The sequence below is a fragment of the Onychostruthus taczanowskii genome, unplaced genomic scaffold, assembly GCF_017590055.1.
Source record: "Onychostruthus taczanowskii isolate IOZ18803 unplaced genomic scaffold, ASM1759005v1 scaffold18, whole genome shotgun sequence".
NCBI lineage: Eukaryota > Metazoa > Chordata > Aves > Passeriformes > Passeridae > Onychostruthus > Onychostruthus taczanowskii.
In genome coordinates, this window is record NW_024499017.1 from 10828156 (window position 1) to 10884750 (window position 56595).

General features: G+C 42.7%; 1 protein-coding gene across 1 annotated transcript; it reads right to left on the reverse strand.

Annotated features, from left to right (window-relative positions):
* Positions 1-22087: 22087 nt before the first annotated feature.
* On the reverse strand, positions 22088-35711 carry KCNG4 (potassium voltage-gated channel modifier subfamily G member 4). Its single transcript, XM_041400839.1, has 2 exons — positions 34962-35711; positions 22088-22873 (listed from the first exon to the last, which is right to left on the reverse strand). Exons 1-2 carry the CDS (start codon positions 35709-35711, stop codon positions 22088-22090), a joined length of 1536 nt encoding a protein of 511 aa, XP_041256773.1.
* Positions 35712-56595: the final 20884 nt, after the last annotated feature.

Sequence of the window (56595 nt, forward strand, 5' to 3'; positions counted from 1 at the left end):
GGTGGAAAACAACCCTGGGAACAAGGTGATAAATGCTTGTGAATCAACACTTGTCACTGTTATTTGTGATTTTGTTATTTGTGATTTTGTTATTCAGCCAGCCATGAGTAAAGCTCCAGCTCAAGCTTGCCCTGCACTTGCCACACTCTGATCATGTTGCCATGAACCTCGTGCAGAATAAGGAGAGATTTTGCTGCTGTAATTATCCCTTCAGACTGCACCAGCAGGGGCTGGGCAGCTCACACAGGAGGAGATTCAGCACCTGGAATTATTGCTGCAAATTACTGAATTGACCTTGCCAGAAAAAGAAAAAAAAAAGAAAAAAAATAATAAAAATGTCTTTATAAATTCATTATCTGGAGTGGGGATAGGCCAGCTGAAGAAAAGGCAGGCACCAAAGAGGTGAATTGGAGAGTTAAATGGGGATTAAATTCTCTCAGCAATTTGGCCATTGCATTTTTACATCTATTAATTTGCATTTTTACATCTATTAATTTTTACATCGCATTTTTACATCTATCAATTTGAGTAATACCACAACTATTGGGTGCCAACATCTTAAGCAAATGAGTTAAAATGTTATTAAAAGGGTTAAAATAGTGGCAATAAAAAGGACTTGTTTCACCATTACAGGTTGGCAGTGAAAGTTCTGCTCTGGTGGCAAGGGGCTCATGGAATATTCTTGGAACTCATTTGCCACTGTCTTGCAGATTTGAAATCAGCATCTGCAGGTAATTCCTGTTGCCATAAAAATTTGTCAGAAATTAGGCATGCTGAGGGGAACCCAACCTGGAGCAAGGGCACCTCATGAAGCTCTTCACCATCACTGCCCCTCTTGGGGTGAGTTTTCAACCCTCTGTGAATAAATAAGCCAGCACAGCTAAATGTGAGGGGACAAAAAACTCACACGGCAAGGGAAGGAAGGGTCACCAGGCTGTGCTTCTGCCCTGCAGAGCTGCACTGCCATGGGCTGCTCTTAATGCAGTTTGCACTTTGATAAACTCCGAAATCAAATTACTGAGAACATCCTGGCTGTGAACAGCCTGGCTCAGAGAATCTCTGCGCAGCAGAAAAAATGGGCAGATGAGACTTAATTTTTTAATTGGCATTTCTTATAATCCCAAATGCCCACAGTGCTCAGTATTGTAATTTCTGGGACCAATGGAACCCTTTGTTGGGCTGTGGATGAGGGAAGTGCTGCTGGTTTGGCTGGATCTGGAAAGGAGAAGGAAGAGGGGGTTTTTTTTCTTCCTTTAAACCAAAGGCATTGGCAGCCACTGATTTCAACAGGAAATCACTGATTTCAACAGGAGATCACTTATGGTTGATGCTTTGTGTGAGTAGAGCGAATCTTGACTCCGTGTTTCAGAAGGCTGATTTATTATATTATGATATATATTATATTAAAATGTTATACTAAAACTATACTAAAAGAATAGAGAGAAAAGGATTTATCAGAAGTCTAGAAAGAAAAGGAATGGAATGAATAATAAGGGCTCCTGACTCCCAGAGAGTCTGAGCCAGCTGACTGTGATTGGCCATTAATTAGAAACAACTAACATGCACTAATCACAGATGCACCTGTTGGTAAACAATGTCCAGACTACATTCTACAGCCATCGGACAGTTACTTTTTACATTTCTTTTCTGGGGCTTCTCAGCTAGAATAGGAGAAAAATCCTAGCAAAGGATTTTTCATAAAATATCATGGCTACAATCACTGCTCCCATGGAGAGTAATTCTAGGGACATTCCTCTCCAAAAGCTCCTTTGCTCTCAGAGGATGACAGAGTTTGTTCATCTCACAAAGTTCCTCAGGTTTAATTTTCTGCCTTCATTTATTCAGAGTGGGGAGCCCTGGCAATCCCTGGGGTTCCATGGTGCAGCCTCTGGGCAGGATCCCCTGGCACTGCCTGGGCAGGGCTGAGGCAGGAGCTGCCCAGGTGGCTGCTAAAGCTGCTCTTTGCTCCTGTCAGAGCCCCCAGACTGGCACAGTTCTGTTGCTTTGCTGTCTCATGCACCAGTTAAATGCTTGGTGCAAAATCACGTCAGAGTGGTTAAAAAAATCACGATGCTCTTGTTAATTTTCTGCTCTGAACAGCTGAGCAGAGCTCGGTGGTGCTGGGGCAAGACAAAAGCAATTTTGCAGGGTACCTGCAGCACGCCAGAGCCAGGGTAATCCATCAGGGTGCTCCCAGCACTATTGATGTGGTCTGGGATGGAGTTTGACTTGAAAGATGAAGAGGAAATTAAGTGTAACAGAGTGATAATGGAATGATCAATGCTGCTTGCTGCAGAGTGGGTGCGTGCACTGGGAAGGAAGATATTCTGTCCAGTGTGGGAGTGAGGGGATAAGCCTGGTCTGAAATGCAAAGCTGAATGGAAGTCATTAGTGGGCAGGGTTAACACTGGGGCTTTGCTGGGAAAGCAAGAAGGATGGGATGATGTCCCAGACTTTTTCAACAGAGCATAAATGGTTCTGGGGTTTGTCATGAAATTCCCTTTTCTCAGTGCCCACAGTTCTGTTTTCTGTCACAAAAAAATGAGTGTAAAGATGGGACTATGGAGAAGTGCTTTTCCTCTTGCATTTGAGTCGCCTGGGCTGTGAACCAGAAACCTCTTGCCATAAAAAACTCTCTTTTTTTTGTTATTAAAAGTCTGATTTCCACGGGAAAAAACTCATCAGTTTGGGACAAGGATTTTCTTTTTAATGGGACTCTGTAGAAGGAGTCTTCACTCGACAGGAAAAACTGTGCTGAGTATTATGGGCCTCAAAGTCACCTACAATGAAGCTTTTTGGTCATAAGTGTTCCTGAAAACTGCTCCTGGCAGGAAAACGTGTGTGTCCCACCTTGGGAATCCTCCAGAGCAAGTAGGACTGGTCTGTGTGGCAGACATGGCTGCAAAATTCTCTTTGGGCAATGCCATTTGGAATTTGGGATGATGTTAATGACTCCCACAAGGGAAAAAAGAGACTTCTGAATGTCTGATTGCCTGCAGGATGTGGCATTTATTATTTATCCTGCATGCTTTTGTTGCTGCTTCTTCCTAACCATCCTCATCCTTATGGGTTCCAGTGCTTTTATAGGATATCAAGTTCTCAGGAAGTCATTATGGGATTCATTAGGGATCTCCATCTCCTTCCCATCCCTCCATGCACAGAGGAGTCTCAGTGTCCCCCTCAGTATTTTATTTTGACTTGCTGCAAAGCCCAAGGGATGGATTTCTGCCCTCTGGACTTTTCATCACAGCCAGTGGGGTCTTTATTGAAAGCATCTGATCCACCCTCTGAAATGTTTTTAGCTACACTAGGATCAGATTTTGAATCAGATAATGGGATTGCCTTATTCCCAATCATATGGTTTAAAATATCTTGTGGGGTCAAAATTTCATTATTTTAATCTTCCACTGACCACTACATGAACCCTTGCAGTTCACTGTGGCTTTTCTGCAAAACTAAATTCCTTAGCAGTGGCTTGTACCAACTCTTTTTATAACATCCTTGAAGAGTCAGTAGCTTTTTAAGACAAGATCTCCTTCTAAAATTCCTTTTCCACACAGTGAATTTTATTTCTTAGCATTACTGGCCATTCAGATGCTGTGTCATTTACCTTTGTTTTCTATTTAATGTTAAGCTGAGTTTTAAGCCATTCACAGGGCAATCAGCATTTTGGCTTCACATTTGTGTAGATAAATGGTATAGAAAGTTTAATTAAGTAATTATGTACCCACAGTGAGTCATAACAGCCTGGAAATTCAGAACTGCAGCAGCCTGACCATCACCAGAGTAATTCTGTTTGTGCTTTAGGGGATGCCAATCACTGCACTGGCGCTCTGGAATTGGCAGTTTTGGTCAAAACAGGAAGATTTGAGGCAAACAGAAGAGAACTGAATTGATATTTGGGGAGTCATTTGAATGTGGAAGCCAGCCACCAGTTTCAGAGATCATTAGAGTTTTAAAAGCCTGGGATGAGCAGGAATTTTTCAGAAATTGGGCATTCAGAGAGGAGCTCTCTGAGCAAGGGTGTCTCATGAAGCTCCTCACCATCACATTTGTCCTTGAGTTGTATTTTCAACCCACTGTGAATAAATTTCAGTCCCCCAGCACATGACTGCATGGATCTTTATAAGCAGTTGCATTCAAAATTAAGAGTGGTTGGGGATTTTTTTTCTTTTCCCTCTATTTTTGTGAAAGGTTATTTGTAGGTATGTGCATTTTCCAACTGGATGCAACCTGAGCCAAAACTCTGGAGTGTTTACTGCAGAAATGTGGATTTGGTCAAACACTTTATTTCATATCTGCATGCCCCTGGTTTTTCCCATCCCTCCCCTTCTTGAAGCATCAATAGCAGTTAGTAAAAATCTCACAGAGCTGGGCTAATGATCCCTTCAAAATGAGCAGGGAATAAATTGCAGCAGGAACCACACTAGGTAGATGACATGATTTAACTGAGCTGAGTCCCTGAAGAATTAGTCTGGTGATTATGGGAAGTGTCTTTTTAAATGAGGTAATTTGAAATTAAGTCTCTTTTCCATATCTACTTAGCACAGTCTATTGTTCAGAGTCTGTGGCTCAGGTTGGTATCTGATGTTTAAAACAGCTTTGCCCAGAGTGTCTCCTGATGAGTTTAAAGTAATTTGAGACCCTTTCATTCTTGAATGCTACACTTGCAAGGAGATTAGACAGCAGAGTGGTTAAAATGAGTTTTTCCATTGCTAAAAAAAGATATTGCTGTATAATTCAGAACTTCTCAAAAGAGAAAATAATTTAAAAGACTGGAAGGCTGAAAATAATCCACCTTGAGAGACTGCCTGCTGTCCAGAGCATGGACCCCAGCTCCTGCAAGCTGCAGTTCCCTTTGCTTTCTGATATTCCCCATGGATTCTCCCAGACCAAGACCTGCTGGTTAGAAATGTGCTGGGGAGCAGAAATGCAGGGAGAGCTTGGACATTGTGCTCTGTGCAGCTCACCCAGGCAAAGCAGAGCATTAGCACTGAAATAGCAAGAGATTTGTGATTCCAGTTTGTCAGGTCTCTGCCTTTTACACTCTCCTGACAGAAATCATTAGGGATCCACTGGAATATCCCATTTATCACAGTAAATTCAGATGGCTGGGACATTAAGTGGGGCTGGGTCATGGTTGCTGCCAGGCACAGGCATGTTCTGGGTGGGTGAGGGGGCAAAGAGCTGGATGATCATTATTTTTATTATTGTAGTAATTATTATTATTATTACTACTACTACTACTGTTATTACTATTGTTTTTTACTGATGTTGTAGTTATTATCTCTCAAGGCTGGTGAAAAAGGCCAGATTTTCCAGCAGCTGGGTGGACAGGAAGGTATCCATGGTAAGTGTTTGCCTCTTGAATCTGAGGATGAATTCAGGATCAAGCCTTCATGCTCCTGCTTGGGAAAAATCAAAATTGTCTGAGCTCTGTCAGCCATTCCAAATTGCAATTTTTTTGCTTCTGCAGCTGACTGAGGCCAGCTCCTATTTGTGCACTGGATGTGCCCAAGGAGAGGAGAGAAAGCTGGAGCTACACAGGGATGAGGTTCCAGGGAAATTACACTCCCCACTCCAAACACACAGAATTATCACAAGCCATGAAATGATTTTTCCCTTCTGCTGCACGCTTTGTGTCCAACCTGGCATGGCAATCTTGCTCTGGAGCTTGAGTGAGCCCCAGCCTCTGACTCCCACCCTCTGCAGGGAGGTTTCCAGCTTGGCAGCCAGGAATCAGGCAGCTCGCAACACAAATCCAGTGTCTTGAGTTCCAATCACTGCCTCTACAAATTGCACTTGTATGTAAAATAAAGCTGTTTATAACCATTGGCAGTGGGTATGATGCTTCAGTGATGGGCTGGATGTAACTGACAGGCTGAAACCAGCTGCCTTCCAAAGGAACAATCCTGCTCCATGATGCTGTGCCAGATAAACCTGCTAATCTTCCAGAATCAGGTAGATCAGGTTTAAATTCTGTGTTTAGCCATTTTAATCTGGAATGAAATGCATGCATAGAAATTGTTAATTTGTTTGTCTGGCTCAGGTTTCTCTTGTTATAAGGCTGCTAATAAGAAATAATAAATCCATGCCCTTTTTTTCTTCTGAAACACTGGCAAGGTATAATTATATCATGATTTATTTTACAACATCAAGACCAGGACTTGAAATATTTACTCAGGAAAAAATTAGAAACCACGGAGAGTAATCAATCATTCCCAACTGGAGAGCTGAAAATCCTTCTGTGTCCATTTGGTAGAGTGAGTACAGAATAACTCTGTTATTGGGACCTCTGACAGAGGCAAAGAATAAAACTCAGCCTTTTTGATTTCTAATGCCCTTTCAAGCTGAGCCTTATTAATGCACCTCATCCTGAGTAACAGTCACAAACTGTAGTCCAGGTTTTTAATCCCAAAACCACAAGGGATTAGTGGAAACAGTAACAATTTGGAATAACTGAGTTATATGGCATGTTGTTGGTTTTTATTTTTTTAATAATCAGATCCACTCCAAAAGCTTCCATTTGTGTAAGATTGCGTTTGGGTTTTGGTGGAGGGATGTGCTATTGATTTTTGCCTGTGATATTTCCTTCTCCAGGGCCAGCTTGGCACTCCTGATGGATTGCTGTCCTCCTAGGGGTGTTTTCAGATCCCAACCAGTTGCTGCAAAGAGAAAAACTTCTTATGGCATTTAACTGTGTGGGGAGACAAAAGTGCATTACAAATCCTCAATGCTTTCAGGGTAAAAAAGTGCCCACCGTGGAGCTGTAATGGATGGGAACCAAGCTGATTCCAGAAAGAACAATCAGTCTGCCTCTGAAAGAATTATCCCTATTTTCAAGCCTGAATTTTCAAGTAACTGTAGATCAGTATGCAGAAAATTATTTTTCATATCTAATTTATGTTCAGTAAAAGGATCATAAAATTCTCCAGATTCTGCTTCTTCCAATTTCCAACTGTCTCAGGAAGACTAAGAATTGCCACCATAACTCTGACTCTTGATGTGTGTTTAGTTATCAAAACACTTTGTTACATCACTCCAGAAGCCTTGACATTAATAGTCCATTCTTCAGCTTCTTCATTCCAGTGAATGGTGAGCTCAAAATGATAAAATACAATGGAATTGGTGTCAAACTAATTGATAATTTAATGAAAATTCAAATAATTGAGCAGGCAGATGACCAGACTTGAATCACAGAATGAGGTCAGCTGCTGGGATGGAAATCATTCCTTTTCCATAATTTCTTCATTCCAGTGGGTTCTTGGGGTTTGTTTTGTAGCCTGTTAAAAAGGAGATGTGGTTTTGTCGCAGTTCTTGTCCCCTCTAAAGGAGCTGCACAGAGCCACCTCACACAGCTCATTTCAGAAGTTATTCACCAAATCTAAGGTTGGGTTTATTTATTTCAGTGGGGTTATGCTGGTTTACATCAGCTGAGGATATAGTAACTATTTCCTTGGATTTTCTACCAATTCCTGCAAATCCCAGAGTGAATGTGAATAAAACTTTCTGACTGTGTGGGTTTTGAGATGTGCTGTGTGTGGAAGGACTCAGCCCCATCTACCAAATATAAGCAGGTGCATTTTGGCCAAAACACCCTGGCAATGTTGCTGTTGATATATTTGATTTTGAAATGGAACATGCACAGAAATTATAATGTTGCAGTACAATTGAACAGATCTACCTTCTGATTTGGGGTCTGTTAGGAAACTTATTTTGCAATGGAAATAAACCCCAATTCTGCCATTTTATTCAGACTGCAGGAGATATTCACCTTCCAAACTGGCTGTATGCAAACAGGAATATCTGCTAAGTTCTTCTCACAGCCTTTTTTTTTTTTTCCCTCACTCCAGAGAAACATTTTCCAAATTTCCCTTCCAGCATGGGCACTGTCATCTCACTGCAGGCCAAATGTAGTCTGTCCTTGCCTCTCTTTCCCTAAGAAATTCATTAGGGAGCCATAGAAGAGCTGATAATTAGCTGTGAGGGACTTGCAGCAGATGTTAAATATTGTAGCACTGATAGTTTTGTACTTTCAGATCTGAAATGCTGGAAACCTCATTCATTACTGAGCAGTGGTTACTCTCATTTTCAGGGCCTGGCTGGAGGAATTTAGGAGATAAGTTAGCAAGCGAATATATGAGCTGATTAATAAAAATTCCATACCAGCCCTTAGCCTGGAGGATGCTGAATTTCGAGCCAGCTCAGACTCTCGATTGTTTATGCAATGATGCTTCAACACCAACCTGAAAGTGCAAACCCAAGAGGCCTCCCCTGGGCTCCCTGGGCACAGATTTGGGTTGTATTTCTCAAAAAGGGGTACAAGGCACCAGCAAGTCAGGTACCACCAGGGGATGTGCACCAGATGGAGAGCAAAGAAAAACACAGATAAAAGGAACAAGGCCTTGTTCCCTTTTCCCTTGTTTTAAGCCTTTTCCCCTTGTTTTAAGCCTTTTCTCCTTGTTTTAAGCCTGTTGGAATTTGCCTGATCCCGTTGAGAGGAATGTTTCACGTGCTTTGTTTTGGATAAGCAATATTAACATTTTTCTCTTGCAGGTTACAGTTGGAACCCTGATTGCTGAGAATTTTGGACTTTCTGTGCTGATAGGCACTGACTCCCAAGAGAACACTGCATTGACCTGAGGCCGTGGAGAAGCTTCCAAAATGGAATGACAGAACTGGGGTTGTGGGCGTGGAGTTTGAATAGAAGTGTGTGATACCACAGGGTGGGAAACTCAGAGTTTAAGGGTTTAGAATATAGTAATGGATATAAAGCAAGATGGAGGTTTTAGGGCAGAGGCTGGTCCTTCTCCTTCACCTTGGGTTTGGGAGGTTTTGAGTAATTGGATAAAAAAGTCCCCATTGTGGGCACAGGTGGTTGGTTATTGAGTTAAAAGTAAAAATAATTGAAGTGTAATTTCTTAATTAGACAGTTTATCCTTTAAAGGCCTTGTAGAGAGAGAGATACAGCTCCATTTTTACTTTGTTAAAGTAAGGTGCTGTAGAACTCACAATTTGTGAGATTAGATAATAATAGTGATATTGTAATATTATCTTTATATAGATATAAGTGTTGATATTTATAGTATATATTTTATATTATTAATATTTATATAGTGTATATTTATATGTGACAATTCTATTATTTATATCTAATAATTATATATTTCTCTTATATATTAATTATATATTTCTAGATATATTTCTGTTATATCTATATAATATATAGATAATATTATACAGGTAAGAACTAATAAACATCTGAATCCAAACAAGAAATACTGTCTCACACATTAAAACCTTAGCAGAAGAGAAGCAAAGACTCCCTCAGGTTACCACAACATGGTTTGCCAGCCTGTGCTGAGTCCCAGGCTCCAGGGACAGAGAGTTGTGTGCTGCCAAACTAACAAGGCACATTTAAATTAATCAATTCAGGAACCTGGTTCTGAAGCTGGAGGGGAGGTTCTGTGCAGCCCTAAACCCCCATTCCTGCAGCATCCTCTTCCTCACAGGTCACTGCACTCAGAGCTTCCCTGGGGCACAGAGCACCCAGTGCCAGCTGCTGGGGCAGGCATTGCCCTGGGCAAGGTCTGAAGTGCCCAGGTGCCCTTCCCAGTCCCTCCCTTTGATCCCAGGAAGGGCCTGGCCTTATGCACAGCCATTAGCATCCCTAATTTTAGCAGCTGCATCTGTTTAATTGGGACTCTCAGCAGAACAGGGAGCCTGGGGGCAAGGAAGACATCACTCAGACATGAATTGCAAATGTCTTAAAGCTTCCCTCCCTCCTGGGTGAATCCTCCCAAGGGCTGTGGTGTTTGTGCTGCTCCCATTCCAGGCTGCTCTCCTGCACTTGGGTAGGAAGTTTCTTCCTGTGCAGAGAACATTTAATGGATGGATACAAGAAATCTATGTCATATGTGCCATCTCTTTGTCACACAGCAGGATAACAAACATTTCTCAGAGCTACTATAGACACTTGTACATTTCAAAGGCTATTTTAGACCATTTTCAGGACTTTCTGCATGAGTTGAGTGCTAAACTCATGGGATTCTTTTTGTTGAGAGCTGTCAGAAGTCTTTAAGTACTAAAATCTCTTTACAAGGTCCAAAATCTAAGCCACCTTCCAAAACCTTAAACATTTTGTAGGAATTTCTCTCTCTGTGTTTTATGTTACTAACAACTGTATTTATCATTGTCACTTTTACCTGCTTATCACTCCTGAAGGCCACTAATATTTTGTAAGAATTTATCTGTGCTTTATATTTCTAAGAACTGCATTTATTATTGTCACTTTTACCTGTTTATCAGTCCTGAATGCCACTGATACTGCAACAGAGAACTTGCAATAGAGAACTGCATTTTCAGCAGTATCTCCCACTTGGTGGGAGATACTGCTGAAAATGTACTAAAATTAAAAGGCAAACCTAATGCAGGATTGTGCTGGGAGCTTCAGTCTACCCTCACCATCTTTCTCATAAAAACAAACCTTAACATTTTCTAAAAGTCTTGCTAAATTATCACTTCTCACAGCATTTGGTCAGTGGTTTGCTGACAACTCTTCAAACTCTGCAACCCCCTTCAAACAAAGTCTGTTCCAGTTGTGCCTGGTCACTGATGCAACCAGAGAGTTGCCTGATTTATTATTATTATTATTATTATTATTATTATTATTATTATTATTATTATTACTAAGTTGTCAGAAAAATTAACAACACCAGTGCTTCTTGATCCCTACCATTCTGTACACACAATTTTTAGAAAATTAATTATTCTGGAAGAGGGAGATGGGAAAATATTGCTGTTTAAAAAAATGTCACCTTACCAAGCCAGCTTTGGGAACCTGGGAATCCTTTTTCCTCAAAAAGAAACAAAGCATCTCGTCCTACTTTCCTAGAGATTAGCTTTTGTTTAATCTTCCAATCTTCTGGCATCCTGAATCACTGACTACTCTAATAACAACATACTACTTAATCCTTATGAAACGTGTAGTGATAATTCAGCCTAAGAAACAATTGGTGTTTTACTTTTAGCTGCCAGCTAAAAGCTTGAGCTAAACTTCCTGCTTTTACACACACACAAAAAAAAAAAAAAGAAATGTGAAGGGGTTTTTCCTTTATTTTTCCCCCCAGTAAATTCTCTAATTATACATTCAAGGGGTTTTTTTCCAGTATAGTTATTTCAAGCATCTTTATCATAGATGGCCAGCTGTTACTGTGTTTTATTTTATATTCTCTTAGAGCAGACCAAAGGTCCACCCTTCCACTTCATCATTAAACAAGTAAGAAAAGAAAACCTGTTAATTTTAGGAGGTATTCATATATATAAAATTCTGATCTCACTTCTCATAAATCAACATTTGTTGTCTTTAGAACAAAATGGCTGTTTAGTAAAAAGAAAAATATATATATAAATTAAAAAAGGTCTGCAGAATGTCATTAATATTTTCCGATGATATGAGGAAATATGTTTTGAGAAAAGAAAGTTCACAATAAATCACCCTGCCTTCTTCACCTTCTGTGAGCTCTTGTGAGCAGACACCCATCCTCTCTACAGGTAACATACTCAGGGGAAAATCTGAGGAAGAGCAAGCCCAGGTCAGGCTTTGACTCTGTCATTTCAGCAGAAAAGTGAAAGAAAAATCTCCAGGCCAGGTTGGGGTGATGATCAAAATTGTGTTTGCTCTGGCATGACTGACTTGAATTCTCCTTTGGTTTTGTGGTTGGATTTTTAATCTGGTTTAATTTCAGCACAGATTTGTCTGCAGAGGAAAGGCTGAGGTCTAAAGATCAATTAATTTTGTTCCTTCTCCCTGCCCACCTTTTCAGGAGTAATTTGTTTGCCTTTCTCTCAGCTTGCACACATTGTATTTGCATTTGTAGATGATGAAATACTTGACTGATTTTTAATACTTCTGTAATTTGGTCCACTTGTTCCCATCCATAAAAGAGAGGTAATTTGTTTCACCAGGAGCTGCCAGGAAGCTTTTCAGCTCTTAGCTGGAGCTTCCACTCTGGAAAGGCACACATCAATAACCAAGTCTATTTGCTGCTGTCAGAGTGAATCCATTGTGAAGGAGGCTGGGCCAGAGCTTTCTCTGCAATGGATGCCTTTGAAGTGTGAAAGGGAACAGTATAAAGTGTGTGACAAACCCTGACTCTTCTAAATAGGGGAAAAAAAGCCCCAAGTGTGCCTAGCACAGCATTCTGCTGCTGCACTTTGTCCTGGGAAAATTACTGGGCCATTTTTCCTCCCTGAGGAGATTATCTTCACATGAAGATAGAGGTTTGGATGAGTGCCAGCTAAAGCTTTTCCCTTTTTCTTCTGCCTCGTGGTTCCCTTTGCAGAGATCCCCAACAAGAGAAGAGACATCTCTGAGTTAATTAATCAGGCTTGGGGTGAGGGACAGCCAGGATTATTATAAATTATTGGGGACAGTTTGGCCTTCACGGGGAATTCTGACACCTGGGGCTGAGGGGTCTCTGTGCTGGCTGGCAGGAGGACAAAAAAATCATCTTTTCTGTCGAGAATTCAGGCTGGAGGAAATGAGCTGGGTTTTCTCTTTCAATCTTTAAAGTTAACCAGTTTCTCTTGCAGTTATTTGTTCCAGGTATTCCTTCTGAGCGCTGCAAGAAAACATTGCATACAAGTTATCTCTGCCCTGAGACACAAAAAGGCTTTAATTAACATAAGCTTGAATGATCTGAATGGAGAGGAAAAGCAGGCCTGAGGTCCGGTGTGCTGAGAGCTGCCCAACATCCTTATCTTGGTAGGTGAACACAATTCCTTCCAATCCTATTTACAACTTTTGTTTCCAAGAGAAGCCCTGGGCTAATGAATGTGCCTGATGCCACCTGGGTGGAGCTGGAGTGGGTGATGTGTTGGGGCAAACCATGCTTTGGGTGATGAGTTTTACCCCTGAACTCTAGCAGCCACCTGGGAATTAACCCCTCCACGTGCAGCTGAAGGCAAACCCTGCAGGCAGCTGGTGTTCTGTGGGTGATAGATGGAATAAACACCGCTGGCTCTGAGGTATGGATAGCTCTGAGACATGGAATAAACACACCTGGCTCTGAGGTATGGATAGCTCTGAGACATGGAATAAACACACCTGGCTCTGAGGTATGGATAGCTCTGAGAGGTGGAATAAACACACCTCGCTCTGAGGTATGGATGGCTCAGATATGTGGAATAAACACACCTGAGATTGAACATGGTGCTAATAATGCTGAGGGTGTAGGTTTTGGTTCCCATTTACTTCAGAGTTGGACTCCTTGTAGATCCCTGTGATACAAATTTTAAACTTTTTTTCTTTTTTCCCTTAGCAGTAGGATCCATTCCTGCCCTCTGGGTAAACCTGAATAAAATTTAACATTAATTTGCAATCTTGCCTTCATGCTAAGCTGCCCAAAGTCTTTTATTGTTCATTTCACAGCTCTCAGAGCCTCAGCACCTGTAAAATCTCAGCCTGGTGAACGATGTCTCTAGTTAGGAATGACTGCAATGCTCTGCTGAGCTTGGAAATGTGCTCAGGTTTATTTGGCTTCTGCTACTTTGTCATGCAAAGGAGCTCAGAGATTTGTTCTGGCTCCTGCTGGGGACCATGCAGAGCAAAGCTCAGGTGAAAGGAGACTACAGGAGAGGAGAAATGAAGATAAAGGCACCACAAAGACCTTGAGGTGATTCTGGTGTCGATGCCTGGTGAAGCTGACCTAGAACAGAGACTGGATGGAGCTAAAGAATAAAGCAGGGATTTATTAAGAGGCCTCAAATAGATCCACCTTGGGCAGCAAAACCCAAAATGGTCACAAAATGCACCTTGGGACAATTTCCTTGGGTAGATTTTGGCAGAGTTGAGCCCTGTGCTAGGCTTAGAAGCTACTTGATTTACCCACCACGTTTTACAAGAAAACCTCCCAAACTATTATAAGCTTGATTATTCAGCAGAAAATCAGTTATGAGAAATGAGTGCTGTACCTGCCTTGTTCAACGTGCTGGTCCAGGGCTTTTTGGCTGTGTTTTCTTGCTCTCTGAATAAAACAGGAGGATCACATAAATATTGGCAGTCCTCAGTAGTGCTTTTTAGCCAGAGCTGAGCCAGCAAACAGCTCTGTCTGTGCCAATTTCTCTCTCAGACTGAGTGTGCCCTTGAGGAGCAAGTTCAGCAGCTCCTTGTAGTTATAAATAGAATATATTGTCTCATGCACAGGGACACAACTATTGCCTAACACTTTACAGGTTGGGATATTCTTTGCTGCTGGTGGACCCTTTTTCTCTTTGTTGGAAACAGAACAAATCAAGAATTCCATGGGGTTTTTTATTCCTCTTTCCCAACCAGAATCAACCATCCTGGAAATCTCTGAAGGCCTTGTGAAATTCCCTCCCTTTTGGAAATGCCTGTGTTAGAGATTGTTCTGTGTAATCATTAGATATATTGAGTCAGTATGGCTCGTGAAATTACACTACAAGATAAAAATGGAATGCAAAGGCTCCAGGCTTGTCTGGGTTTGCAAATCTCATGAATAGCTTGCAGGACTCTCAGTCTAACAAAACTTGTGAGCCTGGAGAGTTGATCTTGATGGTAAAAGAAAGGTTGATCTTGATTCAGCTTCCTGACCAACATTTTTTGCATTTCAGAATCCCTTGGGGGAGGATGAGTATGGGAATAAATCACACAGGACTCCATTTGCTTCATGGTGCAAAAAGCCCATTCTTTATTCACAGAACTCCTTTTTATCCAGTTTTACAGACCTGGTGTGGGACTCCAATTGGTCAGGAGCTTTCTTACCAATTATTTTGTTGATCAGTAACAAATTGTTATTCTATATTGACTGGTCACTCAAACTCTGGGTGTGCATCTGCAGGAAAAATTGTTTGTGAGTGATATTTTTCATTTTTCTATGTAAGGTGTAAAACCAGTTTATACAGGTGTAAGTTGTCTTTTACTCAGGTATAGTTTGCTATGTTAATGAACTGTTCACACCGGGATTGCTTTCACATGGCAACCTGCACAGTGCCAAGCTTTCCTTAGGAGAAATGACAGGCCAGCCAGAGCAGGCTTGATTTTATGGAGCTTTTCTTCATGATTTTTCTGCCTTACTGCAGCAGCTGAGGACAGCAGTGAACACACAGCAGCATGTCAGAGTGCTCACAGCCTCCTTCCTGCTGGACTGAACCTCTGGATTTCAGGAGGAGACAGATCTACATCACATTTTACACCACATCTGGGCTGCTTTTCCTCCTCTGCTGCCCCACACTAAGATAGAGGCAGGCAGGGAGAAGCATCTGTCACAGTCTGTGCTACCTGGATAAAATGAAGTATAGTCAAGCATAAAATTTTACTACCTTATCATAATATTTAGTTGCACTCTTTAGAGATCTCGGTGCACTGGGTGATTGAAGCTCTGTAGACTTTCAAAAAGCTGGGAGCACTTAGCACAGGAGTTATCCCAGAACCTGCAAAAATGGGCCTTTAATTTGCAGTTATTTCAATAAATAGGATTCAAGCCCAGCAAATTTATCTACTGACATATTTTTGCTCTTTTGTAAAATAATTTGAAATTTATTTTTCTTCTGTGTAGTGTTCTCTTCAATATTCTTGCCCTAAAGATTCATTTCTGTGCATTTTCATTGTTGTTTTGAGTGGGTTTTTTTTTTAAATCCCACTTGTGTAATAATACAGGGAAATGGACCCGTGTTACAGTTTTATTCAGAAATGCATAATTTCTGGAGTTTTAAATTCTGTTGGAACATTTCTCAAACTCTGAATCCCTTATGGGATAAATCTCTTTGACCTTCAGTTTTCCTCAGATATCTTTTTATCAGCATAAAATGAGTTTAATTTGTTTAAGCATGCATACTCACACCCTAATGAGCTGATAGTGTTATCTTGATCATTTCTGGAAATGACTGTTCTAAATCCTGCCCGCCTCATTCAAGGTATGAACCCTTGCATCTGCCTTGGAATTACAGATTATTGTGTATTGTTTCACCTCTTTTTCCTAAAAATATCCTCTGAAAATCATAGTAATTGTGCTGCAGGAATGTATTCATGTATCTTTGCTGAAGTGTGTAATAGTTTTTTTTCTTTAATCATGAGCTCGTAGCTTTTTGTCTCTCAGAAGCTTTGAAATTTCCTGGACTTTGTTGTCTTTGAGCTGAGCTGATTTCTGTGAAATTCTCCTATAAGAGTCTCTCAGAGGTGGAAGAGCTCTGACTAATTTGGTGTGGAACAAGAGACCTCAAAAAGCTTCGGGACAGTCAGGTGAAAGTAAAACATCAGACCAATGAAAACACAAATGATTTGGAAAATCAGATCCTCGAGGCATAAATTTAGGATTGTTACCTGCTTTGTTGCTCTGGTGAAGATAGTTCAAAGCCAGGGATTTGCAAATGAAACTTTAATTAGAAAATTTTAGTGTCTATTTTCTTAAAGGAGAGTGTAACACACTTAAAGGGCAGTACACGAGTTGTTGGTTGGAGAACATAAAAGCACCTTCTTCATTTTATTAATACTCTTTATTCATGAGTGCAACCCAATTATCTTTAGCATTTCTCACACATTACCTTTAAGGTGATGAATTTTAATAAGAAATTTCTTTAACTTTGTAGCGCAAAGGAGCAATTCCTGCTGTAGGCAGGTGAAAAGAAGAGAAGCCATGGAACTGGGGAAGGATTGAATCTGTGTCCTGTCAGTCTGGGGAAGGATGTGGGCCTGGATGCAGAGTTAAACCAAAGGGTGGAACATCAGCAAAAACTCCTGCACTTTGTCTGAAATAAAGTGAAACATCCTTGGGTTCTCACAGAGGAACATCCTTGGGTTCTCACAGAGGCTTCACTGCCCTCAAGTTCAACGTTAATTGTTCCTCATCTATTTGAGCTTCAGGCAGCAGGAAAATTTTGTATTGGTCCATTTGTTCTTACTGAGAACAGCCTCTTGAAATATGATGGAATTATTTTGAAGAAGCTGAAACAAAACCTGTTGACTCATCTGACTGGTTAATATCTAGCTGAACATTAGAACTGGAAAGAAAGAAAGAAATTTTGGAAGACATTATGGCTTAATTATATGCATGTCTGGAGTTCTGTGCTAATATATTAAGTCCTAAATGACTTAAAACAAAATTTGCTAGGTATGAAGCAGTAGAGCTTTTCATTAAAATCTGAAGTGTTGTTTCAGGGTGGTTATGTTTTATTATTAATGGTATAACAGGCTGTAACTTTCAGAGGAGAAACACCTGAAGGGTCTTCTACAGCCCTTCTCTTTTAGATTTGAGCTTGATTTTTACGGCTGTTGTAGTTATGGCAGGAATTGAGTAGGAAAATAATGAAATCTGAGTTGGATTTTTTATCCCTCGTGCTGAATCTGCTGGAATAATCTGGTAAAATGCTCCTTAGTGCTGATAACCCATTCTTGGATTGCTGTGAGGGTTCCTGGGATGCTGTTCTGGTTGCAGATCTTTCTTACAGTGCATGACCTTTGGGTCAGGCTTTTCCTTCCTCTGTGAGAACTTCCCTGGCATAAGGGAACTACAGGAACACTCAGCTTTGGGGAAAATAAGTTTTTTGAGAGCTGTCTTCTATCACAAGTGAAATGATAAAGACAGGAGCACAGGAGGAGGGAAAACACCTCCGTTCTTTTCATCTTTTTCTTGTGAGCATCATTTGAGTCATCCAGGAACAAAACAGAGTAACCCAGAGCACTAGGTTCCATTCTAATATTGCAAATTAAGAACTGGAGCCTGCCCAGCAGATCTGCAGCCTGTTCCTGAGGGCTTTGCTGGGTGTTGTGCCATGGCTGGGACTCAGGGAAGGGGGAAAAGCCCCATTGCTATCAAAACAAAAAGTTCACAGGAAGGAATTCAACACTTTCACAAAATGGGCTGGAATATCTTCATTTTACCATGCAGAAACTGGACTGCATTTAGGAAATATGACTTTTATATCAGCCCTTTATCAGTTTTAACTTCAACACGTGGCTAATAATTTATTACTTGTAGAAGTAAAAACTGGGAATGTGCTGTACTTCTTCCTCTCCTTGACCTTTTAGGTTTTCATCATTATTTATAGGTTACTGCAATGTATTAAAATAATTTTCTGAACCAAAAAAAGAGGGAGAAAATCTTTCATGAGGAAAAAAAACCAGAAGGGACTTGCTGAGTGTAATTTCTGTCAGCAGATGTGCCTAATTGATCAAAATAACTGCACAACAGTGTTTGGGTGTGTTTGAAATAAAATTGTTGACCACTGCAGGTTTTAAATAGTTCTGCTATAATTAATGCATGGCATATGCCGTCCAGTCCGTGAATTCTTTTACAATTTGCTCCTAAAATAAAACACTGTTCATTCAATGAATTTGTGGCTTAATCAACCTGGTAACTCTATGTTATGAATGCTAGTGGCTGGATGCAAAGACAGGTGAAAAGCAAATTTCAGGAATCCTAAGGCTGAAATAACAAAATACAGAACCTATGAAATTAAAGGAAGTTAATTACTGGGATAATAACATGTCCATCTTATGTAATGCTTCTGTACCAGAGGAACTGGTGAAAGTCACAGAGGACAAACAGCTGGGGGAGAGCTGGGAGGTAGCAGGGCTGCAGAGAAACCTGGAACAGGCTGCAGAACCCCTGAGGAAAGGAGAGTTAGCTCAGAACAAAGGTCTCAACCCCTCGGTGGGATTTCAACATCACAGAAAATTTGCATTTAGCCCCTGATCAAAAGCCATTCTCTGTGGTTTGCGTCCGTCCCAGACCGGGTGGGAGGGTTCTGTGTTGTGCTCTCACAGGACTCCCAAAGGTTGGGTTGCAGAGCAGGATAAATTCCTGATTTCCCCCAAAAAGCAGCAGGGTGGGGGATTTTTGCAGGCTCCTACAACACCAGGAGGTGTTGCTGTGCCAAGGTAGCAATCAGAAGCTTCAAGAGAGGTGCAATGAGGTGAGGGCTGCACAGTGCAGCTCCCCTGGGTGATGGGTGCTGTTCCTCTGCTGTTTCTAGGATGCAGGTCCAGGGGAAAGGGTTTGAAGTCAGGGAAGCCGGGTGGCAGGCAGCTCAACTGCTCTTTTAATTAAATCTGGTTAGGAAATGATTCGATCTTGGCAACAACAGTATCTGCTAATTGTAACTGCTTGTTCTGAATGTGTTACTCAGTTGAGTTACACCAGCACTAAATGTTCCTCCTAACATATTTTTCCCTCCCCTGTAACACGATGAATCACGCAGGACTTATTTTCTGTGAGAGTTGGTGCAGCCCAGACCCAGCTATTAGAGGAGATTTAACTTCAAATCAGAAATATGAGTGATGGTCCAAATTCAGCTGGGCATGCAAACACTCAGCTCCCTGTCAAGAACTGGTGCTTTGTTTGTTTGAACTCTGTGATTCAGCACATTCTTGGGTTGTGTTTTGGAGCTTACTCAGGGTTAAACACTAGACTGAGTCAGGGTTTGGATTTCTGTCACTGTCCACAGTCCCAGCTACATCACAGAACCTGTTGGACATGGAGCTGTTACAAGCACTTGAGCAGCAAAACGCCCAATATTTCACCAGATATCTACATTTTTATAGCCATGTGCTGAGCTAATTTTATGTGCAACCATGTTGAACTAACTTCTGAGCTAATAAGGATATTGTTACTTGGAAAAACCAAATCAGCCGCCCTACCTGATTGTTTGTGTCTCCAAAGTGTGTGTCAGTGGGAGAAGTGATTTTTTAAAAGCTGCATCAATTCTGCATCAGGATTTGTGTCCCAGTAGCCACTAGTGATCAAAAGCAAGCACTGGATTTGGCATTGCCAGGGCAGAGGGGCAGAACCTCCAGAGAAATTAAGGTGTCATCACCATGCACAGGACCCTGGAGAGGTTTGCTTCATAGTCCAGACCAGGATTTTCTCTGATTTATCATCTCACTGGACCTACTGTAGAGAATTGTCAGCAAAAAAAAAAATTTAAAATTGTTAAAAATAAAAAATCAGATGGATGTGTGCATAAACCATCAGAAATTGCATATTTAATGGGGCAAAGGTATATGCCTGTCATCTACAGTCAACTTGTTCCTCTTGTTGGAACATCCCTGTGAATAATCTGCTGCAGTTTCTCTGGTTTGAATCATCAGGTCAATAGCAAGATAAACCCAAGAGATTAATTTCAGTCACGCCATCCCAGTGGTGCCAACAACTGTGCTTTTCTCTACTTCAGCTGTGCAGGAGAGAGGGGAGCAGCTCAGCTCCCAAATGCCTGCCGGAAGCTCCGAACTCTGCAGGTGGCTGGGTCTGGGGGTCCAGCTGGGAGATGGGGCAGGTGTCCCCAGGCTCCCAGTGTCCCCAGGCTGGGCAGGAGGGGTGCCTGCCCTGGGGAATGCTCATTCACTGAGCTTTGCCTCATCACAAGGACGTGGGGGACCTTGGCAAGACTGAAGAAATGGAGTCATGAAAGCTGGAATTCTGATTAAAAACTAATTTAGGCCTTGATTAATCTCAGTGCTTAAATACATTCCCGAAATTCAGCACCCTGTGGGGGTCAGGAGGGCTCTCACTGTGGCTGGGAGGGGCCATGAGCATGCAGGTGTGTGACCTGCATGGAACCCACTGAGCACCTTCACACCATTAAAGGGTCACCTTGTACAAAACCATCCATTCTGCTGCTAAGCCCTGTTGATTCCTTCTGGCTGTACATCAGTATCCCAAAAGGGGCATCTTCCATTTCCATCAGAAAATCACTCCCACTGCCTCTCTGGTAATCATTCCCCTAATTCTTTATTATTTGTATCTTTGGATTCTTCTTAGCTATCATCACATTTTCAAGAAGTCTGTTTTTTATCTTTCTTCCAGAGAAACCATCACCATTCAACAAAAAATATAACACCAAGGCTGTTTGATATGGTCAGTAAGCTTGGGCTTTTTTTTTTATTCCTCATTTTTGTTTTAAATAATTATATGAAAAAGAAGTTTGAAGACTTTTGCTGTCTAGTATGATATGTTTACAGTCTGCAGACCACAACTGCATTTCAAGCAAATGCTCTTGCAAACAGTATGTGTTTTATACAAAGCAGTGCAATTTGTTAGGTACAGATTGATCATCTGGCTACAGGCAAACTTTGAAAGCTGTCACATACAGCGGTTTTATTTTAAGCTTGTTACTGGCTTTAAATACAGCATTTGAATTTGTGTCTGTATGCCTGGTGGATGAGCTGTGGATAACCACATTGGTGTGTAGCCCTGAAAGAATGTGTCTTAACGCCTGGCTCGGGATATTCATTGCAAGAACACAGGAAACTCAAAGTCAAATAAAATAACAAGTGTGTTTGTGCCAACAGAAGCTGGTTTGTTTGTCACTCATTCAGTGTTAGGTATTCAGCAAGATGCATGAGTGGTAGAGACAAAGTTTATTCTTAGTAGTCATAGAGAAGAATGAGCATTTATCACTGAAGAAACTCTGACTTTTTTACATTCTCCCAGCCTCCAGCTCCACGGAGATTTTTTGGAGCTGGCTCTGTTGGGTTGGCTGCTGCTTATACCTATCCCAGGAGAGAGGATAGCACTGTAACCTGTGTTGTTGCTTTGCTTTGTGTATTTTGCTAATGCACGCGTGCACGTATCTGTCAGTGGTTTTGGGAATGGCCCAGGCCAGGCCCAGGTCCCTGTGTAGAAATGTTTGATGGGCAATACCAGATGTGTTTGATGGGGGAGGCCTGGACTAGTTCCCTGTGTAGATGTGTTTGGTGCGGGTTCTAGGCCCAGCTCCCCATGTAGAAGTGTTTGATGAGGTCTCCAGGCCCAGCTCCCCATGTAGATGTATTTGATGGGGGTCTCTAGGCTCAGTTCCATGTGTAGATGTATTTGATAGTCTCCAGGCCCAGTTCCCCGTGTAGATGTATTTGATGGGGTCTCTAGGCTCAGTTCCCTGTATAGAAGTGTTTGTTGAGATCTCCAGGCTCAGTTCCCCGTGTAGATATATTTGATAGGGGTCTCCAGGCCCAGGTCCCTGTGTAGATGTGTTTGATGGGGTCTCCAGGCCCAGTTCCCCGTGTAGATGTGTCTGATGGGGTCTCCAGGCCCAGTTCCCTGTGTAGATGTGTTTGCTGGGGTCTCCAGGCTCAGTTCCCCGTGTAGATGTATTTGATAGGGGAGGCCTGCCCCTCCAGGATCAGGCTGTCCGTCTCATTGAAGGTGTCGCTCTCCCCGGAGCGATTGGCGCTCTTGGCTCGGCTCAGCCGCGACTGCAGCCGCTCTTGCTCCTTGCGCAGCTCGGAGTAGGAGTGGGAGAAGGTGTGGAATATCGAGGTTGCGGGGAAGGACATGATGAGGATCCCACTGAGGATGCTGCTCAGAGCCACCATCTGGCCCGGCACGCTCCGCGGCACCATGTCCCCATAGCCCACGGTGGTCATGGAGATGATGGCCCACCAATATGAGGCAGGGATGCTGGTGAATTCCAGCACCCTTCCCGACTCGTTCTCGGCCAGGTACACCAGGGGGGAGAAGAGGGTGACGGCCACGCACAGGAAGAGCAGCAGCAGCCCGAATTCCCGCGTGCACTTGCGCACGGTGAGGCCCAGGGTCTGCAGGCCCAGGGAGTGGCGGGCAAGGCGCATGACGTACAGGATCCTCAAGGCACGTAAAACCCGTAGCACCAAGCCCACCTTCTCCAGGTACGTGTTGCTGCTCGGCCTGTCCTCCTCCTCGCTGGAGTCGTCCTCGGAGAAGATGAGGGAGGCGTAGTAAGGGGAAATGGCCAAGAAGTCAATGATGTTCAGGGGTCCTTTGAAGAACTGACACTTGCTCCTGGCCTGGATGAAGCGGAGGCAGAACTCCAGGGAGAACCAAGCCACGCAGACGGTCTCGATGACGAAGATGTAATAGCACTTCTGGGAACACTCACCCTGCCGCAAAACAGAGAGGGAAATAAACAAAAAGAACAGTCTGTGGACCAGCATCCAAAAACGCTGAAGGAGGAGCAATATGGATCTGCCTGAGTCACTGGTAGCAGAGATAAACAAACCCCAGCTCACAGGTAGTGTGGCAGCTGTTCTTCAGTTCCACAGAGAGTACTGAGCACACAAAATAGCTGAACAAACAGCTCATTTGTCTCACTGGTCATGGTCAGGCCTCTTTGGTCAGGTAGGCCATGAGGAAATTGAGGCCTACCTGCCTCATTTTACCCTGTTGCTTCTTCCAACCTACTGGAATTAAACCCACCTATGTATAAAGTCCTGGCATGCAGGCTGTAAGTCCTGAATGCTTCAGACAGGTAGAAAAATTATAAAAGAAAGGCCTCATAAAATCAGGCCTGCCCTATTAAATTAATAGCTGGCTTGTCACTTCTTCTAAATGCAGCAAAGTACTTTGCAAGTTCTCATGTGAAAACATCTTGAAAACAAGGGTTCATTAACACAACAATCTGTTTCTAGGGTGAAAAACAAATGCACCTGTATAAACAATAAGATCTGTCCCATGAGAATCAATGAAGAAAATATGCAAACAATTCAAGAGTAGAGAGATTTGACGGACAGGTTAAATACCTTTTACTAACCAATAGAGTAATTGGCAAGAGAGTTATCAACAAATTAAAGTTGCCCATGAGGTCTGTAAAACTGTAAAATGAGTTGTGTGAATAAAAAATTGGCTTTTCCCACATGAAGAAAACAGAGTCATGGCAGACTTTTTACAACACTCAATATTTCCCACTTTCTGCTGCACTTGGGAGTAACAATTCTTTTTGTGTTATAGAATTGGCCAGTAGAGGTTCCCTCTCAAGAGAGTGTTTACCCTGCCCAACCCTCAGAACAATTTAGCTCTGTAGCAGCATTTGGGGATTTTTCCTCTCTGCACAATAAGCTGCCGAGTCCATATTTTACCCCTAAAATGAAACACCATGGAAGCTGATGAAGGCCTGGCTGATGAAGGCCAGGGCTCTGCATGCAGGGTCAGGCTGTGGCTCCATTTGCAGTCAGGGCTGGAGCACATTGATGTTTGCAGAGCTGCTGACTGGGCTTGATGAGATTGCCTGCAATCAGCAGTTGTGCTGTGCAGTGCTCACTTTTCTGAGCCCTGAATTATTTGTACAGTGCAGCCTGGACTCTGCACAAACCTGCCTCTGGTCACTCCAGTGATGGGACCTCTGAATTATTCATTGCTCCCATCAATATTTACTTAATTTTTTGTTAGCTGGGCTGAATTTCCAGTACAGCTGTTATTTATTTGCCTTTAGACATTTGCAGGTGTCATTGCTTTCAGATCATCATGGGGCTTTCCCTATTCCTTCCTTAGAAAATAGAAGAAAAGAAATTTTGTTTAACCTGGTTAAACCTGCCTGGTTTGTTAAAGCTGGTAGGTTTAACCATTAAGATGAAGGCTGCCTTTTGAACTGAACATGAAATTTCAAAGTGTAGCAATGTAGAGACTGTTTGGGAGATTTTTAATTCTTGCCACCCTCAGTAACTTCAGTATTCCCTATGGAAATTTATATTTACTTAGTGAAGGCAATTTATGCTGTCAGCATAATGAGAACATGCTCATTGCCTTCACATTGGGAGATGGATTTCATCCCAAGAGTTTGCATGTGAATGTTTTATATATTAGGAACATTTGTATATATTATGGAATGCACCTGACTTGATTTATATAGAATATTCCTCTTTAAGTCAGTCTCCTCAAACATTCTTCATCCTTTTGAATATCTTGTTCAAAAGCAGCAAATAGTGAAATAAGAGGGGGTAGGGGAGGCAATATCAAGCATCAAAGCCAATTTCTGTTTCTCCCAGTAGTTCTGAGGATTTTTACAGCTCAGTGTTTTATGTTGCTCTCAGAACTGTTGTCCAAAGAACAGGCAGAGCACACTGACTTCAAAGCTCTGTTCTCACCAAAATACTGATGCCCCCGTGTCAGTGGGAGACTTCAAGTTTTTTTTACCACTACATTCTCATTAGTTATTTTCACTACAGCCCAAATGCTCTAATCCATGCAAGCCTTTTTTTGCCTAAATGTCAGATAAAGAAATCTCTGTGCCACAACGACTTCTGTACAATTCCTCCCTTGGAAACAAATCCCTGCACAAACTCCCTCCCTTGACCTCACCATTTACTAGAGTAGAATTCTGGCATTTTATTTCCAGACCTTTGAGCCAAATTTTCACTGATCTCCTTCTCCTCCTGCTACAGTTTTGCTCACAGTGGAGTGGGAGCTCTAAAAGCTCCAAGCTGGGGTGGTGCTGACTGTGAGCAAGAGGGGAAGATGAGGTTTCATTTAGAACTGACCACAGCTTATTTTGGGAGGGCTTTTTCAACCAAACCATCTGACATCAATCTGTACTCAACCTGTCACTGACTTTGATGGGAGAACAGTTACGACAGGCCCAGCAGTGAGTATGTAACTCTTTATACTTTTTATTCATCCTGCAGATTTACTTTTCAACAATGCAAGAATTTATCAGGATTTATGGAACTTGCCTCCAGCAGAAATTCTACAACCTATGATATAAATGTAATAAAATGAGTGCCTGGTATTGATCTTCTGTATGAAATGAGCATTTGGCTCAGCAATGAATGAAACAATATTTTGTGTGTAAAGAGATATATACTGAGCCTGGTGTCTGAAATATTGAGTGGTTTCTTAGATTTATAAACTACCTCGAAGAAGCAAAGGAGTTGTTTCAAACTCCTCTACCACCAGAGACAGTCAAAGATTCAAGCTTCCTTTTGGTTATCCCCCTCTGGTGTATAAGAGAGTGGCTTATTTTCCATGTTCTCTTATGTGCTGGAGTTTATGGTGTTACAGTGAGATTGCTCATTTTAGGGTATTTCTGTTAAATTCTCTTTAAACAGGAAAAAAAATTATGCAGGTTCATAATAAAATAGAAGCAGAGCAGTACTGAGTCCAGTTAACCCAGTTCTCTCAACAGCCAGAGGAAACAGGTGCCCAAGGAACTCTCCTGGCTTCTGTTTTCCCCTCACAGAATCCCAGAATGGTTTGGGTAGAAAGTACCTTAATCTTATCTTAAACCCTTAAACCAGGTTACTCCAAGCCCTGTCCAACCTGGCCTTGGATACTTCCAGGGATGGAGCAGCAAAAAAGCAATTTATTCACTAATTGTGAATCCCAGCTAAATGTGCTTGAGATATGTGCCACTCACAAGATAAAAAGAGATAAATTTCTCAGCCTCTTAGTTTGCCAGGAAACATTAATTAAAGTGTAATGACATCAAGGATAACAAACAGAATCGGATCCCAGGGTTATGCAGCACTAGCCTAACTTACAACAGGTATAAATCTCATCTAGTGAAAATAATATCTTTACATGCATCAATAATTTTAATAATGCCCAGGGAGACTGAATCAGAATTTCCCCTGCAGAATATATCTCTCTATCCATTCTGGTTTCCAGATGCTGCTCACTTTTTTTTTTATGTAGAAAGGGAAAAACTTTATTATTATTAAATAACTGTATGACACCACCAAGGAACTCCTCTTGTTCCTTCAGGGTCTGCTCTGTGCTGATCATTTGTGTCACACCTGTCTGCCCTCTAAGACAATTGACAAAATATGCTTTGGAAAACTTGTTCTGAATCATTATCTGATCCACCAATGAGTTTTCTGCTGCCAGAGATTTACCCCAATACCTTTTGCCGTGGGTATTTGCCCTTTATTCCCTCTTAATCTGAAGTCCAATGAGGAAAGAAATCCTGTTATTCCCATTATGTTGGGAGTGCAGTGGTGCAGCTGTGTGAGGATAAAATTGGATAGGTACCAACTTTCTGCCCTGGGTGTGATTGACTCTAAGTGGAAGTTTATTGGCAGCAGTCTGAGCCTGTTCTCTGTGTTGTGTAATTTGGGCTTTCCCACAATCTATAAACAGGTCTAGGAGGTAAAACAAGCAAAACTACAGCATTTCCTGTGATCTCCTTCCTGTATTTGCCAGGGAGCTCTGCTCAGGGTGGTGTCAGTGATTCCAAGTGTTTCTTGTGTCAAATGATCTATTCCCAAGTTAAAAGCAAATGATCTATTGTGTTAAATGATCTATTCCCAAATTAAATAGCAAAAGTTCCTCCAGTGCTTGTGGAACATTTTGCTAATAAGCACAGCTTGATCAGTACCTGGATTATTTCAGAATCATGTCATATTTCCAGAGCTTTGGAGTGGAAATCAATATGTACCTCAGCACAAGGTATATGTGTTGCTTACACAGCACACTTGTGAGAAAGGAATCTCGTTTTACTTATGAAGCCAAGCTGATAAAAGTCCTTGAACCCAGCTAGAAGTCATAACAGAACCCCTGAATGCAAACACTGTTATTCCCAGGGCATGTTTATGGGAACCAGCTGGCTCATCATCATGATCAAACAAATGAGCAATGGGCTGAAAGGATCTGAGCCCTGCTCCCAGCCAGCTCTGCCCAAGCTGCAGCACTGACGGCTCCCAAGGAAAGGCTGCCCTGTGCTCAGTGACCCACACCCAATGGAGCCAGAACCAGGCAGGGAAAGAGCTCAGAGAGCACATGCTCCATCCTATTGGAGTCCTAGAGGAGCTTCCCTGAACACAGGACCTGCACCTTCTCATCCCTCTGCACTGGAGGGACAGGCTGCCAGGATGTCACCATTCACACCAGGAGCGCGCTGGCTCCGTGGCTGACGCAAGGTCATGGTTCACACCTGCTACACTTATCCTGGCAGGGGCAGGTTTTGTTTGGCACAGCCAAGCTGCTGCTCAGATCCTTCCTGTGATGCACACACTGCTCTGTGGACAGAGGCCAGTGTCCACCAGAGAGGAAGCAGATGGGATCAGCCTGTCCTGCAGCCCCTGACCTGCCTTCTGCCAGCCTGTGCTGCCCAGCACTTATCCCAGCAGGACTGCTCTTCCTGCAGCCTGGCCCTTTGGCCAAAATCAGCCAGTCCTCTAAGTGCAGGATTTAGAAGAAAAGCCATCAGGAATTTCCCTCTCTAAGCCCACTGTTGCCATTTCCTGGGTGGGGGCTGTTTTCCAGTTTTTTGCACTTCTCACACCTGGGCAGTGCATCCTGGTCTAGAGCTTCTCCCTGAGCAATTCCCTCTGTGTGAAAAACACAAACTAATGGTAAAAAACAAGCTTTGGTTCTTCCCACAGACCCAAGGCAGTGGGAATACAGAGGAGGCTGAAGTCTAGAGAAGGGTTAGGAAGGAGCAGAGGCAGAGAAAGACCTGGGCGTAGGGAACCGAGCTACCCAGCTGGCTCCAAGCTGTTCTTATCCCATTGGCAGCAGGAAATGAACAGATACAGGGCAGAAATCCCTTTTGGCCGTGAAGTGGTTAGGAAATGTGGTGCCAGTGTGTGTTCCCTGCATACCTGAGCTCTGGGATCCAGCTGCAGTGCTGCAGGTAGTGCTGAATCACTGCGGCCGCATTGACGCTGTTATTTGAATAATTAAACCACGCTCTGCTGAATCAAATGATGGGGAGGGATAGCTTGAAAACCCCGTGTTATGGATCACATCAGCACTTGGATTTATGGTTTCAGCCTGGTGCAATAAAATCAGAAGGTTACAGCCTGCTGAGAAAGAGACTCTAACCTGATTTAGGGAATGATGAGCTTGTTAAAGCAGTGCTGTGTATTCTGAGAACACAATGAGTTCCCACTTGTTCTGCTTGATGGGAAAGAAGCCTGGACTTAGGAAAACAATTACTAAAACTACAGTATTTGAGGAAACTGAACTAATATTGGTATTGTATTAATGTGGACATTAGAAAGAACAGAGAAAGAAATTAATGCTCTGTGTCCAACAAATAATTATCCCCTCTGGGACAGAACTGTACCTAAAATAAAATGCTAACATTAACTTTTAAACTTTAGTCTGCAGACATTGGTAGAGTCAATCTGAAGAATCTAGTTTTGATTTAAACCAGTTGGTGACTCCAAAGGGTTGGTGTTAGCAGAAAGCTGGGAAAGAGTAAACTTTTTCTTGTTTTTCTAGTGAGGAATCTAACAGACAATTTTGTAACTGTGCAGAGCAGTATAGTCAAAACGACAAGGAATTTATCTGAACTTGGAAGGATGACCTTCAACTGACAGTTTTGCTGTTGGTCAAAGCGGTTTGCCTGTCACTGTTTCTTTGTTTCTTTTCTCACTGCATTGCAAATTCTTTGGAGCAGAAATTCCTTCTTATTGTAACTCTGGAGTGCATGGGGCGCCAAAGATGGTTAAATCTATTTTAAGGGGAGATACTGGTGCTAATGAGAGGTGCTGACACTGTGAGAAGGAACTTGGGGGATAAATTTGTTTCAAACAGAGTTTTCCAGAGATGGAATGCCTCCATGAAAGGCAGCACCCTCTTCCCAAAGAAGTCATTATTAAACACTCACCGGTGCCGAACCCCTTGAGGAGAGCCAGGCGAGGGGAGTGAACAGGCTTTTGTAACTATTACAGCCCTGAAAGCAGCAGGAGGGCAAAGAAATCCTGACTCCCAGTGAGGGACACGTGCTGGGACGCTGCACAGCTGTTGGTGCAGTGCCCAGTGCAGAACAGCTGGAACAGCTGGGACAGCTGGGGGTCCCCCAGGATGGCGTGCAAAGCTCAGAGCCTTAGCGCTGCTGGGACACAGCCAAGAGGGGATGAACATAAGGCAAACTATTAATGTCTAATTGTGCTTCCTGAACCCTGGACACTGGCTTTGGAAAACCAGGCAGGATCCATTCCCTCCCGGGTCAGAGTTTGTGCACACACTGATTTTGGGTGGCCTGAGGGTGAGCTGGGGCACAGATGGTCAGCAGTGAGCACCCCCTCCGTGCCCCTTTGGCTGTGCAGAGCAGAGCTTCAGTAAAATGAACTTTATCAGAGCTGTACATAACAGACTCAGTGCTGAATTGGGCAGTTCTGGGTGTGGATGCCTGGGAAATGGTCACTGATAATGTGAGACTCTGAAATCAGGGTCTTCATGTGACAGTGCAATTTCAAGGTCAAAGCTCCTGGTGTTTCTGGCCTCAAAAAAAGGCAGATCCCATAAAGCAATAATTCATAAATATATATCAAAAAGTCCCAGCCTGAATATTCTGATTTCTGTTGTTTAATGGCTTTTTATTTAACCTTTCTTCAATCATTATTAACTTAACTAATTCAGTCAGTGAAGCACATAAATAGCTGGGTTTCACTGTGCTGAGTACACCCAGACCAGGAGGGTTTCGGTGCTTGAGTGAAGCAAATTTTCCTACTTTCCTTGCTAATCAAAATGGTCAGAAAAAAATCAGAATTGCACTGGATGCTTGGACAATTTAAGAGAGGTGATTGTCTGCAGAAAATGACCTGATAAGAACCCAGAATATAGTGCTTGAGCAGATGCAATAAAGCCAAAACACATCCAGCTTTATTTTGTTCCAAGTAATTTCAAGTCATATGTATATAGCAGTATATTTATAGATAGGCATGCACATATATGCCTTTGTAGTATTACACTTTAAATAAGCATTACATTTTCTTTCTCTTCACAGTATGGCAAATAAATTGGGGTTTTCTCCTGTAAAGTAAAATTATTCCAGTTTTAAAGAAAACCTGTTTTTTGGCAGTTTCCCCCAGTGTGCAAGCTAAATATTCTTTAGTATCACACAGAAAGCTTCAGCAACATCAAGCATTAAAAAACTAATCAGGGCCTCCAGAATAATGGTGTAGAATATAAAAAATAATTTTAAAGTGGTTAGGTTTGTTAAGTACTGGGTCCTACTCATTTGTTCATGTTTTCTGGATTCTAAGTGCAACCAGAGACAAGAAACTTACTCTTTTAAAAGGAACTTGATTTCCACATAATCAAATGATCCCAGGAAAAGAAGCTTTTAAAAATGAGTATTCTGTGTTTCAGGATAAAACCTTCACATGAAACAACGGTGGTTGCAGCTTATGACGATTTTGTTTCATTAGGTCCTATAAAATACCTAAAGCAATTCCAAGCTTCTCAAGGTTAGGTAAGAGCAAACACAAGAATTAGCAGTAACAAGGTCAGGGGATGGAAATATCTGGGGGTTTTCTCCCCCCTGACCTTAATTTGCTGCCTTCCTGGAGGACAGAACTTGCTGTAGCCTTTCTGCTGAGTCACTTCTCCAGAGGATGCCAATTTTAGGGACTCATTAAATGAAATATCTCATCCCAAGGAAAGTCCCAAGAGTACTTCAAAGTGTTTTCCCTCTCCAGGTCCCTCTGCAGTGGTTTTATCCCAGAGTTTTCTGGTGTAATGATGTGGGTTTTTTTCCCTTTGGGTTGGATGTGCTGAGCAGTGGCTGTTTCAGTGACCACTCTTAGATCCTGATTGTAACTCTCATGTGGGACTGGGGCTTTTGGGGGACTTTGATGGGACTTCATCCTGTCTCTAGTGAGATGATCCAAATTTCTTCATTATATGGTAATACTTACCATATAATGATAACACTGGTGAATTTTGTCACTCCAGCTTTCCTACCCTGCATGCTTGGTCTCCAGTTCAGATTTGCAGTTCTCTCAGGCTGCCTCTTCAAATCAATAACAGATTCCCACACCTCTAAATGTGCCCTTTTTTTCGGTCTCTACATGCCTTGATTACTGCACATTGATGATATTAGATCTGTTTTTTACCAAAGACAGTTTGAGCTCCGTAAAGAACTGATACAAATATCATGGACAAGGATATATTGCTGTTAGAGAATGTTGTAATTCTGTTATTTTATTCCTAACTAACCTAACCTTGTTACTGATGACTCCTCTCTCCTCAGCCTCACAAATAATAAAACATTTTGTATATTAATTTCATGGTCAGACTCAAACTTGAGCTCACCAGAGCTGTTCCTTTGCTACTCCACATTTTTGCTGAACTTTTTGCTCACCCTTCTCCTGGGACTGTTCTCTTTGTGTTGGCATTCACATCATGTCCATATATACCATAAACTTACAGAAATATTTGCCTAAATCTGGGTGGTTTTTTTGTTCATGAGGAGGTTCCTAAATGGCATTTGGCACATCCTGGAGTGTGTCACTCATAACAACTCCTCCTTTATTTTGCTGTCAGCTGCATCCCCGAGTCCAGGCTCCCCCTCCCATCCCCTCTGCTGCCCCTGGCGCTGGCTCCTTCCCTCCCCTCTGGTTGCCAGGGTGACTGGGTTTCCCTGATGCAGATGCTCTCTCCTGGCTCCCTGCCATCCCTCTCCCGGAGACAGACCCGGGTTTTCACTTTCCCTCGCATGCTGAGGACTCCTGGCTGCTCTTCTGCCTGCTCTTTCCTCCCTTCTGAGCAGACCTGGCTCAGCAGCTGCCCAAAGGACCAGGGATCTGCTGTGCCTGCAGGGTGGGATCAGCAGCCTCTGAGCCAAGTGGAAGGCGCCTTGCATTATTTTTCCTTTTTTTTTTCCTTTTTTTTTTGACTCTGATCCTTCTTGAGCTGGAGTCCAGCCAGTTCTCACTCTCTCAATGTGGCTGTGGTGAGGAGGAGCAGGACCCTAGAGTGGTACATATGCAGCAGAGGTAAAGCCTTTTTTGTCTGTTTTTCAGAATGGGTCATATGGATAAATTCAATTTCCAGTGTTAGTGACATTGGAAAATGGATCCTTGCAGTACTTTTAAGGATATTCACCTCAGAGCTTTTGCCAAGCTTTAACTCAGAATTGACTAAACCTCAAAACAGAGCATCTTTGAATTCAGGTGTGGAATTTCAGATCGTTCAGAAACTTTGTGAAGGAATTTGACTGTTTGCTGTCACTGAGCAAACAGATATTGAATCATCTTTGTGTTCAGCCCTAAAAGCAAAAATTTCAGGTCCTGCATGCTTGTTTCAGGTTGCTGGTAAATGTGGCCCCACCTTGGAATCTGAGGTCAGTTCTGAGTTACAAATCAACAGAGAGTTGATTTTGCTAAGTATGACTCAGCTGCAGCCAAGAAGTCCTAATTTTAGTCAATTAACTTCAGGGAGCTATTTGTCCAGCTCTAGTTAAAATGCTCTTTTGAGATCCCAGTAAGGAAATTTTAGTTGTTGCAGACTAAGAATTTAGGGATGGAAATTTAGGGATGCCAAAACTGCTTGTTAGTAGTTCAGATTCTCTGCTTTTCCACAAGGCAAGAGTATTTTGTCTCATATATTCCCCTATGTTTCCTAACATCACATAATTCATAGTAAGGGACTTTTAATACTCTGTATTCTGGGGCAGAATGACAAAGTGCATTAGGCTGGTGCTGTAAGTCTAAATTATGGAATGTTTACAAATATTTGGACAAATGTGGTCCTTTCCTCAAGTTCATCCTTCATCCTCTCCCCTGCACTTTCAATCCATCTTTTGAGCTTGTTTCAACGCAGTTTGCTTGTTTTGAAAGTACTGATATATATGCAAATCTCTAAGTAGTAATGTCATCCTTGTTTTATAGGAAATCCAGGAACAGCAGCTTCACTGCAGCTCCCAGACACACTTATAACCCTCAGCATGCTTTTCTTTCTAACCTAGTAATTTATTTTTTAAACACACAACCCCTTACATCCAGCAGAGCTCTGCTCATATGCTGGGTCTTTTACGTGGGACTTATTTATCAGAGCTTTTTGTGCAGTGGTTGGGAAATGAAGATAAAAAGCACTGAGCCACTTCCATTAACAAAGTTAGTAGGAAGCACTTGCTGGAGCAGAGTTTGTAATGTTTGTACATCGAGCTGGAAGAAGGATGTTCTATATTTAAAGTACTTCCTTGGAAGAAGCATTGGAACAGTGTTAACAGCTTTTCCTGTGAAAACGGTTTTTCCTTTTTTCAGCCAAAAAGTAATGGAATAGCTGGGGAAGGCTGCAAGAGCACCAGGCTTATTCCTGACAGGTTGGAGCCTTCCTTAGCAAATGGAAGTTAATATTCAAGGGGTTAAAAGGGAACAGGGAATTATCTTAAATTTCAGCCTCCTGTGCAGTCCTCAGTACTATCCAAAGACATCAAATATCAGGATGTGTCTTAACCATGACAAGGCTGCTTTGACCAGTGAAATAAATACAGATTTTTGTCTTGTGCACACCAGGCTGTGCTGCAAATGTAAAAATTACTTTATTCATCAATATGTGACACTCTGAGGAGTGTCTTGTCTTACAGCAGGGGTTGGGGCAGGGGGTTTATTTGACACAGATTTCCTCAGCACTTTTGGAAAGGCAATCTGCAAATGAAGTGCAGGATTCATCACAGAGATTAGTCAAGGTTATTTGATGAATTGGGATTGTTACCACATCTGAAATAACTTTGGATTCTTACTTTTCCTCTGGTCTATTATTACAAAAATAAATCTTTTAAATGTTAAAATATTTACAGCAATGTTATAGAAAAGATCTTTTATGTGTGGTACAGGCTTGATTTATTTGCCCTGAATTAATGTGGATGAGTTCTTTGAGAAGGGTTTAAATGCAGTTAGCAGTTCAGATAGTGCTTGGTATTGCTCTTACAATATGTACATATATATGGGGCAAATACAGAATTCTCTTAGCATGAATTATGATTTTTTGGAGGCACAGCTTTTATGTATCAGTATGTGCAAAAATACTTCATCTGCCTCCCATCCTTCAATCTTTATCCAACTACTGAAATGTAATATATAAAAATTAATGAATATTTCTCCCTCTTTAAGCATCTGAAAGTTTTATCACAAGGGAAGATGCCCAGCTGCTTTAAAAGTAAAGATGTCAGAGGAAAATATTTCTGTAGCTGATGTGTCCAGAGGAGAGATTGCCTGTAAATAGAGTGAAGCACCTTGAAAACTCCACAATGTCAGTTTGAGAGTCAGTGCTAACAAGTTCATCTTACACTGGCAGCTGCTTCTCAAGAAGGAAAAACCGCCCTATATTGGAGAGCTGAAATATTGCTCTGTCCAAAAGCTTTCTTGCATTCTAGCTAAAAATCAGTATATTTGTTCCCATTATTCTTAACATGCTATCACTTGAAAATGATAGAACTAATTTGAGCCATAGCTGCGTTTTCTGTCTCCCAGACTGTGCCACTAGTTCTGGGGTTAGACCAGTTAAGAAGGACTGACTTACCCTGTCTTCTTCAGCTCTTAAATCTGGCATTGTGCTCACACAAAGGCTGACAGCCGTGGTGGCCACAAAGAGGATGGAGAGACAAGCAAAGACTTTGCCTGGCAGTCCTGACTGGGGATTTTCCACCATATCTCTGAGTCTGTTCATGAACTGCCCAAATCTGGTTTTCTCATCCAAGACACACGAAGCTTCCTTGCTCCTCCGGAGCTCCTCTTCTTTGCGGATCTCAGCCAGCTCCTGCAGCTTCTGGAAGAGTTTCCGAAAGCAGCAGTTCTCCAGGTTGGATTCCTCAATGCCCCAGTACCTCAGCTCCTCCTGGAAAGACAAGGCACACATGTCTCTCAAGAGCATCAGCTTCCCTGCTGCTAGGAAGCTGACAATCATCCCGAAAGCGTTGGGGTTCCTGTCGAAGAAGAACTCGTGGGTGTCCTCATCGTAATCGTCACACAGCTGGATGATTTCTTCATAGCTGCTGCAAAGCTTCAGTTTGCTCAGTCTGGTCAGGGGAAACTCGTCCAAAGTACTCCAAGGCAGCAGGTACTTGATGCCTCCAACGTTGATCATGATCTCTGTCTTCAGATCGACTGCAGACACTTGGTCAGGGTGGTAAATCCTCCTGGCTCTCTGGTAATGGACCCCCTTGACAGAAGGGGTTTCCACGCAGATGGGAAGGAAGTGGCTCAAGGAATTGCAGGAGTTGTAGCTAATGTTGCTATAGTCTTGGTCACTGCCTCTGGAGAGAATAGGCATCTCTAAGAGTTCTCACCGGGACGTCCAGAACGGCATCAGAGCAGGGGGATCTGTCAGCCAGAGGATACAGGGAGGAGGAGAAAACATAGCAGAGGTTACTGCGAGAGAAAAGGTGTCTCCAGCCACTTTCCTCGATCAGGAAATCAATGAGTGCCTGTTTGGTAAGTAAAAGTCACCTCTGTGCCTCTTCCTGAAGCCTGCAGCCCGTGAATGAGCTTTGCTTTGCTGCCTCATTGGTTGTCTGGCAACACAGGCACGGAGCAGAGCTCCAGCCTCATTCATAATTATCACCGAGGCTCGGCTGCCTGCAAATCCACACGGGAACACCTCGGGCTCTTCTCCGAGCAGGTCTGGGCACCCTTAGATCCTTATTTTATCCTTATTTTCCGGTCGTTGTCGCTTCGCTTTCTTGTTTCTATAAACCCCTAACCAGGGGCTAACTCAACTAAGCTGCTTAATAGTTATTAGCGGCAGAGCGGTCAATTACCTGCCATCAGCTGGATGCGAAGTTCTAATTGCTTTAACCGGACTGCTCAGATCGAGATTCCTCTGCTCTCGCTGCAAACCCGTTCTGCCTCTCGGGGGGATTGCAAGGATTAGCTGGGAGAGGTTTAAAAATGCCTTAAATTCTGTCTAAATGAGGACTGCTCTGATCAACCCGACCTCGTGCCAAATTACTGAGGAGTTAGAGGCAAACCTTTGCCCACCGCGGAGAAAACTTTGTTATAAGCAGGCAGAAAGTGTTTTCTCAGCGCGGAGAATTTAAACACTCCCCTTCTCCTTTCAGGGACAAACCCCTGGTTTTACCCGTAGTCCCTAGATATTAAAAAACCCCTTTTTTACCCTAAACCAGCCAAGTGCAAACTGCAAGGAAAGTTTCCCGAAGTGACTTACCGGCGGAGCAGGGGCAGCTGGCGGAGCGGGGCTGCCCCCAGGTGATGCTCACCTGCCGCACACGGCAGCAGCTCCCGGGGGCATCGTCCGCCTTTGGTTACATGGAAAATCCCTGGAGCACCCCGCAGCTCTTGCCTCTTCCTCCTTCTCCTCTTTCCTGCAAGGGGAAAGCAGCCGTGTGTGTTGATGTAACATATGTTGTGCTAAGGGATCCTCCCAAAGGTGTCCTGAGCCTCAGCTCCTTCCTCTCCTGGGCTTTCCTGGTGGAAGATGCTGAGGGAGAGCTGGTGGATCCCTGTCCTTCCTCTCTTTCCTGCCCTCTCCCTGTCCGTCCTCTCTTTCCCCCGGGACTGTCGATGTGGTCCTGGAAGAGGAGGGGAGAGGGAAGGGGGAAGGGCTTAGAAATAATCTCTCCAGCATCCCTCCGTGTATCCAGCAGGCAGCAACTGGGGAAGAACATGGAGTACAAGTCCCCGGCTAATGAGGTTTGATAATCAGTAAATTCTGGCAAATCTACTTAATAAAACAATTTCAGTGTCTATTAACTCCTTCCATCATAGTCATGCTACAGTCTCTCGGTCTGGAGAAACCACTTCAGTTTCTCAGCAGCAGTTTCCATGACCTGCATCCCTCCCAAACTGGGATTTGCTCTTTAATATCCCTAGACGGAAAGGGGAATTTGTAGGGTCCATGGATGCTGTGCCTCAGCATTCCTTTGGCTGTTAGGGAAGTGCTTTCCTTCCATAACAGAAAGGACCTCTGGTTTGTAAAGCAGAGGTCTCTTCTCCAGATCTGCAGTGCTTTTCCAACAGCCAAGAACTTTTTCCTTTGCTCTTTACAGATGATGGGAAATCAAACCTTATCATTATCTCTCATCAAACCTTATCATTATGCTCTGCTCATGCATGGCTGTAGGGGGCTGGGCTTGCTTTTGGGTTCTGCAGTTGGTATGGCACAGATTTCACAGAAATTCTGTTTGCTTTCACACAAATTCTGTTGGCTTGGCCTCAGTCAGAGGGTCCAAGAAAGCTGGGTCAGGTTCTGTGGACAGGTATCCCTGTGGGCTCCCCAAAAATCCTTGGCTCGTGGCTGGAAGCTCTGAGGTGAATCCTGTCTCCAGAGAGACATGTGAATCTGTGGGGTCTAAATGCCACACTGGGAGTGTGAAGGTCACCAGGAGAAGTGAGATGGGGACAAAGTGCAGGTGCTCCTCACCCCTGTGAGGTGTGAGGAGCTGCTGCAGCCCTGAGCTGCTGCTCCTCAGCTTTTATCAGTGCTGAGCATGGCTGTGGCACAGCCTAGGACAGGAAAACTTTGCTAATTGGGCTTTTGGGGCACATCTCTCCAGGCCCACAAGGTACCCACAAGATTAACTTCTTATCAGGCCTCACCACTGGGGTTTTCACTCAAACCCTAATTATGCCATCCACAGAGAAAGACCAGATAGGTGCCTGAAGGCTACAGAGTTCTGAGAGCACAGCTCAGAATCACTTAAATCCTGCACCTTTGTGCAGGACTCAGTTCGCTCTGCCCATCAGTCTTTCCTACGGATTATTTCTGCTACGAAAAAGTAAACCTATTCTAATTAACTTTGGATGGATTGTTTCACAAAAGGATAAAACCAATTAGCGTTTCCTTCCTACCTTGTGAAGCCTTTGTGTGGTGTTGTTAAAGGTTATTTTTCTAAAACCAGCTGACAAGAAGGTGAATAAATCCAAAGCAGTGAGCAAATGCTGTGTGCAATTGAGTGATTTAAGTGCTACATTTATTTATCAAAGAATACATGTATTTTAAGTTTTCTTTTCTAAGACTGGCTACGCTAATACTTGTTTTATTGGGACCTGCAGCTGTGTCTGTAGCTAGATCAGGACCTTGTTGCTGGCTAGAATCATACAAATATCTGTCAGAGACGGAGAATGGACAGAAACATTTCTACCTGAATTTGATTAATGGGAGATGAATACACACAAAAGAAAAATACCTAATTTGGTGACTGAGGAAGCCAGCTCTGAAGGACTTAAACATGCACCTCACCCCAGAGGTGTCCTGTCCTGGCCAGGCTGTTTCTGCCCTCCTGGACCCTTCTGCCACATTCTCCTCAGCACTGATATATCTCTGCAGGTGAGAAAGGCAAATTCCTGCCTCAGTCCTAACATCTGCTGATGTGTTTTTTCAATTCTTAAAAATTTTCATCACTACTGCTGTAGTTTTCCTTTTAAATTCTCCATGCCCTTTTCAGTATGAAGTTGATAATCCTTAATTTCTTTCTCTGTTCCCTGTTTCCCTCACAATTTCTGGAATTGCTCCCTCCTTGCTCTTTATCCATCTGGTTATATCAGCTCCTTATACACCCTTTATGCGTTAAATGCAGTTTCCATATGCTTTGCTGATTTGTGGGCATGGATGACATTCCTCTCTCATCCTTGCTTCCCTCCTTTGGTAGCTTTGCCATTCTCCTGTGATTTGGTTTAGTCCTTTGCTGGAATCCTGGATGATGAGAATTTTAAACTTCCTGTGCTGAAGGGCACAGACCCACAAGAAAATTCTATATTTGACCTGAGACCGTGGAGAAGGCTTCTGAAATTGAATGATAGAACTGGGATTACAGGTGTGGAGTTTGATTATAAGTGTGTGCTATCACAGGGTGGAAAACTTAGAGTTTGGGGTTTTAAAATATAGTAATATATATGGGGCAAGATGGAGGTTTTAGGGCAGTGGCTGGTTGTTCTTCACCTTCTTCTCCATGGGTTTGGGTGGTTTTGTGTAATTGGACAGAAAAGTCCACATTGTGGATTTTGAGTGATCAGTTATTGGGTTCAGAGTGAAAATAATTTAGATGCTGTTGCTTAATTGGACAGTTTAGCCTCAAAAGACCTGGTATGGGAAGATTGCCATTTTGTAGCTTTTTAGTGGAATGCTGTAGGACGCAGGACTTGTAACATAGATAAGAAACAATAAACACCCGAGTCTGAACACAAAATATCATCTGGAGACCTTCAAACCCGAGGCAGAGGTAGAAAAAAGAAGCCAAGAACTGGCAGCTCTTCCTCTCTCCCTGCTGCTGAGGAAGGAGCAGAAGGAGGTGCCTGCCCATCAGGCTGGAACCCTCATGGCTGTGCTGGCACAGCTCAGACCCTGGGACACACACAGGAGAACCTGGCAGAGCTGTCCTTTCAAGGCAGCACATTTCCCCTGCAGATTTCAGTAATGGAAGCCCTCACAGGACTTTTATTCAGGGGTTGAGAAGAGTTGATGCTGTAGGAGATGGCAAAGCTGGTGGTGTTCACTGTCAATTGCTCACCTGTGATTTCATCTCTGCTGTTTTGCTCTCTGCAGCTGTGCCAGCATACAGACAGAAAACAGAGATGGTTTTCAGAAAACAGAGATGGTTTTCTTTTTTTTTTTTTTTCACAGAGCACATAATAAAACTGTAAAATTTATGGGCACATGCTGCTGCAGTGGCCAAAAGTGTAAAGTATTTAGAAAAGAACTGAGAAATTTATGCAATGAAGGTTCCCCAGGCACATCCAATGTCTGGCACAGAAAGTCAGCAACCCACCTATTCCTGGGCACCAGGGAGATGTTTTAGCACAACCTGGATGCTTTTCCTGTTCTTTTTCCCCCAAGATTCTTGATAAATGATGTACCGGGGGCTGCTGGTGTCACCTTGTGTTTGTGCTGAGACACCTGAGGGCAGCCTGGGCTCTCTGAGGTTGGTGTTTTACCTTGGGTTGATCATGCAATATTTACCTGACAATATTTCTCTGTCATAGAGCCAAGAAGATCTGAATTATCTGGTTATATCCATATGTGCATGTGTAGAATCTCCAGACCAATGATGTCTGTATATAATGGGCAATCTCACTCAGAAATGCTCAGTGCTTCCAGCCTCCCAAACATTCTGCAGGGAGCAGCTTGTAATTTAATAAAAGCACTGTTGTCAATCCTCCTCCCTCCCCAAACAGGCTTTTTGTGATGCTTAAATATAATACCAAGATAATTGCTTTGCCTGGCATCTCTAACACAAGATGCATTTCAGGCTTTTAAAGTCAGAGGGAAAACAAAAGTGTAAATCAAAATAATTATTTAAGGAAATATGAATGCACTGGAAAAGGGGAGGGAACACAATGAGGAAAAAAAAATAATTTTCAAAGCCTGCACTGTCCTCATTCACTGGCTTAGAAATCAGCCCAGTGCTGCGTCTTCAGTGGGTGCAATTTCATCACAAAATTATTTGATGCTGTTTATTTTGCTGATTGAGTGCCCAGCCTGTTGTCTGTGAGCTCTGATTCTCCTTTAGGCCTCGGCCAAGATGTAAGCCTGGCCTTTCTCAGGTTCTTTATGTTTGTGCCATGTGAATGCTGATGATAAATAAAACAATTTTTTGGTTATTTGATAAAAAAAAAAAACCAACAAATTGCATGGAATGAAAAGAGCATTTAAACACCCCCAAATTCATTTAAATGCTTCCATTGTGTTCACTGGTGGTTAGCACTTCTGGAATTAATTGGATTTAGATAGCCTTGTTACATGGAAATTCAGCCTCTTTTCAGATCCCTCTGCTACCCACTGGCCATAAAGAATAGCTTGGCCTCCTTTTCTCCATTTAATTATGACATTACACATTGCAAGGTAAACTTTAAGGATTGATGCCAACTTTTTATTCAGTCCAGCAATGTTTGCTTCATGTTCCTGTTTATTCCCCCATAATTTGTCTTTATGAAGCAATAGAAATCCCCTCTCTTGCCAAATGCCTCGTTTGTATGAATAATTAAATTGACAGTAAAGCACTCGATCCACCTCTTCATTATTCAAGTCTTCCCAAGTTGCAGCATTATTAATTCCAGTAGAATAATGCTGCAATGGTCCAGGAACATGTGGTAAATCAGGCTGTGGGTACCCAGCGTTTGTTAAACATTTTATAAAATATTGCTGGTTCATCCCTGTCCTTGGAAACCCCAGCCATGATCTACGGTCCTGTTGTGCCACAAATTGTCCTGGAAGGCTGGGTCACATATCACTGGCAGTGTTTTTATTCCTTATTTCTTTCCTTGCCTTTGTAAAAGTTTCTTTTTTCTCTGTCAAATCTGATGAAAGCTGGAAAAGGACACATCTGCATTACCATGAACCATTTGGGGAATTTCTTTGCTACTTAAATGTAAAATAATGTTCATGACATATAACACACACATTTCTGTTTTGTTTCTCTCTTCTCCATGCATGAAGACTGAACCTGTGCCAGCTTTTCTGAAGTTTCCTGAAGTTTCCTGTGCTCTTCAGGGGTGGGCTATCTAGAAAATTATGCCTGTTAAGAAACAGTGGCTGAGGAAAGGAATCCTAAAGGGATAGTCATTCCTACATGGACCCCAATGAATTTTGCATAAGGGATGAATCACTTAGGCTTAAAAGGGTTTAAGGAATTAAAATGTTGTGTGGCATGGGCAGAGGAAAAGCTGAATGCCAGGCTTGGGGCTGAGTGCTGTTTCCTGTCCACGCAGTGGGAGATGGATCAGGAGGGAATGCCCAGGTGCTGTGGGATCAGCATTTAGACAGAGGCAGTCCCAGCTCTGTCCTGACTGGAGAACAGGACCCAGAAAATCTGAAATCTCCTGATTCCAGCTGTTACCCTGAGCAGCACACACAAGCTGGATGTTCAGCCTGGAGAAAAGGAGACTCAGGGGTGCCCTTCTCACTCCCTACAACTCCTGAAAGGTGCCTGTGCTCAGCTGGGGCTGGGCTCTTTCTCCAGGCAGCACTGACACAACCAGAGCACACAGTCTCAGGCTGTGCCAAGGGAAATATAGGTTGGATATTAGGAAGAAGTGTTTTACAGAAAGGGTGATAAAGTTCTGGAATGGCTGCCTGGGGAGGTGGTGGAGTCACCATCCCTGGGTGTGTTTAACAAAGCCTGGATGTGGCACTGGGTGCCAGGGTTTAGTTGAGGTGTTGGGGCTGGGTTGGACTTGATGATCTTGAAGGTCTCTTCCAGCCCTGTTACTCTGTGAATTCTGTTTGAGGAAGGTTTTCTGCCATCTCTGGAGGTCCAAACCAAAGGGCACATCTGTCTGAGCACATGCACATCAGGAAACAAATTTGGTCAGCATTTTTGACCTCACTGAGAGCTTAGCAACCAAGAGGTTTGAAAGAGAGGCCTGGTGATAATCAGCAGGAGGCTGTTGCTGATAAATGAAGTTTTCCCTCCATTTTCTCTCCGACTCTGCAGGCACATTTTGGACGGTGCGTTTTGATGTTTCTCTCAGAGCTGAAAACATCTTGACAACATAAACTGTGAAAAAAACTACATAAATGCTTTTCTTACCAAGTGCTTTTTATTTCAGTTCCAGAGCATTTCTGAATCACACCATTTTCATCACTGATATCAGGGGACTCATTTCAGTGGTGCAGCTCAGGATCACTGAAATACCACAAATATCCAATATAGAGCATGGGATTCAGCCCCAGAGATAATAACTTCTCTTTCTGGTGACCCTCTAAAACTTGACACTTGACTGCTTTGAGTGCCAAGATTGGGGTTTTTACCATTTTCATGCATTTTTACAGCCAGGAACAGCAGACACGATTAAGACAGAAAAAGGGCAGATCCAAAGACAAGCTGTCTGAAGGTGTCTGCACAGGGCCAGGTGACACAGAGACTGTCCCTGTGCCACCACGAGTTAGAGAAAATTACACCAACTTCAGGATTTGAAGAGGCAAATGGACAGAAAAAGGTGTTAATTTTCTAGGAAGAAAACCTGGAGAAGATTTGAACCAGATGTTGCAAATGCTCTGTTATGGATATGTCTGCCTGCCAGTGCTGTTATTTTTTCAGCTCTGCCTGTACACACAGACACACATCTGATTTACAGTGCACACTGAAGGATCTGCCATTGGCTGGTGTAGAATTAAAAGGGAAAAGGTAATATTGTCACAATCCAGTTGCCATTGTAAAATTCCCTCTTTATCATCCCAGCCATATTACCCCGTACCTCTGTGCCTCACTCTCCTAGTCATAAACCAAATAAATATAATTACTGTGGTCTTGTAAGAACTGTGATTGTAATACTGAAACATGACAACAGACTGCCATTCAGGGAGAAGGACAGGAGGTATTAAAAAGTTGATCTTCAACCAAATCTGCTGGAGAAGACAGCTTTTTAACAGGTGGGTAAGTTACTAGAAAGATCGATTATTTAAAGTTATCTAGCTCAAGAATAAAACACAGAAGTGCTTTCAGCTTTCAAACAGAAAGAGAAATAGTGTTTAAATTCCATTAGCTACTGTGACAAACTGCCAGATTAAAACATGAATTGCTAAGCAGGTGAGGTGGGTTTGAATACTGAATGCTGTTGAATTTTTTTTCCCACTCCTGTTATAATTTATTTCTTAAATCATTTAAAACTAGTGAAGGAAGGTCTGAGAATTTTTTTTTTTTTTTTTTTTTTTTTAGTTTTTACTGGTGAGATTGATTTCTTCCTCTTGTTTTTCATAATACGGTACTTTTAAAATTACCATACAAATCCAGTTCTCCATTTATGATGCATTAAATGTAAAAAATAAAATAAAAAAATCATTCCAATTATGTTTCTTCCCAAGCCTTGAGACCTTGTGTTAAAAGCAATATGCATAAAACTCATGGTTGTGTACTTAGTAGCACACAATTGTTAAAAAGTACCCTTGAGCTCTTCATAATAACTTGGCTGGTTCTCCTTGGGATCTGTATTTTAATCCATGAAATGTTAGCCTTGTTGAGGCTGAAATATAAAGATATTATCTGATCATGTAAGAACTCTTCGAAGGAGAGGTTGTGCTTGCAGTGCAGTCCCTGCAGAGCTGGGAGAGGTGCCCAGGCTCTGCCCCTGCAAGGTGCTGCACTTTCCCCTTGGAGAGGGCAGGAGAGAGCTTTTCCCCGCTGTGTGAGTCCCTGTGTCTGCTTTGGGGGTGAATTTATGAGGCTGACCCAAACATCTTTTAAAATCCCATCACAAGGGGAGGAATCAAGCCCTTGCCTCATCCCCCTCATCAGACCTGCAGCCCATCTGATAGCCCTGGTTCTTGGCAGCTTCGTGTTTCAGAAGTGAATTTGGAGCCCTTGCTTTGCCTGTTCCTCCCTCCAAAGCCTTCCCCAGTTTGTTTGGAATTCCCATTCCCCATCTGGGGACAGACCCCTCCCAGCCCCCAGGGCTGCCAGCAGCACTGCACACCCCAAAGGGTGGCTCCAACTCCTGTCCTGCTGCCAATAATCCCACTTTTCCCTGATCTCTGGCTGCTCCATCACCCCTGCGTGCACAGGAGCTTTTGCACTGATGGAAGGCACTTTAGAGCTGGCTTGGCACGAGGATTAGGAACTTTAGGAAGGTCTAAGTGCTCCTCGTGAGCTTCCCTGCCCAAAGCTGGCATTGCCTTCTCTAAAGTGATCATTCTGCTCTCTCCATCTGGATTCCCCACCTCCTCTTATCCTACAAAGTCATGAGGGCTTATCAGCTGTGGCTGCTAAAAGGGCAGGGAGGAAAAATAGCCAGCAAATGTTTCATTCACCATAATCTAAAAACTGCCATCACACTGAGTCAGCAAAGGTGGGACTGGGCAAGGAATGGATCTGTGAGTCAGGTTTATAACCCAGCTTTTGTTGTAAACACTACAAAGATGCATTAATTAACGATAAAATCAAGAGAAATGCCTGGCAGGATAGATACAGAGACAGAGCTAGAGAGATTAGAGAAGATGGAAGGCACTTGTAAACTCAGGCTGAACCTGAGGAAATTACTGTGTGTCCACTGTGGGGGATTAATCTAAAGCAAACCAGGCATGAAGGAGGAAGAGGGATGAATGCAATGAAAAGAAAGAGTCAGGAAAGCAGAAATGCTGGTTGGTTTTACAGCATGTTAGGCTAGCATACAGCAAAACATAAAGTGGCTCCATTTGTTCAGTTTATCCACCAAACAAATCAAAAGATGCCTGTGGAGATTTTTGCAAAGAAGATGCAATGGATCGTGGATTAAATGGGAGCACTGCTAAATTCTCACCTCCTGTGGCTTTGGATTTCATTGTTTGAAAGAGATTTGCAGAATTTAAAATGAATGGGGTTGACAAAGTCATTTAAAGACATGAGAGTTTTGTCTTATGAAGGAAAGGTAAAAGAACTTAGACGATTATAAGTGACACCATCCATCCACAGCTGTCGAGTGGCTGCTAGCATGAGGTGAAAGAAAATCCTTCTCTCAATGTTTCAGGGAAGACCTCAAATTTCATCTGAATACCTGAACTAGACAACAGAAAATGTCTTAAATAAAATGCCATGTAGGCTCCTGAAGGAAAAGGAGTTTTTCCAGTGAAGTTGCTCTTCTCCCCAAAAGTTTTGTCCTCCTCCAGTGCTGGTTTGGATGAGTGTAAGCAGGAGAGGACGGGGTTTGAGAGGATGGCTTTCCCTTGGCTCGAGTGAGGACAAGACACACAGCTGAAAATTAAAAGCAACACCCCCTACTCCCTATTAGGCAGCAAAAACAGCACTCAGAGCACTTTCACATTCACTTCTCTCATTTAAACTCTCTTACCTGGAGCTTAAATGACAGATCCTCCTGTTTCTGCAGTGCTTTCTTCCTAGCCCCTTTCAATAATTCACATTCATCTACAGCTCATTCCCAGGCTCCTTTTCATTGCTCCTTTGATAAACAACCAGACATGAAAGGTGCAGGAGATGCTGAGATATGACCGTGGCTCCAAACACTCCTGGCGTTGCAGGGAAATAACTTCATTACCACTTGGGCTCTTACTGCTTGCCTGGGAAATATCCAGGCAATGCCTGACATGGAAATGTGTGGCAGCAGGAGAGGGAGAAAAGGGCTCCTTGTGTCTGCAGCATTTCCTCATGCATGCAAAGCAGAATTTTCACAGTTCATTTTAACCATTTCTAGTGGAAAAAAACCACAATAAATGTGTCCAGGAACCCCTTTTTCTTGAACAAGCAGAAATTATCATGTTATTTGTTTTTACCCTCAGCAGTGTTTAGACACGGGCTGCAGAAACTCCAAGTCCCTGGGAATTTTACATTAGTGCATACATTTTGTTAACAGTCTGTGCCCAGAACAAATTCTGTCTCCAAGATGTCACTGTTTAGAACTTTCCTTTTTAGCAGTGATGTGGAAGGACTTCAGTAAATGGCAGCACTTGGCACAGCTCCATCTCACTGAACAGAGACTAATTTGAATTTTCATTCCAGACTCTTTATTTCCATAGCAGAGAATGAGAAACTACTTAGAGGGTGATAGAGACCTCTCCTGTTGCTTCTCCTTCCCTTCTGGGTATTTAGCTGGCCAAAAGGGCCTGTCTTTCAACCCTAATGACCTCCAATAAATAACTGTACTGAGTGGTCCAGCCCAGGCTTTGTGTGTGGGTGTCGATTTTCCTTCTGGTAATATTTAATCTGCTGAAGGGATTAGAAATAGGAAAAGATTTTGATTAGAATGAAATCACCCAAATTGCCCTAAGCTTCTAAAGTAATAGAGGCAGCAGAAGTACCAGGGAGCTCTCCCTGATTCCATTCTTGCTGGAGTCCTTCAAGACAACCCTGGTTTCTAACCACGTCCTGGATGAGTGTCCATAACCCTCCTCACTGATTGCTGCTGGGGTTTGCTGGAATAGTTTTGCACTGTTTCTGCAGAAATTGTCCTGTTCAGAGGAACTTTCCCCAGCCTGTTTCCCCCACCCAGGAGTAATCTCAGTGTGTTGGACCATGGAGATAGAACCAAGCAATAAAGTGCATTTTTTCTTTGTTGGGAGACAGCACAGGGTGCTATTGCCTGTACTCTCCTCTTTTTATACAAAACCTTGTGAAATCAATGCAGGTGCTTCCTTCTCTCACCTGCAAACACCTCAGCAGCCAAACCCAGGGAGAGTGGTTGAGGTGATGTGATCTCCACACCAGATTAGCAGAGGGTGTCACTTGGGCCCTCAGCACCAATGACTGAGGAAAATGCACTTTGCTGCTTCACTCAGCACCCTCTGAGGACTCGGGGGCAGAGCTGCTGTGGTCCTGAGGCTGCTGCTCTCCTCCAGCCCTGGGGAAGCAGAAGAAGCAGCTAAATCATCTATTTCTGCCTTGTCAACAGAATTGATCAAAAGGTTCAGGCAGAGTTCAGTGAGGAGCTGAGGGACCCAAGGGCAAGGCAGGCGTAGCTTGGACTGTGAGTTCTTCATTACTGATGACAGGAGAAGGAAAGAACTAAAGCTGATTAGAAAAATAAGAAGTGCTATAATGTTTTCCTGGGATTAGGATGAGATCTTAATTTTAAGAAAAGGCTTTGTGTACCTTGGGATCCTAGCTTGTTTTTGGCTGGCTGCAGAGACTCCAGATTCACATTCTGGTGGTGCTCCTAACTGTTGTCCTGTCACAGAAGTGGTTTTGTTTTCATGTGAGGTGGTATTAGCTCATAACCTAAATTACAGCTCAGAGGAAGAAGTGTTTCAGGACACTGGGATAAAACCACCTCTGTAGCACATTTACCTTGCTGGGGACTTTCTGAGATGTTTTTGATCATGATTTCCAGCAAAGCCCAAAGTTTTCTTACTCTGATATTTCCCAGAGATCAATGCTGGCTCTCTGGTGCCTGAGACAAGATTGTTTTCCCTTCAGTTTTTTGTTTTCCCTTCAATTGGTCGTTAGTGGTGTTGCAGCAGAGCTTTATAACCCAAGGAACGGACTGGAACAGCCTCTTGTTTGGTGCACACACAGCACAAACAGATGGTTGCTGTCTTGGGAGGTTCACCCTGGAAATAGATGCAGCAGTCTAAGTCAGGCTCTGTGGGTTTGTGCCACATGAAAATATTTCCCATCCTCAAGGCAAAACTTGGTCTCTGGTTTCACTGAAAGGCTCTGGAGTGAATCCCCATAATTGTCATTAATTGGCCAATTGCCTGATACAGATAATGGAAGGGCCAAATCCTGTTTTCCTCCATCCCAGGGTTATTCTTTTTGTTCCAGTCCCCTGTGAAGGAATTTTAAATGAGTTAGAGACAGGACTTCTGAGTTTTTTAGATGATGCAGTTTATTGGTTTTATCTTTGACATCGACAGGAAGGGTGAGTTCAGCTCACATCTTTACTGTATGTTTTAGAAGGTTACACAACCTCTAGTTACAAGACTTTTTAAGCATTTATTGACTAATAAAACACTGCTAATAATGATATTTATGTTTTCGACTAAATTTTTAAATATTTTGTCTTATGGACTCATGCTACAGTGTAAGCTTTTTTAAGTTAATTATGTATGACACACAAACTTACAGTACTGCATTCTAAACTTCTTGCTTACTTCTGTAATTGCTTCTATTTTTTCTGTATCTTAAATTCTAAACCTCTAAACTTTCTTCTTCATAATGTGTCTCTGCTTAAAACTATAAATCTAAATTCTCACTTCTAGCACTTTGGAAGCCTTTTCTAAGGTCTTGGATCAAATCATAATTTTAATTAGATCAAATCCTAATTGTTTAATTAGACAATATACAATATTTAATTGTTAACTGTTAATATAACAATATTTAATTGTTTCTTAGATCAAATCCTAGTTGTTTAATTCTAAGCTTTGGCTTACAGGCCCAAAGTTCTGAGATTTCAGATTCCAAACCCCTGGCTGGTGCCCTGTAAGCGTGAGCAGAAAATGGGAACATGAGCAAGGCAAGCAGGATCTGCCAGCACTGGCTGGAGGAGGGGAAGGCATCCGTGTTTCAGGGCTCCAAGGAGGGGAGGTCCAGGCTCCAGGGGTTCCAAGGAGGGATGGTCCAGGCTCCAGGGCTCCAAGGAGGGATGGTCCAGGCTCCAGGGCTCCAAGGAGGGGTGGTCCAGGCTCAGGGAAGCAGTGCTGAGCTGCAGATCACCTGTAGAAAATTCTGCAAGAGGAAGTGTCACCATCAGTCACATCTTCAGCTCTGAATTCACTCCAGGCACTAAAACCCTTTGGCTGCTATTAACACATCTTAGGCTAATGAGTCCCTGGAATTGTAATTCCTTCCAGAAGCTATTTGCAATGGACTTAGCTGGCTAATGGGTATATGTTTGAACTTCATCTTTTCATAATAAGTTCCTCTGCTAATTCCTGAAGCTTTGTTCTGCCAGATTCACACCGTGGATCTCTCCTGGGATGCCTTCAGAGCAAGAGCAAGCTGCTGATTTGTAGTCAGAAGCCACACACCTTTATAAAAGATTCAAAATACCTTGTTTTAAAAAGATTTTTAATTTCATTACACTTACAGCTCTAATAAAAAGCTGGGTGCAACACTTACTGTTTGTTCAATAAGTGTTCTGATTTTCTGTGCCAGTCGACAGAACCTGGAGTGAATTTGTCATGAGGGGCGAGCTCCTCTACTTGGAGACGCAATCTGGAGCTACAGGCACTCCCATATCCTTTTATTCCCATTAAATTCAAGTTTTTTAATAGCAGTTTTAACCAGCTGATGCCAGGCATGCAGAATGCTGATTTCCTGCTGGCTCTTTTGAGGTGTTGGCACAGCAAAGTGTTTGTGAGCAGCTCCCCCCTGTCCCTGAACTGAGACTGTCCTTCATCACACCCTGCTGAGGATGAGGGGGATGTGCCACAACAGCAGCAAATATTACTTCTCCAGATATATTTGGCTATGGTTTAGTTTGTTTAGGCTGACTTAAAATAGATCTTGTCCTTCCCTTTGATTTCCCTGAGGGTTATCTTTTAGTATGAGCGTGGATTCCTCAGAAACACAGTCCCATGAGTGACCCACTAAAGAGGCAGAAATCACAAGAAAGCCCTAAAAAGTTCCAGATGGTTTGTGATTAGCATTTTTTAATCATTGTTTGATCATTTTTATGCAGAAGCCATAACCACCTCCATTATCTGCCTCACAGTTCATAATTGACAGCAAAGTGATTTTATCAGTATTCCTTGTAACATCTGTTCCAGATAAAGACAAGAGGAAAAAAATCTGAATTAATTTGTGGATAGACTCACTTTGAAAATACATGAGACTATTCCCATAGTTCCATTTTCTTACAGCACTCCCATGCTGTGCTCTTTATTATTCCTGTATTTCTGATATTTAAAATTTTAATTTTTTAAGGGACAGAAGTGCTTTAGTACCTGTGTCAGTAAGGAATAAGTCCAGTTGAGTATTTGAAGTTGCAGTCTGGAATGTCTGGTCCATGCTGGAGGTAAAATGAAGACACATATTAAAGGATCCTCAGCCTTCTATGACGTGGGGGTTTTTTTTGTTTGTTTGTTTGTTTTTTTGTTTTGTTTTGTTTTTTTTTTTTGTTTTTGTTTTTTTTTTTTTGTATTTCTGGTTTTTAGATGTTAATTTCTTGGTCATATCTATCTGGGACTATTTCAGATGGTGTTGTTCAATAATCATTAACAATTGACCTTTAAATTTTGTCTATTCATTTGTCTTTTTACCTAGACAAAAATAAGATTTCTGGCAGTGTCCAACTCTGACACGTTGCCCAGGAGAGTAAGTTGTGACTTTTTGGCATCATTTCCATTTGTAACTTCATTTCTGCATCTGATTTTATCCCCTGAAGAACAAAGCTATTATATTCCATGGGACTACACCAGCAAAAAGAGATTGAAGTGAGTAGAAATTCAGGCCAGGGATTTGGAAACATTTTTATTGCATTGACACATTTTGATTTAATTTTCTTTTTTTTAAACCATTCACTTGTGCAAAATATCATTATTGCAAAAGAAATTGAATCATCACATTTATGAATGGAGGAGGACACTGCTGTCAATCTCAATATTCTTCATTGCTTCACCCTTTTCCAGTCTTGTCCCAGTGCTGTTAATTTAGTTATTTTTAAGGAAAAGTTGTTTTTATTTATCTGTTATTCAAGTTGATTCTGGGCAATTTTAACCCATGTCAGATACTCACTGTGTCAGAGGAGGAAAGCTGGGCTCCTAAAATGATTTAATCCAGTGAGTTATCCCACGGGATAACTGTGGGAATGTTTCCAGAGGGATAGGGAAGCAATCAGCACTGAGCCACAGCAGCCATCCCCACTTGGGGCACCCATGGCTGGCACCTCCTCTGCCAGGAGAGACCCCTCTCTCTATGGAAAACCAAAAAAAAAAGGGGGTTAGAAATGTGAGGTCACCTCAAATCCCTGTTAAACCCCCTCCTATTTAGTGTATTTCCCATTTTTCTTTGGAGGCAGCAGAATTATGGTGACAAAAACAGTTTTACTCACTGCCAAATCTTGGTTTTGCTCAGTTTTTGGAACTTTCCTCCTCTGACATTTAACAAAGGAAAACACCTCTCCTGCCAAAGACGGTTTAGCCTCCCTCTAATACACATCCCTGCTGCTGTAAAATATATTATTAATGCTTTAATCAAGCAGCAGCGCTTTGATTAATGTCTTCTCCTGGGTCACGAGCAGCGAGGGAGCATCATTAAAACCAGAAGTTGAGTCATGGAAAGAGACATGGCAGCTTCAGGGTCTGTCATCAAGGAGCTCATCTCCTCGCTGGTGTCGTGTTTGGAGTCACCTGGCCGGCGTTGTTTGCTCCCTTCCTCCCCCTCGCATCCCTCCTGCCCGGCTTTGTGTCCCTGGCAAAGCTGAAACCCGAGCCCGGGGCTCCCTTCCCGCAGGCATCCATCGCACATCACAGCCCCTGCACCTGCAGGAGAGCAGCGCCGCGGCTTCAGAGCCAAAAAACAGCCCAAAAACACACCCCCCAAAAAAAATCTTGTTAGGAATCAAAGTGTTTTTCCTGCACTGGCAAAGATCATTTTTATACCAAGTAAGGAATTTGATAAATACTCGTATTTATGTCTTTTCAAAAGCTTTTTATTTTCATGCAGAGGGTGATATATAAAGAACATTTCCTCGCTGCCATTTGTGTATGGATCACTTTCATGCATGTTTGACAAGAAGTTTTCTTTGCCTATGCTATTTAACACTATATAACTTCATTTGCTTAATTCTTGCTTGTATTGAACATCTTTGTGTGCACAAATAAATACCCCTGTGCATACCTACTCTAGGATATAGATGTGTCACAAATGGTGAATGAGGAATGATTTTGAGAAATGTGAGAAGGGGGGAAAAATCATTGCTGTGGTTCCTTTAAGAAATTTTTGGGCTCTCACTAGGCAGGAATGAGGAGTTTTCTCTTTAACATTGATTTGCAAACTGCAGAAATCATTTTCTGCATCACATTTCAGTGTTAGAATTTCCTTTAAAGGGATGCCCCATGCTCCACATTATTTTCTGTTTCACGACTGTTATTTTGAGAGAATCCATGCCCTTTTATTAATGAGAGAAATCAGGGGGCAGCAATCCCACTGGTGGATTACTCACAGCAGAGAACCCAAAGGGTTTTTCAGGATGTGGGCTCAGAGCTCACAAACAGCAAATTTCAGGCTCAATCCTAATTTTTGTCCTTCAGTGCAGAGTTCCAGTTTCCGTGTGAACTGGGCTGGTTTAGAGGTGTTAACAAAAGCCCAGTGATTATGGGCAATATTAGTGGCTCCTGCAGAAATTATCTTATGAAAGAGGCAGATTAAGCTCTCAGATGGGCAGGCAGATGCAGAGCTCTGGCGTGTGGGTGCCACTGGCAGATTGGGCTCAGATGAAGCATTTTTGAAACGTGAGCAAGGGGAGTTGTGTAACACAGCTTCTCACCCCTCTGGCTTTCCATAGGTCACCTTCCTAGAAAATCCTAAAAAAGGAAATTATTTCAGGAGTTTCACAGCTTGGGGTAACCTGCTCCTGGTGGGTTCAGATCCCAAGAACTGTATTTTTCAGCCATTCTGGAGAATAATTTACTCTTGATTGATTCTTTTCTCTGAGCTCTGAATTCTCTTTGCTGATCACAGCACAATGAGTAACCACACCAATTTTGGGGATTGCAGTGAAGTGACCTGCTGCTGTGGCTGCAGCTGGATCAAGGGGAATAAAACCTTGAAGGGCTAAAGGGTTAAAGTCCCTCACATACAAAAGAGAATGGGAGAAAGAAATAAGGAACAAAACCTTGTATTTAAAGGTCTAGTGCTGGAGCAAAGTCCCTCAAATGTGCCCCATGTATTAATTCAGCATCACTCATGTGGCTGGAAATGAAAGAAATGCTCCATTTGTTCTGAATGCTTTGGGTTTGCATTTAAAAGTAAAATTGCCAAGGTTCTACAGGCGTGTCATTTTTTGGGTTTTCTCCTGCCTTTGTGTTTGCAGAGTTGGATAAACTTTATCACTTTAGTTTAAGAGCAGATCTGGAAGATGTTTGCTCATGTGTTTTCTATATTCAGCATATCAACATCAACATTTTTTCATGGATTTTTCATGGATTTGTGAATCATTCTCTCTCTGGCTGGAAAACATAAATGCCAACTGGTAAAAATCAAGTGTGAGAGAAGATCTGGCTGTCTCAGTAAATAGATATCTGTAGAGGTGATTTTCAACTCAATCTAGTGGTTCTTAAGACACATTTCATAAAGTGTTTCCTGTTAAAAGCCCAGCCCAAAAATATTTCAGAATATTTCTTTTGAGAGAGGTGCAGTTCCCCTCTTGAGCAAGCGTTCCCTCACCTGAGACCCCGGGAGTTACCTGTGATTCCTTATTGTGATTCCTTTGCAATAAATTCATCACTGTTTCAGTGGTAATGCTTTGACTAAAGCTGTAATTTCCTAAACCCTCACCTGTGTTTGCTGAACACACATCTTTTCTGTTTCACTGTGTTTCTGTTTTCAGTTTGTTAAAAACCTCTTTTTTTCTTTTTTTTTTTCCTTTTTTTGTGAATGTAGAAGTACCCAGGCCAGCAGGGTAGAAGAATTTAAATATTTAGTATCATGAATATTTCATTATCTTCAGGATTATATTTGCACCTAAAAAGAGAGAAAAAGGAACATGTACTTCTGTCCATCTCTCAGACTGCCCACAGACCTGCTGGGTAAAATAACCACATTTTTGAGATTATACTGTGGGGAGGTGTTTGTGTAAGTGGCAGGAGTCTTGAAGACAACGTGACAAAGTTTGTGTCCCATTTGTGAAGGTGTTTTTGTATTTTTTAAAGGTACACCCAGTTAAACCAATGGGACACTGTTATTGAGAAACAGGAGGTGACTTTGTTGCTCTGCTTGGATGGATTTCCTTGGCCAGAGCTCGGCCTCATTCTGAATTTGTTGTTTTGCTCAAAATATTTGGAAAACCACCCACTCCCAGCACAGCTGGCAGCAGCCATGTCCCCTGGTTGGAGGAAGGTTTTTGGAGTGTTCCTCCTGCTCCATCCCTGCCAGGGACCTCTCTGGAGAGCTCTGAGCTCCTTGTGCTCCCCAGAGGTGTGAGCCAGCACCTCCAGGGCCCTGCAAGACCCAGCACTGAACAAAACAAAACACTTTTTGAGGAATTTTTAAACATTCTCAGTGCTTCTTTTTATTATATATCTTTTGTAGCTGTCTCTCTTTAAGACTCAGGACGAATTGTTCACAGGTTTTAAATTTATAACAAATCCAGCAACTTCTTTATTTAAGCATAACATTTTTAAAAGGTCACCTGTGAATTTTGAAAAGCAAGAATAAAGTTAATTGCTGTGTAGTCCTCTGAAAAACCTCTGTTCATCTGAAGATTTTGCCCAGCCCTGGCAAGACTGCAGTAAATGAGACACTTGAGGGACAGGTTTTTATTCCAAACTCAGATATTAGTCAGGCTGCCATGCTCTGAAGTGGGGCTTTCCAAGGGTCCAGAGAAGAGGAAAACTTTCCTGGTGCACTTATTCTGATTTCCAGAATAAATCCTTGCAGAAATCAGAGATTTCTAATGCTGCAGGAGCAGCAGAATTGTAGAATCATAGGATTGGGGAGGATGGGAAAGAGCTCCAAGCCCAGCTGTGAGCCCCGCACCCCTGAGCCCTCAGGTGCCACCTCCACAGGGTTTTGAACATTTTCAGGAATGGTGACTCCACCACTGCCACGGGCAGCCTGTTCCAATGCTTGATAACCTTTCTAGGTATAATTTTTTCAAATATTTCAAGTATTGTCAAATCTAAACCTCCTCTGGCTCAACCTGAGGTCATTTCCTCCAGCCCTTGGGAGAAGAGTGAGCAAGGCAGAAGTAAATTAATCAAAATATTATCTTTGACAAGTTCAGCAAGCTGGCACCACTGTCATCTCCCTTCTACACAAAGTGTCAGAATGAAACCCAGTTTCTGAGCTGAGCTGAGAGCTCTGAGCAGTACTGCAATACATTTAAGTGGCAGCTATTACACCCAGCCTGTGCAATGCCTTTAAAACACATTTTATTTCTTCCTGCTAGCTTTTGTTTTAAACCAAGGGAAGGGCTTATATTTGAAACCACTTATAAAACATCTGTAAAGGAGCAGGGAAAAGCAGGCTGCTTCAGCAATGGGAGCAGGGAAGAAGAATTGCACTGGTGAGGACCAGAGCTGCCATTTGAGGTGCTGGCAGAGCAGGGGGGGCTCTCAGGTTCCCTCTGCCCCAGATGAGGGCTGGTCTCCAGCTGGGCTCCCTGCACACCTGACACTGGAGCACAGTGCTCATCCAGCAAAAGGAAACTGATCCTTGCCTCTGCCTTGTCTGACACGTCCAGCTGACAGCTCCCTGCCATAATTAAATGGCAGAGCGTTTGTTCCTGTGCCAAGGGTGACAAAGGTGCCCCTTGGCAGCGCAGTTTATCCTCAGGCAATGCTTGCTGCGGGTTTTGAAGGGAGCTGTGTGACTCCAGCCACTCTAAGAAGTTAAATTACCTCTGATACCTGGTTATGGCCCTCTCTTACCTCCCAGCAGGCTGCTCAGAGAGCCCTGAGCAACAATTTCCTCTCCAGCAAACAGCAAAGTGGAGTTTAGGCACTTGGAGTACGGGTTCTAGAAGTGTGTCCCAGGTTTAGGAGTATTTTATCCATCCGTGCTGCTCTGTCTTTAAAAACTCTCCATTGTGAAAGACCAGCTGAGAAATTCCAGCTTGTTCTGTTGCCTTCTCTAGTCCTCAGTGTGTATATGAATATAAATAAATACCAGAAC

Coding starts and splice junctions, on each gene's coding strand:
- KCNG4 (XM_041400839.1), bottom strand. CDS start 35,711: ATGCCTATTCTCTCCAGAGGCAGTGACCAAGACTATAGCAACATTAGC. Junction 22,874..34,961: donor TAAGAGCTGAAGAAGACAGG/GTAAGTCAGTCC, acceptor GTTTTGCGGCAG/GGTGAGTGTTCCCAGAAGTG.